This window comes from Notamacropus eugenii, chromosome 1 (genome assembly GCF_028372415.1).
Source record: "Notamacropus eugenii isolate mMacEug1 chromosome 1, mMacEug1.pri_v2, whole genome shotgun sequence".
Classification (NCBI taxonomy): domain Eukaryota; kingdom Metazoa; phylum Chordata; class Mammalia; order Diprotodontia; family Macropodidae; genus Notamacropus; species Notamacropus eugenii.
Window position 1 is genome coordinate 199,841,126 of NC_092872.1, and position 52,891 is coordinate 199,894,016.

General features: G+C 39.3%; 1 long non-coding RNA gene and 1 pseudogene across 1 annotated transcript; one reads left to right on the forward strand and one right to left on the reverse strand.

Moving 5' to 3' along the window:
- The first annotated feature begins 4,247 nt into the window (after window positions 1–4,247).
- On the forward strand, window positions 4,248–14,012 carry LOC140514116 (uncharacterized). The gene is made up of 3 exons (XR_011970444.1): window positions 4,248–4,361; window positions 7,636–7,708; window positions 12,406–14,012. It is a non-coding gene; the product is annotated as an uncharacterized lncRNA (long non-coding RNA).
- Window positions 14,013–36,429: 22,417 nt separating this feature from the next.
- LOC140524505 (actin-related protein 3-like) lies at window positions 36,430–39,420 on the reverse strand (annotated as a pseudogene).
- Between the last annotated feature and the right edge of the window lie 13,471 nt (window positions 39,421–52,891).

Sequence of the window (52,891 nt, forward strand, 5' to 3'; positions counted from 1 at the left end):
AGTTCTTTGATCCTTGAGTTTACCCAACCACATCCTTCATTATTTCCCTTTTTGGAAAAATCCCTCTTGGTCTCCAAAGCTTGGCTGGCACACCCACCTTCAGTTTTCTCTGGAACTTGATCTCTCCTCTGAACTTCATCCCTCCTCCTCTTGCTTGTTAGTTCCCATCCATTAGTCAGGACGAGAAGAAGGAAGCAGAGTGAAGAGCAAGGAGGGACTCTACTGACTACTTGTGTGACCTTGGGCAAGTCAATCACTTTGGACCCCAATGTCCTTATCTGTAAAATAAGGGAAGCTTATTAAATCACTAAAGTTCCTTTCAGCTTCTAATCAGATGCATTGACTTGATTTACTCATCATTAATAGCTAGAATCCTTAAATCTCAGAGGAGAATTTCACCATACAGCAGAAAGTCATTCGTTATTATGCCATCCTGGGGCAATTCTGTCCAGAGGAATCCTTTCCCATTTATCCTTTGATGTCATTCCTGTGCTCATGGCTGCCACTTAAGAATGGAAAGAATGAAGGACTGATATTTTTATGATTTGATTTTTTCCATGCTATAAATAACAGTTTAACAAAGAAGAAGCTGGCCTCCATTTGGAGACTAAAGAAATTAAAATTACATGTGGAACTTCATCAGGCACACTTCAGAAGTTGATCAGAACATACTATTTGGGGATAGGACAAGGGGTTTACCAGTCTTCCTGACTTTAGTTCCATGGCCAGATTTTACCCCTGCCCCTTCCCAGCCATGATTAAAATCCTTAGTCAGGAATAGGGAGTGGAATTGGGAACCATCCCCAGGCAAGGAGCAGGGTGGAACATCAGGAAAATAATCCCATATCTACCTCCTGTAAACATTACACATCTAAAATCAGCCTGAGCTGTGGGCTGTAGAGATGAAGAGTAGACTGAAAGCAAAATGAGGAAGCAGACAACTTGTCTTCCATGTTTCCTCCATTTCACTTTCATATCCCTCATCTCCCTGGTTATTGACTTGGCCTCTTTCCAGGTGTTCACCTGGCTCCTTGACTGGGCTTTAGAGAACCTAGATTGGTTCCAGAAGCTTAATGGACTGGTGGAGTAGAATCAGGGACAGGCTTAATTATAGGGACATGGCTAACCCTCCCATTCCCAACTTTCTTCCTCTCTTTTTCTATGCTTCTCAGATGTCTACACAATCACATTTTGCATCATTTCCACCCTATTGGAATACTCACTCTTTTGCCAGCCAAAGCTTGGTGGGTGTTACCTATCTTTGGCAGCTATGTGGCACAGTGGATAGAGTGTCAGGCTTGGAGTCAGGAAGACTCATTTAACTGAGTTCAAACATAGCACCAGATACTTATTAGCTGTGTGACCCTGGGCAAGTCACTTAACTCTGCCTCTGTTTCCTCATCTGTAAAATAAGCTGGAGAAGGAAATGGCAAACTGCTCCAGTATCTCTGCCAAGAAAACCTACAATGGGGTCACCAAGAGTCAGACGCAACTGAAGCAACTGAACAACAAGGCACCTACCTCCAACTTTCTTCACTGACTACACAGCCTTCCCTCCCATTCTCAGAACCTCATCTTCCCCACCTCCCCATCTCTCTGTAAAAAAAGATTGGTGTCATCTCTTGAAACATACCTATCCTCTATCTTATCAAAGGGCAGAGGTCAAAAGTTAACTAGATAACTGATTCCATGCTGAGGGGGAGAGTGGTAGGCTGGAGGGAACTATGGATGGGAGGTTTAGGCTCCATTCCTGGCTGGTTGGCTGACTGTGAACTTTGGCAAATTCCTCCTTTTCCAGAGTCCATATGTGCAAAGATATTGATAGCAGCTCTTTTCTCAGTAACCCAAACCTGGAAGCTAAGGGGGTTGCTGACCAATTAGGCAATGACTGAACAAATTGTGGTATGTGAACATAATGGAATGTTACTGTGCCATAAGAAATGACGAAATAGTGTCAAGGAAGATTTCCATGAACTGAGGAAAAGGAGAACAATTTATACAATAACATCCTAAAGAAAATAACTATGACTTTTAGCACTCTAATCCAAACAGTGATAAACAGATGAAACATTCCATCTACTTCTTGCCAGACAGGCTACGGACTCACAATGCAGAGGCAGCTAAGTGGGCGCAGTGAATGCAGTCCAGGACTGGGGACATTTGCTAACTCCAGCTCTGGGGGTGTCTTAGTTCTAGCACTGGAGATATTGGCTGGATCCTGAGTCTAAATAACTTAACTGAATACTTGGGATGTACCTATAAAATGATTAAGGACTATCTGGGCCTGGAAGGAGCTAGGGTCAAAAAGACCTGAATTCAGATCCTGCCTCAGTATTTACTAGCTGCATGACTCTGGGTGAGTCACTTAACCACTCTCTGCCTCAGTTTCCTCATCTATAAAGTGTAGATAATAGCATCTACTTCTCAAGGTTATTGTGAAGATAAAATGAAACTGCTTAAAGTGCTTTATAAATAGTAGCTGTTATTTTTTATTTTTCAAATGTTCTATATAATTTTGGACATGGCTAATGTGGGAATTTGTTTTACTGGACACTGCATACTTATTATGAGGGTTTTCTTTCTTTCTTTTTAATTGTTCACTTGGTAGGGGGTAGGGGGAGAGAGAGAGAATAAATGTTTTAAAAATAAAGAAGTCAAAAAATAACTTTTAAAAGTTACTTCTTTTCCCTGGGCCTCAGCTCCTTCAACTGTGGCTAATGAGAAGATGTCGCCTAAATGAGATCTAAAGTCTGTTACAGATCTAACATTCTGATTCTATAAAAGATATGTGTGGTTGATAGCTGTCTAATATAAATATTATAAATAAATAATAAATAAGTAAACAGCTGACTGGTGTATGACCTGAATACACATGTCCTGAGATATGGTCCACCTCATCTCCAAAGGAGACTTTGATTTCCAAGAGGAGGAAGAGAGTTCTGACTGGATACTAGCTTCTTCATTGCCTTATCTCCAAGAATGATATTGAGCTAGAATTCCAGAGGTATACTGGGAAATGTTTGCCAACCATTTCTCTCAAAATTCACAGCACATTTCCAAATTTAGTCATCATTATTAACTTTTTTCCATCACTTTCTTAAATCTAGACAGTAATTAAAACAATAAGCCCGATTTGTAGTGTTTGCAGATATTTTTAACATGTAAAACTCTCACATTGAAAACTGAACAATCAACTCTCATAAGCCTGGCTCCCACATACCCCAGAAACTTCTATGTGTCTACTACAAACCCACTACCTGTAGTTTAGAGATCCTAGAGGTTCAGGACAAAAGTAACTTTCCCTGACTGCTCAGCTTATTCCCCCTCCCATCAAGCCTGGTTACAGAAAAGGCAATTATGAACAACTATTGAATCTCTATATAGAAATAAGGGAAGTTATGTGACTTAGAGTATGTAGTAGAATATACAAGATCAAATGACTTTTTTTTTTTTTGACTGGAACCACTCAGCCTAAACAAGAACAGAATAATCTCCTTGGGGAAATCTGTCTTTAGCCACCTAGGACTGGGAATCAAGGGCCATATTAACAGTCAGTTTCCCTACGCGTAGCTCTAGGGAGATCTCCCATCTTCCTTTGGAAAGTTTGTTTTTTGCCTCTCTCCACCTCTTTCTTTCCACTCCAGAATCTCTACCCTCCTAAGCAGGTACTCCATGTCATTTGCCCAGAGGCTTCTCAGGCAATCATATCTTCCACTTTGTACATAGCACACAGATCACATGGCTGTATTTCAGGGGACTGCTTAGTCTAAGCCAGAGTGGGATTTCACAAAGCAGATTGGGGACTGGGGGAAAGCATAGATGGTTTTGCATAAACCCATCCCCACCCCCAGAAAAATGACCCCAAGTACATGCCTTATTTAATGATAATGGAAAAGAAGTGTCATCACAGACAGAGCACATACGTTAGTTTTCAAGGTCTTGTGAAAGTCATAGGTAGGGAATAAAGACCATTATTTCTTTGAGTGTGGAAAGGGCCTTGAAGCAGGCTACTATGACACTAGGTGGAGACAATCATGCTGACTTGTCTGGATTCAAACATATTTGTTGCAAGCTGTTGGTTGCCATTGAGGGGTCCTCCTTACCGATGTCATCATTAAGATGCCCATGAAAGTAGTCAAGTAGGCAGTAATTTTCGTGAGAGTCAGCAGAGGGCAGTAAAAAACCAATCTAGTCCATTTTTCCTGCAGGGACAAGAAACTTGCTTTTATAGGCTTGGAGCAGAGTGTAAATAAGGGTGGATTCTGAGAACGAGGAGTACCAGAATCTCTCCAACAGCAGAGAACCTTTGTAGGAGCTCAAAGACAAGGGGAAAGATCCAAGGAAGGAAATCCAGAATACAGGTCAGATTCAGCCAGGAGTTTGGACTGTAGCGTGCTCAGAGGCAGTCAGGACTTAAAAGAGTCCTTCCTGCATGTGCGGACATTGGGTCTGTGAACTTATTTTTAAAATATATTTTGACAACTGTTATTTCTTTTTTTTTTAACATAATTTATTTTCTTTTTTTTTTTTTATTAATTTTTAACATTTATTTTCACACAATTTTGCGTTACAAATTTTCTCCCCTTTTATCCCCTCCCCGCCCCCAAACCTGAGCTTTCTGATTGCCCCTGTGACCTATCTGCTCTCTCCTCTATCCTCCCTCCCTGCCCTTGTCTCCGTCTTCTCTTTTGTCCTGTAGGGCCAGATAGCTTTCTTGACCCCTTAACCTGTATTTCTTGTTACCCAGTGGTAAGTACATTACATTTGGTCCTAACACTTTGAGTTCTAACCTCCTTAGCTCCCTCCCTCTCCACCCCTTCCCCTTGAAAGACAGGCAATTCAATATAGGCCATATCTGTTTAGTTTTGCAAATGATTTCCATACTAGTTGTGTTGTATAGGACTAATTATATTTCCCTCCATCCTATCCTGTCCCCCTTTACTTCTATTTTCTTATGGTCCTTTCCCTCCCCATGAGTGTCGACCTCGGATTGCATTCTCCTCCCCATGCCCTCCCCTCCATCCTCCCCCCCACCCTGCTTGTGCCCCTGTCCCCCACTCTCCTGTATTATGAGATAGGTTTTCCTATCAAAATGAGTGTGCATTATATTCTTTCCTTTAGTGGAATGTGATGAGAGCAGACCTCATGTTTTTCTCTTGCCTCCCCTCTTTATCCCACCACTAATAAGTCTTTTGCTTGCCTCTTTTATGAGAGATAATTTGCCCCATATAACTTCTCCCTTTCTCCTCCCAATATTTCTCTCTCACTGCTTGATTTCATTTTTTTTTTTAATATATGATCCCATCCTCTTCAATTCACTCTGTGCACTCTGTCTCTATGTATGTGTGCGTGTGTGCATGTGTGTGTGTGTGTACTCCCACCCAGTGCCCAGATACTGAAATGTTTCAAGAGTTATAAATATTGTCTTTCCATGTAGGAATGTAAACAGTTCAACTTTAGTAAGTCCCTTATGATTTCTCTTTGCTGTTTGCCTTTTCATGGTTCTCTTCATTCTTGTGTTAGAAAGTCAAATTTTCTTTCCAGCTCTGGTCTTTTCATCAGGAAAATTTGAAAGTCTTCTATTTCATTGAAAGACCATTTTTTCTCCTGAAGTATTATACTCAGTTTTGCTGGGTAGGTGATTCTTGGCTTCAGTCCTAGTTCCTTTGACTTCTGGAATATCCTATTCCATTCCCTTCTATCCCTCAATGTAGAGGGTGCCAGATCTTGTGCTATCCTGATTGTATTTCCACAATACTTGAATTGTTTCTTTCTAGCTGCTTGCCATATTTTCTCTTTGACCTGGGAATTCTGGAATTTGGCCACAATGCTCCTAGGAGTTTCTCTTTTTGGATCTCTTTCATGCAGTGTTCTGCGGATTCCTTGAATATTTATTTTGCCTTCTGGTTCTAGAATCTCAGGGCAGTTTTCCTTGATAATTTCATGAAAGATGATGTCGAGGCTCTTCTTTTGGTCATGGTTTTCAGGTAGTCCCAGAATTTTTACATTGTCTCTCCTGCCAGGTCAGTTGTTTTTCCAATAAGATATTTCACATTATCTTCCATTTTTCGAATCTGCGCGGTATGTTCTGAGATATGTCTTTCTCGAAAAGTCCTTAGCGTCCATCCGTATCATTCCAGTTTTGAAAGATCTATTTTCTTCAGTGAGCTTTTGAATCTCCTTTTCCATTTGGTTAATTCTGCTTTTGAAAGCATTCTTCTCCTCATTGGCCCCTTGCACCTCCCTTGCCAGCTGAGTTAGGCTAGTTCTCAAGGTGCCAATTTCTTCAAGATTTTTTTGGTTCTCCTTTAGCAGGGAGCTGATCTGCTTTTCATGCTTCTCCCTCATCCCTCTCATTTCCCTTCCCAGTCTTTCCTCCACCTCTCTAACTTGATTTTCAAAATTTCTCTTGAGCTCTTCCATGGCCCGAGCCCATTGGGTGGGCTGGGACACAGAATCCTCGATTTCTGTGTCTTTGCCTGATGGCAAGCATTGTTCCTCCCCATCAGAAAGGAAGGGGGGAAGTGTCTTTTCTCCGGTAAAATACCCTTCAATAGTTTTATTTCTTTTCCCTTTTCTTGGCATTTTCTCCAACCAGTGGCCTGACCTCTGAATGTTCTCCTCACACCCACCTCGTCTCCTGGTCCTCCCAGCCAGCGTTTGGGGACTGGGATTCAAATGCTGCTTCCCGCCTTAGGATTTTTGGCGGGGGCAGGGCTGTTATTCAGTGTGAGAATTAAGTTCAGGTGGTCAGGGGCAGGGCCTCCTCTCAGGCATAGTTCCCTCTGGGGGTTTATGCACAGACCTTCCACAATGGATCCAGGCTCCTGCCTGTTTGGGGAGCCCCCGTCTGCAGCCGCCTCTCAGCCCCCACCTCCCGGGGGGGGCCCGAGCCTTGGGGGCACCCCATTCCCCTCTCAACCCGCCAAAGAGACTCTCTCACCCACCCCCGTCAGTCACCTGTTGGTGGGGGGGCCTGTGCCACCGCTGAAGATCCCGCCTCTGGAGCCCTCTCAGATCTGTGCCTCTCGGAGCCGTGCCCACCACCGCCGCTGCCGCAGGTCCGGGCTGGGCTCTGCGTCTGCAGCGCGACGGACCTTTTGCGAGAGGTTTGCAGGTCCCTCTGTGGGTGGGGGGACCCGCATGGCTGCTGGAGATCCCATCCCCGTAGCCCTCTCGGATCTCCTCCCCGTCCCAGCGCCCAGTCCGCGGCGCGAAGGACCCCCGCAAGAGGTCCGCAGGTCTCTCTGGAGCAGGAATCTCCCTCGCTCCAATACTCCGTGGTCTCTGGGTGCAGAATTCGCCCTGGCTTGGTCCCCTCTAGCCGTTCTGTGGTTTGTGTGTTCGGAGCTATGTATATGTGCGTCTTTCTACTTTGCCATCTTGGCTCCGCCCCGACAACTGTTATTTCAATATAATAAGTTCCGTTTGTAATCCTATGTATTTTAATTTATGAATTTAAGGACATTAGGCTAAGAAAGGGTCTATAGGTTTTCCCCAGAATTCCAAAGGAGTCCATGAAACACAAAAATATTAAGAAATTTTGCCTTAAAGGGATACCTTTTAGCCCAGCCCTTGGATACATTGGCGATAATTTCCCTTAATGTTGATAGTGTCCTTTGATTTTCCTTTCAGCTTCTGCTCACGTCATGAGAGAGGCGCTATAGTGTCCCCAGAGATTCAAGGCAGCTCACAGGATCATCCTGAGGTAAGTGCTTTGCAAACCTCAAAGCACTATATAAAATGTATCATCATTATTATTACTTGGCAGGGATCGGGTCATTCCTGGAAACATTCTACAATTATTACTTTTTGGTGAGGCAGTCAGGTGAAGTGACTTGTCCAGGATCACATAGCTAGTAAGTGTCAAATGTCTGAGGCCAGATTTCAGTTTAGGTCCTCCTGACTCCAGGGCTGGTGCTCTGCTCTATCCACTGCACCACCTCTATCTACCTGCTCCTACTCTACAAATATTTACCAAAGACAGCTTGAATCAAATGGATGGGATGTTAGATGTCTAGAATGCTGTTGACTTCTTGCAGGATTTAGCAAACTCTTACATACACCTTCATATTGTGGCCTTTTACAGCCCATGAAGGTTATGTAACTATAAATGAATTCACTGAGCACTTTTGGTTTACACTCATCAAGCAAAGCCCAACTACAACATAATGGTCTACTGGCGTAATCTTTTGGGGACCGTGAAATCTAAATCTCCTCATTCATTAATAGACCAGAATCTACAGAGGAAAACAAAGGAGTTTCTCTTGTTGTTACGGTTATAGAAAACATCATGATTCAAAGGGGATATCGTCAACTGTTTGAAGAACTGTCACTTTGCTTCATTCAGTGTGTGTGTGTGTGTGTGTGTGTGTGTGTGTGTGTGTGTTAGCTTTCACCTTTATTATTATTGTTGTTATTAAGGATCAGACTTAGAAGGCAGAGCTAGGAATGAGTGGTGAATGCAGGAAGGGACTTTCCACGCGATTTAGACTTGATGTCATGGTAATTTAGTAAAATGTGCCATCTGGGTCATAAGTTCTCTCTCACTGAAAGTCTGCAGGCAAAGGGTGGGTAGCCAATGTCAAATGTGTTGGAAAGATAATTCTTTTTCAGATGAAGTTTATAATAAATAATGATAGTTTTATTATTATAATAATTATAAGGCCACCAAGGTCTCTTGCAATTCTTTAATTCTGAGTTAAGAAGTTCGGTATAGACCATGCTTTTTCTTGGACTCCCGGACACAGCCAAACCAGAGTCAGAGACAGAGCTATCAAACTAGCTCAGGCTAGGTCAATAGTGTAATATCATTGTGATGCTGTCTTGCCACAGAGACCTAGACCACATGATTCACAAGTATGCAGGATCCAAACATTAGAAGGGGTATCACAGGCTCTCTTAGTCCAAGCTACATCTGTACAGGGATTTTCTCTACAGTATCCCAAATAAGAATGCTACCCACCCAAAGAATGAAGAATACATATACACACAGGTGGATACAGAAATACATTTCACTTAACAGAGAAATAGAAGGGAATGAGGAGAAATGGGTAGAAGATATTACAGTGAAGGTACATTAAGGCAAGAATTCTAAGAACATACAAAAATATAGCTGTTTTTGAGGTGACAAAGAATGAGAATTTGAGAGGGTATCCATAAATTGGGGAATGGCTAAATAAGTTCTGATATATAAATGTGATGAAATACTATTGGACTGTAAGAAGTGATGAAGAGGATGGTTTTAGAGAAACCTGTGAAGATTTCTATGAATTGATACAGAATGAAGGAAACAGAATCAGAGCAATTTATACAAATGTCAACAATATTATAAAGACAACTTTGAAAGACTTAGGAACTCTGACTGTAATCTGCAGTAATGATTCCAGAGTACTCATGATGAAGCAAACTACTACCTACTTCCTAACAGAGAAGTGATCAACTTGAAGTGCAAAATAAGACATATATACATATATAAGTGCAAAATACGACATGTATACATATGTACAAAAATATATAAAAACATATATACACAAACATATACATGTATATAAAACAGATGCAAACATACACACACATATGTTTAATGCAGAAATCTGTTTTGTTTGACTATTGTGTTTGTAACAGGAAGAGATTATTTTTCTCTTTTTCTTTCATTCTTAATTGAGAAGTTGAAGTAGGAGAAAGAGAAGGTAGATTTTTGATTGAAAAAATTTAATTTTAAAAATACTACCTACTTTCTGGCAGAGAGGTGATGGATTAACACACAATAAAATATATATTTTTGGACATAGCCAACAGGAGAATTTGTTTTATTGACAATGCATATTTGTTACAATTTTTTTTTTAGTTGGGAGGAGATGAGGAGAGAAAATTAATGCTTGTAGTTTAAAAAAATTTTGGTTGAAAAAAATTAATTTTTTTATTTAATTAAATGAAAATTCTACTGGATTGCCTCATTTTTGTGGTGCTGTCTCTGGATTGTTAAAGGTTATGCCAGTGAGTTACAAGCTTGGCCAAGTCATACAAAACTGTTAGGGCTCACATCAGGGCCTAGTAATATACACTGATCAGCTTGGCTAAGTTTAAGGAAACTCATTAACCTGGCCACCAGATAATGAGTTTTGGCAGAGAGAGAAGACTCAGAGATGCTTATGATGAAAGATAAGGTATGGAGGGCTTGCAATCCACATCAGTGGGGTTAGTAGCCATCTAAATGAAGCCATGACTCTTTAGAAGCATTCTGGGGGTGGGAGAGTTATTGCTCAGAGAGGAGACTGCGTTACAGCAATAGAGAGATGCTGAAAACAAGTAGGAAAGTATTGAAGAGAGAGCTTCTTGTTATTTAGTTCCACTCTCTGTGACCCCATTTAGGCTTCTCTTGGCAAAGATATGCGTGGTTTACCATTTATTTCTCCAGCTCATTTTATAGATGAGGAAACAGAGGCAAACAGGGTTAAATGACTTGCCCAAGGTCACACAACTAGTTCATGTCTGAGGCCAGATTTAGACTCAGGAAGATGAGTCTTCCTGACTCCAGGCCTGGCTCTCTATCCCCTGTACCACCTACCTGCTCTGAAGAAGAAAGCTAAGGGATTACCAAGTCAAACCCTAGCCTGTGATGGCAGGAAAGAGTAGTAACCACATTTTATAGGTGAGAAGTCAGGCTCAGAGAATTGAGCAGCTTGTACAGCTGTTAACAAGTGATAAAATTGACATATATAACTTATGGCTCCCTTTTTCATGTTCTTTCCCATATTGCACTGTGTCGCTTTTCTTAAGGTTTTGAAAAATCACTTTATGCTGCACAAAGTTTTTAGGTTTTAGAAGACTTTAAATAGCTTTAATTTGATCAATAGAAACACAGAATCACAAGTGAGCCAGAACCTTAGAAGCACTGTGTACTCTCTTCCTCAGATGAAGAAATGGAGATCCCAAAAGAAAAAGTATTTCCTCAAGGTCACTCAAGTACTAAGTAGCCCAGCTGGGATTTGAACCCTGGACCTCAGATTCCACCACCAACACTGATTCCACTATACCACATCATCTTCCATCTTAATAAAAGATTGATGTTAATTTCTTCTCTCTGCCACCAACTATTATCTGTGTGGTCAAATATAGATGTTAATGCTATAATACTCTCTTGCCTTAAATGATTAAAAAATATAAGCTATAGAACATAACATACTTGGGGAAATACTTCATTAATGCATCAGAAATCTATCTCATTGTTTGCTCTCTGAATCAGTACATTAACTTTTCTAATCACTTTATATTTGCTTAATTATAAATTAAGAAAAGGAGAGTCCTTTCCCCACAGACTGGATGTTTCTGAATTTCCTGCAAAGTTGGTAGAAAGTCCTTAGATTAATGTCTCGATGGTCTCAGTTAAATCACATTGCTCCTTCGAATATCCATTTTCTCCTCTTTGTAAGATGAGCAGGATGGGCCAGAAGAACTCTGAGATCTCTTCCAGCTTGAACATCTATTTAAAGATACTTGGCAAAATAAAGTCAACCCTTTAAGCAACCTCTTTCTGAGATTTCATTTAATTAGATTATAAAGATGGAAATGACCCTTTCTTTTCCCACTAGTTCACTTATTATCATACTGAGCTCCAAGGCTTCATGGGGTTGGGAAGGAGACTATAGTTCAAACTGGCAAGAAAGTACACCTTCTGTAGTAAGCCCTGGGGGACAAGAATTAAATAATAAAACTATGGTAATTCTATGGCATCTCACTCTTTAAAAATAGCCTAGCCATTTCTTGAAATATGTTTTAATCAGAGAATTCAAGTGAGTGTGTAGCTCTAAGACTCATTTTCACACAGTAGACAGTCCATTTAGAAGCTAGAGGTTCCTTCCTTCTGGCAGTGGGGGAAGGGTACTGCCCTGAGGGAAAATATCAGAGAACAGTATCTCCAGTCCAAGGCTCAGTGTATTGATCAATAGCTCAGCTTGATGTAAGAACTACATTGTTTGTGAATGACAGCACCTGAGGAAGTGGAGGAGGAGGACTATGGACTTATTGGAGGAAGTAGGAAACATTTAAAGAACTAAGAAAGATGTCATGTTCAAAGGCAACCTTCATTGTACTAAGGAGGCAGAGGGGATTTGACAATCGATGTTGTGACAGATATAGGTCTTAAGGAGGAAAGATTAGATTCATTCCTAGGGAGTTGTAGCAGTTTTGGACAGACCATTTTATTTCCTTCCTCCATTCAAAGAGACCCCCTTGAGGGATGGGTTCTAGTTTGGGGCTATTACAATTGATTGAGCCCAGACAGAAAATTCCTTTGTGCCTGAGTCTTTCTAATAAATAAGTTATTTCCTACTCTTGGCTGGCATTACGAATCAGAGAACTATAAATGGAAGAGCATCTAATCCAGCCTTCTCTTTTTTACAGATGGAGAGACTGAGGCTCAGAGACAGTTAAATGAGTTGCCCAGTACCGCACAGGTAACTAGTTACAGAAGCAAAATTTGAACTTGGTTCCTCTAACTCCAGTGCCAATACTCTTTCCACCAAATTCTGCTGCCTTTCTCCTTAGGGAAGGATTTACAGTACTTATAGCTCATATAGTTTAGTACATTATGGCTATATACACACCTCTAGAAGTAGCCAGATCAGGCATCCATTATTATTTCCCATTTTATTATTATTTTATGGATGAGAACATGAAAGCTCAAGGCAGTCACCCTGTCAAGCTTAGAAATCCTGCCTTCCAATTACAGTGTCTTTCTCCAACACCACGTTGCAATCAGACTCTTTCTATTTATAGTGAATAACACCTGGAGGTCTTTTAGCTGAGGCAACTTGCTTTCTTGGTTGGGAATAGACTCAGAGAACGCAGTGGATACTTTTGATTATTTTAAACCACTCATCCCTGAGACTCGTCAAAGCACCACAAATGAGCTTGTACTTTGACTTAATTATTTGAGAGCAAATAGATGTAAAAGATATACTGTCTGACTGGGAGGTTGTGGGGGTGAGGGTAGGAGAGGCAATGGGGGAGGTGTTACTTCAATACAAAGCTCTTTCTAGTGAGTGAGTTGTAATAATAAATTATTCTGCTGCAGAAGGAGAAGTGTAAATAGAGGAATGTAGATGGATACCAGGTCTGAATATCAGTAACATCATCATCCAGCTACAGAAATGAACATTGGGCAGATTCTTATTTAAAACTGCTTCATACCCTAGCCTGCCATCTCTAAAGATAATATTAGTGGAAGAAGGTGGTTCAATCTACATGTGATTCTGAGTAGTGGAAAATTGCCTGAGATTCAGAGAGGTCTAAAAGTTGGCCCATGGACTACAACTGACAAGTAGCAGAAGCAGCTTTTGAACACAGATCATCCTGGCCCCATATCTAGCACCCTATCCATCACACTACCATACAACCTCTCCAAAGCACCCCCAAGTTATAGCATTGCCTCTGCTCAGATCTGGTTACGTTTTGATTTGGTCTCAGTGGTTTCCATTATAGGTGATAACTTGAAATCAGAATAAAATAGTTTTCTTTCAAAAGAAATCTTTCATCTGTTTCCCCTTAAGACCCCTAACTTAGCCAGTTTTGCATTTGCTTGGTATACGCACTTACATTGTCTAATATATGCAAGTTTTCTCTCTCAAAGTGGATGGCAAGGTTCTCAGGCGACATGACAGGTTCTCATGACGGAGCCTCAGGCTCTGCTTACAGAAGAAGCAACATGACTAGAGGCGTATATAGAGCAGAGTTTCTGTGGTTTCTCATGGAGCTTGTATTTTAACAAAAAAAAAGTTTCATAACTGTATTTTAATGTAATTGATTTCCTTCATCATCCAGTGTATTTTATTTTGTACATTATTCTAAGAAGTCTCTTGGCTCCACCAGAGAACCAAAGGGGTCCATGACACAAAAGAGGTTAAGAAAGTGGCACAGAGTGTCAGCCAAGTGGAATGGTAAACCCTAGTGGAAAGGACATTGGCATGGCCCAAGGAGTCGGAAGCTGGGTTCTTGTCCCAGATTTGCCATTCTCTAGTAGTATAACCTTGGATTTTTCTTCTCTGAGATTCACTTTCTCCTGTTAAAGGTGATGGTTGGACTAGATAATGCTCAAGGTCTCTTCTGGCTTGAAGAGTCTATGACAGGTCTTTCTTTGGAATTGCCTTTGAAGCCTGGTGCAGACTCCTTAGAATCTTCTCCATAATGGCAAGCCTTCTTCCTTCCAAAGTTTATTTGATTTTTGTAAAGGTTCATAAGTAATTAGAAGCCAAATCTGTTCAATATGGTAGATGATCAAGTTGGGGAATGCTGGGTTTTGTTTTTTGTTTGTTTAATACAACAGCAGCAACAACAAATCTGAAGTCTGACTCTAAAGCAGGGATGTAGCAAACTAGAGCCAATGGGCCAAATCCCACCCTCCAGGGGGCTTGTACATTATATAAAGACCATTCTTAGATCACTGGACTGTGCAAAAACAAGCCATGGGCTGTATTTGGCCCATGGATAGTTAGTTGTTTGCCAACTCTTGCTCTAAAGGAATGACTGATACGCTTGTGTTACCCACAAACTTGGCCAAAAGTTGACTCCCAAAGACAGATTCTAAAAGTATTTTGAATACTGGCAACATCTTTGGAATAAACATATAGATTCATCAGGTCACAACTTGGAAGGGATCAGCACTTATTGGAGTACACTGTTCCCTGAACTTAGAATATATCTTCAGCTCTACCTATTTAAACTCTACCCAGCTCAAAAGCCTTATTGAAAGTCTCAGGAGGCAGAGCCAAGATGGTGGAGTAGAAAGACACATATACGCAGGGTCTCCCCACACAGCCCATAAAATACCTGTAGAGAGGAACTCTCAACAAACTTTGGAGCAGCAGAAGTGGAGAACAACAGAGTGGAGGAGATTTCCAGCCCAGGGTGACCTGAAAGGCCTACAAGAAACATCTGTTGCACCTGATGCAGACATGGAGCGGAGCACAGAGCCCAGCCCAGCCTTGGCCACGCAGCTTGCAAACAGCCCTTGGGGGTTTAATCTCCAGTCGTGGAATCCCTAGTTCCAGCAGCAGCAGGTTCACAGATCCCTCAACCCACAGGCACCAAAGGTCAGTGATGGGGTTTATTTAGCTGGCCAGGAAGGGAGAAGGGCCTTCCATAGGTCCGGCCTTAGGCAGCCGCTGCAGAGGCCACATAGGCAGGTGGCCACATCAGCAGGTGCAGCAGCTGGACCATTATAGAGCATAAAAACCCCTGGGGGCATCAAAGAACTGAGTCTTACCTCAGCCCTGTGTGGAGGCCCTGTTGGAGCTGGTCTTTGTCTCATACTGAATGGTGGCCCTGCCCATCCAGCTTATCTGACAATCAGCCCCCAATGCTGACTTGGAGGAACTGGAGGCCAGGTGGCTGTGGAGAGGTAACTGCTAAGATTCTGGGCACAAAAATCCCTCTCTGTGTCCAGACCAGTACATGCTTGATTGGGCCACCTTGGAGGAACTGAAATCTTACAGATTCCCAGAGTATACCCTACTCTTGACAAAGGACCCAAAAGTCAAGTAACTGGTTGGGGAAAACGCCCAAAAAAGGGAAAAAAAAATAAGACTGTAGAAGGTTATTTTCTTGGTGAACAGATATCTTCTCCCATTCTTTTAGAGGAGGAAGAACAATGCTTACCATCTGGGAAAGACGTAAAAGTCAAGGCTTCTGTATCCCAAACATCCAAAATAAATATTCAATGGGCTCAGGCCATGGAAGAGTTCAAAAAGGATTTTGAAAATCAAGTAAGAGAGGTGGAGGAAAAATTGGGAAGAGAAATGAGAGAACTGCAAGAAAAGCATGGAAAGTGGGTCAACACCTTGCTAAAGGAGACCCAAAAAAATGTTGAAGAAAATAACACCTTTAAAAATAGGCTAACTCAATTGGCAAAAGAGAGGCTCAAAAAACCAATGAGGAGAAGAATGCTTCAAAAAGCAGAATTAGCCAAATGGAAAAGGAGGTTCAAAAGCTCACTGAAGAAAATAGTTCTTTAAAAATTAAAATGGAACAAATGGAGGCTAATGACTTTATGAGAAACCAAGAAATCACAAAACAAAACTAAAAGAATGAAAAAATGAAAGATAATGTGAAATATCTCATTGGAAAAACAACTGATCTGGAAAATAGATCCAGGAGAGACAATTTAAAAATTATGAGACTACCTGAAAGCCTTGATCAAAAAAAGAGCCTAGACATCATCTTTCATGAAATTATCAAGGAAAACTGCCCTGATATTCTAGAACCAGGGGGCAAAATAAATTGAAAGAATCCACTGATCACCTCCTGAAAGAGATCCAAAAAGAAAAACTCCAAGGAACATTGTGGCCAAATTCCAGAGTTCCATGATCAAGGAGAAAATATTGCAAGCAGCTAGAAAGAAACAATTCAAGTATTGTGGAAATACAATCAGGATAGCACAAGATCTAGCAGCTTCTACATTAATGGATAGAAGGGCATGGAGTATGATATTCCAGAAGTCAAACCAAGAATCACCTACCCAGCAAAACTGAGTATAATACTTCAGGGGAAAAAATGGTCTTTCAATGAAATACAGGACTTTCAAGCATTCTTGATGAAAAGACCAGAGCTGAAAAGAAAATTTGACTCTCAAACACAAGAATGAAGAGAAGCATGAAAAGGTAAACAGCAAAGAGAAGTCATAAGGGACTTACTAAAGTTGAACTATTTGCATTCCTACATGGAAAGACAATATTTGTAACTCTTGAAACTTTTTTCAGTAACTGGGTAGTTGGTGGAATTACACACACACACACACACACACACATACACACACACACACAGAGAGCACAGGGTGAATTGAATAGGATGGGATCATATCTTAAAATAATGAAATTAAGCAGAGAGATACATTGGGAGGAGAAAGGGAGAAATGGAATGGGGCAAATTATCTCTCATAAAAGAGGCAAGTAAAAGACTTTTCAGTGGAGGGAAAAAGGGGGGAGGTGAGAGAAAAAACATGAAGCTTACTCTCATCACATTCGTCTAAAGGAAGAAATAAAATGCACACACATTTTGGTATGAAAACCTATCTTACAATACAGGATAGTGGCAGAGAAGGGGATAAGCAGAGTGGGGGGGATAATGGAAGGGAAGGCAGTGGGCGGAGGGAGCAGTCTTGGGGAGGGATAGGATCAAAAAAGAGAACAGAAGAAATGGGGGGCAGGATAGGATGGAGGGAAATATAGTTAGTCTTACACAACACGACTATTACGGAAGTCATTTGCAAAACTACACAGATATGGCCTATATTGAATTGCTTGCCTTCCCAAAGGGAATGGGTGGGGAGGGAGGGATGAAGAGAAGCTGGAACTCAAAGTTCTAGGAACAACTGTTGAGTACTGTTCTTGCAACTAGGAAATAAGAAATACAGGTAATGGGGTATAGAAATTTATCTTTCCCTTCAGGACAAAAGAGAAGATGGGGATAAGGGAAGGGAGGGATGTTAGAAGGGACGACAGATTGGTAAAAGGGATAATTAGAATGCTTGGCGTTGTAGGGTGGGGGGAGGGGAGAAATGGGGAGAAAATTTGCAACCCAAGATTTTGTGGAAATGAATGTTGAAAACTTAAATAAATAAATTTAAATTTAAAAAAATGCAAAAAAATAAAATAAAATCCTTCCTAAAAAAAAAAGTCTCCTTGACTTCTCCTCCCACCCCCTGTCAGAACAAGTCTTTTCTTTCTAGAACCCTGCATATCATTGTATTTGAGCCTCTATCATGAACCTATTGTGTTCTATTTTGTACCATAGTTATTTGTTTAAGAATTATCCACCCTGCTGTCCATGAGGACAGAGATTATATCTTGATCATATTAGAATTGTTCTCAGGAGGTGTGTAATAAAACCTTATAAAGGGATTACAGATAAGCCTGGAGCTGGAGATCATAGAAACTACAGTGACTCCCCATTCAGGAGCAGGTCCAAGGGGCTTCAGTAGAGTGACTTGCTCAGTCAAAGGGTCACACCCTACAAAAAACAGCAGATGTGACATCAGAAAACATAGGATATCCAATGGTACCAGAGGTGCTAGTTATCCATTCATTGTATTCTCCTTGAGCAACCCCCTCATATGTGGTCTCTATACCTGATTAGTCTTTCCATTGATGATATATATATGATATATTTCATTTCTTTCAAATATATATATGTATATATATATATATATATACACACATTTCATGAAAGAATGTGCCTTAGATTTATTGGAGAGACATTTTTCTTTTCTCTTATTTTTAACTAGGTCATTTTAGTAAATGTCTGCTTGAGCTAAAAAAATAAACAAACCAACATATTCTAAGACCAGCTGATGGTTGGTCTTGGTGTTTACCATCTCCATGTTTGATCCCAGTTGAAATCCTGACCGAAGGTACTACCATGAACTTTTAGAAAGAATACAACTATGCCTTAGAGGGAGTGTTTACTTTCAGGTCTACCATGTCCTGAGTGGTATCAAGTTCTTGCCAACTTGACTCAGCTCTGCAGCTAAACTCTTTTTCATTAGATACTGCCATATTATAGGATGCTATTGCCAGTAGGAGCAGGGAGGAGAGAAAAATCCGTTTCCTCTTCCCTTGCTGCTCTCTCTCAAAGGTGTAAAGAGAAAGCTGAAGAGCAAATTCAGTAGCTGAGTTCTTTCTGCAGAGATTACTTACTTAGAGTGGGGCCAGCATGCTTTTTATCTAGACTACAAGGGGCAGAGCTGATCCTCTCCATTTAAAGTTCCCTAGTGTTCATTAGTTGCCGTCATCCAAAGGTCAACACAGTATAGTTTCATCAGGTTAATTGAGGAGCTTCTCCACACCTTGTTACTGGTTGTTTAGGAAAACTTCCTTATATTCATTATTTAACTATTTAGGAAACTCCCCAAGTTGTTCAGTGACTGACTCACTTTCTTTATACAAATATACTAGAGAGACAAAGTGAATCTATGATCATGTCTCAAAGTAATTTTGTTGGTAGTAATCTTATTTCCCTTTTAGTTTCTTAATATCTTCAGTATTAGGAACTCTAAATTAGAATTTCCTCTTTTTTTCTTTCCTTCTTACTTTTGTATTTTTTACCAAGTGATAAAGTCATGCTAATAGGATTTCCATGTCACAAATTCTCTATAAAGACATATCACCTTTTTAGAAGATTAATTCTTGAAAATTCCATTTAGACATTTAAATCACAGTTTTAGTATTCCAAATCCATATTTGACTGTAGCCATGAGGGTCAAAGGCTCATAATTTACTTTTACAATACATGTATTCTGGTGTGCAAAAGAATCAATTAATTGACATCATGTGAAAGGTGGGAGATTTTCTAGTCATAGGAAAACTCCAAGTATGAGAATTCCCTTCACCAAAGTAGATTTCAAACCATCTATGACTTAGATAAATCCTAGAGAATTTTTTTAATAATTAACTTATTTATTTTCAGTTTTCAACATTCACTTCCATAAGATTTTGAATTTTAAATTTTGTCTCCCTCCCTTGTGTCTCCTCTCCTCAAGATGGCATGCAATCTGATATAGACTCTACTTGTACATTTATATTAAACATATTTTCACATTAATCATAATGTAAAGAAGAAGTAGAACTAATGGGAGGAACCATGAGAAAGAAAGAAACAAAACAACAAAAGAGAAGGAGAGCAGATAGTATGCTTCCGCCTTTATTCAGACTTTATTCAGATAGCATTTTCCATCATGAGTCTTCTGGAGTTGTCTTAGATCTTTGCATTGTTGAGAAGAGTTAAATCTATCAAAGTTAGTCATCACACAATGTGGCTGTTACTACATACAGTGTTCTCCTAGTTCTGCTCATTTCACTCAGCATCAGTTCATATAAATCTTTCTAGGTTTTTCTGGAAATCTGCCTGCTCATCATTTCCTATAGAACAGTAGTATTCCGTTCCATTCATATACCATATGTTCAGCCATTGCCCAACTGATGGACATCACCTCAATTTCCAATTCTTTGCCACCGCAAAAAGAGCTGCTATAAATATTTATGTACATATGTGTCCTTTTCCCATTTTTATGATCTCTTTGGGATACAGACCTAGAAGTGGTATTCCTGGGTCAAAGGATAGGCACAATTTTCTAGTCCTTTAGGCATAGTTCCAAATTGCTCTCCAGAATGGTTGGATCAATTCACAACCCCACCAACAATGCATTAGTGTTCCAATTACCCACATTTTCTCAAACATTTGTTATCTTCCTGTTTTGTCATGTTAGTCAATCTGATAGGTATGAATTTCTAGACAATTCTTGAGGTATAAAGATGTTAATGACTTACTGGGTTTCCATAGTTATCCAGTATCAGAAATGGGATTTTAACCAAAATTTTCCTAACTCAATCCCTGTGCTCTAATCACTATACCACGATTCCTCTACCATAGGTACCACACTGATGTAATAAGTTCCTACAAGTAAATTAGGTAAAAAAGACACTGTGATGTGGTGAAAAGAGCATTTTAATTGAGTGAAGAGACCTGGGTTGTTATCCTGGTCTGACCATTAACTAAATGTATGACCTTGGGCAAATCACTAGGTTCTCTAAACTTCAGTTTCCTCATCAACAAAATGAAGAATTTGGATTGCATAGAAAAAGGATTACACTTGAGTTGCTTGGTCCCAAAAGGGAGAATTAGTACCAATGGATGGAATTTGCAAGAAGGCAGATTTTTGACTCTGTAAAAGGAAGCCCTTCATGCCAATGAGAGCTGTACAAAAAACTGAATGTGTGGCCTCAGTAGGTAAACAAGTTCCCCATTTCTGGTGGTTTTCACTTAAAAATGGCTCACTACTTATCAGGAATGGAGATTAGGAGATTTGTGTATATTTTTATTAGATCAAATGACTTCCAGGATCCTTAAAAATATAATATTCTAGAGTTCAATGACTAGATAGACTTCCAGGTTTCTTCCTGTTCTAAAATTATTTGATTCTATGGGAATGGCTAGGTGGTGCATTGGATAGAGTATGGACCCTGGAGTCAAGAGGACCTGAATTCAAATCTGGCCTCAGACACTTATTAGCTGTGTGACCTTGGGTAAGTCTCTAAACCCTGTTTGCCTCCAAAAGGAAAAAAAAGAGGATTTTATGGGAATTATAACAAATCAAACTAGTAGACAAAAACTGTGAAAGCATATGGAGAAAGGAAGACAATGAGAAAACAGAAGTGAAGCATTGTAGAAAGGAATCAATGAAAAAATAATTCAAGAAAAGATAGATAATGGGAGATTGGCCAATAAGGGTCCATCTCTTTGAGCATGCATGGTATACTCTGTTTGCTACAAAACCTATATAAGCTGCTTAGTGAGCCTGCTTCCAGACATATGCAGAGGGAACTGCCTTCTACTTTAGAGCATATATAGGTAGTCTGGAACTGTTTCCTGTCATCTTACTATGGGTTGATGAAAATTATTTTAATTATCTGCTGGACCAGGACTGAATGTACATGTGAAAGGGTGCAACAGGGGCACTCAAGTCTTTCTCTTCCCTGGTGGTGATGAGCAAGGAAGAAATGCAGTAAACCTCCTGGTGGTGCCAAGAGTCTTTAACTCCTTAGCTGGGACACCATGAAGCAGGGAGCATACAGCATTGCTATTTTTCTCTCCATGTTGTATTTCATTCTTTCCTCCTCAGGTGAATGAATGTAAATTTCATCAAGTTTGCAGGGGAAATGTATCTGAACTAAAGGGAATTCATAGCTGACTGCAGTTGTACATTATATCCTAGTATCAGAGAGTGGTCAGAATCTTCTCCTGAGGCTAATAATCAGTTTGGTTAGGAAATCAGCTTTCAGGTGTATGGAACCTGGAGAAATATATAAGGAGAGTAAAGCAAAATCCTTTAGGGAAGTGGATAGTGGTGTGAAAGTGTGATGAGAAAGAATATATGATTCAAGAGTAACATGGTTTTGTAAAAGCTGAGAGTGAGTCAGTGTTGGTTTGTGTGTTTGGGTATAGATCCCTATCAGTTTGTGGGTCTGTCCAATTATGAATTCCTGGGGTTTTAGATTTTGCCTCCAGAGTGAACTTTGATTTAGAGGTAATGCTAGAAGTGAAGATTGAGTTTGAGGAAGTTAGTGTATGTACTCAGCCTGGACAGGTAGCCAATAAGATAAGATGTCAGCTAAGACTGGGTGTGCACTGATCTTAGTGCCCTCTCTCAGGAATGATCTTAGCTTTCTAAGGAGAGAGATGAGAAAGTCTTGTCAGATATGGTATATCTTGTTGGCACAATTCTGAATTTCCAGTATTCTCTGCATGGGGGAGAAAAGAGCTTGAAAGTGTAAGCAGATCCAGAGCTTGCAAAATGAAATTAGTAATTGTGTAAAAGTGATGATAGACTTTTATGATCTCATGGCATTGATTCATTCATATTACCTTCATGCCCTGAGCTCTAGGTCTCCTTGTGCCTTCCTGGATACCTTCCTTTCTTATGCAGAGGGTAAAGGGAACTCAGAAAATGCTGATTCAGATAAATGATACTAATCTTAATCAGGGCAGCTAGGTGGTGCAGTGAGTAGATCACCAGTGCAGGAGTCAGGAGGACCTGAGTTCAAATCTTACCTCAGACACTTGACACTCACTAGCTGTGTGACCTTGGGCAAGTCACTTAACCCCAACTGCCTCATCCTGGATCATCTCCAGTCATCCTGATGAACATCTGGTCACTGGATTCAGATGGCTCTGGAGGAGAAGTGAGGCTGGTGACCTGCACAGCCCTCCCTCACTCAAAACAAAGTCAAGTGCAAGTCATGTCATTATTTCTCTGAAGGCATGGTCCTCTTTGGCAACGGACGAACACACACACTAATCTTAATCTGATCATTGACCAAGCATCATTGCTGCCCTCATGTAGTGTGCTTCATGGCACACTGAGTCTCTCCAGGCCCCATGAACAGGTGGGGAATTCCAGCATCACACTTGTCCTAGATTCAACCCCTTGATAGTTCCTCAGATCACACACAGGCTCCTGTTTGTACTTTCAGTTCATGCACTTTTTCCAATACAATCATTCTTCCTAAATGATTCATCCCATTCTACACATATTCACCAGTGCTCTCCTACTGAGTTATTAGCTAGGTGGAACTGGGCTTGGAGTCAGGAAGATCTGAGTTTAAATCTAGTCCCAGATACTTGCCAGCTGTGTGAGCCTGGGTACATCACCTAACCTTTATCTGTCTTAGTTTCCTCAGCTGTAAAATTGGGTTAATAACATCTCCCTCTCAGATGACGGTCAAATGAAATATTTGTAAAGTGCTTAGCACAGCACCTAGTACATGGTGGACATTTAATTAATGCTTATTCCCTTCCCCCTTTACCCTACACTGCACACCAAGTCACATGACCTAAATAACCACCAGCTCCTTGAACATACTGCTTTCTTCATTACACCTAGGGGCTGTTTTCTACCATCTTACCCTCTCTAATGCCAGCATCAAGGGTCAAAGAAAAGCATCAAAGTGATTTAAACAAGCCCACGGTGTAAATCAGCACCTGCAGGCAGCTGTATACCTTCCTTACTCCTCCATAGAGCTGTTCCTTGTTGAGATCCTATCACTTCATAGGTGTGTTCTTTTATTGAATTACAACAAAAAAGACTCAAGTAGTTTTTATTTCTATGGAAATTGCTATATGAAATGCAAGGTAGCAACATTTTACCACTTGCCCTTTGCTGAAATTTTTCATTTAATCTAATTTCAGCATTAGTAGGGATCTCAGAAGTCTAGGTTGATGCCAATCTGAGCAGGCATCCTTTCTCCAAAATTCCCAACAAGTATTCATAAAATCTCTTATTAAAGACCTTCAGTGGGAAATCCACTATCCCCCAAAGAAAGCCTATTCTAATTCGGAACAATTGGTCAAAGGCCAATTGCCCTCTTCCATGTAAAATGTGCATCTGTTCTCCCTTTTGGCTCAAAATCTTATGGCTGGCTCTTATGACATTTAAAGACAGTGATTGTCTTCTCTTAAGGCACAGTCTTCAATCCTTTGATCCTTCAACTCAAATGTTTTATCCCAACTTGTCAATGTTCATTTTTTAATTAAGTGAATATTGCTTAATATAAAATGCTTAACGCTTAGAAATTAACAAATACTAGTTATATTTTTTGTTTAAAAATGATTAATTTTGGGGGTGGAGCCAAGATGGCGGAGTAGAAAGACGCACATACACATAGCTCCAAACCCACAACCCACAGAACAGCTAGAGGGGACCAACTCACGGTGAATTCTGCACCCAGAGGCCACGGAATATTGGAGCGAGGGAGATTTCTGTTCCGGAGAGACCTGCAAACCTCTCATGGGGGGTCCTTCGCGCTGCGGACTGGGCGCCGGGACTGGGAGCTGAGTGCAGCCCTGCAGCGGCCGCGATACCGTGAGGAAAAGATCCAAGCAGGCTTCAGGGACGGGATCTCCAGCGGCCACGCGGGACCCTCCACCCACAGAGGGACCTGCAAACCTCTCACAAAAGGTCCGTCGCGCTGCAGACGCGGAGCCCAGCCCAGACCCGCGGCGGCCGCGGCTCCAAGAGGTACAGATCCGAGCAGGCTTCAGGGACGGGATCTCCAGCGGCGGCACAAGCCCCTCCACCCACAGGTGATGGGGGTCGGTGAGAGAGTCACTTTGGCGGGTCGAGAGGGGAGTGGGGTGCCCCCCCCGGGAGATAGAAGCTGAGAGGCGGTTGCAGACAGGGGCTCCCTAAGCGGGCGGGAGCCTGGATTCATTGTGGAAGGTCTGTACATAAACCCCCTGAGGGAACTGAGCCTGAGAGGCCGCCCTGCCCCGACCCGACCATCTGAACTTAATTCTCACACTGAATAGCAGCCCTGCCCCCGCCAAAAGCCCTAAGGCGGGAAGCAGCATTTGAATCCCAGTCCCCAAACGCTGGCTGGGAGGACCAGGAGGCCAGGTGGGTGTGAGGAGAATATTCAGAGGTCAAGTCACTGGCTGGGGAGAATGCCCAGAAAAGGGAAAAGAAATAAAACTATTGATGGCTACTTTCTTGGAGAACAGACATTTCCTCCCTTCCTTTCTGATGAGGAAGAACAATGCTTACCATCAGACAAAGACACAGAAATCAAGGATTCTGTGTCCCAGCCCACCCAATGGGCTCAGGCCATGGAAGAGCTCAAAAAGAATTTTGAAAATCAAGTTAGAGAGGTGGAGGAAAAACTGGGAAGAGAAATGAGAGGGATGAAAGAGAAGCATGAAAAGCAGATCAGCTCCCTGCTAAAGGAGAACCAAAAAAATGCTGAAGAAATTAACACCTTGAAAACTAGCCTAACTCAATTGGCAAAAGAGGTTCAAAAAGCCAATGAGGAGAAGAATGCTTTCAAAAGCAGAATTAGCCAAATGGAAAAGGAGATTCAAAAGCTCACTGAAGAAAATAGTTCTTTCAAAACTAGAATGGCACAGATGGACGCTAAGGACTTTATGAGAAAGACAGATATCACAGAACATAGCGAGAAGATTTGAAAAATGGAAGATAATGTGAAATATCTTATTGGAAAAACAACTGACCTGGAAAATAGATTCAGGAGAGACAATGTAAAAATTCTGGGACTATCTGAAAACCATGATCAAAAGAAGAGCCTAGACATCATCTTCCATGAAATTATCAAGGAAAACTGCCCTGAGATTCTAGAACCAGAGGGCAAAATAAATATTCAAGGAATCCACAGAACACCGCATGAAAGAGATCCAAAAAGAGAAACTCCTAGGAACATTGTGGCCAAATTCCAGAATTCCCAGGTCAAAGAGAAAAATATTGCAAGCAGCTAGAAAGAAACAATTCAAGTATTGTGGAAATACAATCAGGATAACACAAGATCTAGCACCCTCTACATTAAGGGATCTAAGGGCATGGAATAGGATATTCCAGAGGTCAAAGGAACTAGGACTAAAACCAAGAATCACCTACCCAGCAAAACTGAGTATAATACTTCAGGAGAAAAAATGGTCTTTCAATGAAATGGAGGATTTTCAGGTTTTCTTGATGAAAAGACCAGAGTTGAAAAGAAAATTTGACTTTCAAACACAAGAATGAAGAGAACCATGAAAAGGTGAACAGCAAAGAGAAGTCATAAGGGACTTACTAAAGTTGAACTGTTTACATTCCTACATGGAAAGACAATATTTGTAACTCTTGAAACATTTCAGTATCTGGGTACTGGGTGGGAGTACACACACACACATGCACACACGCACACATACATAGAGACAGAGTGCACAGAGTGAATTGAAGAGGATGGGATCATATCTTAAAAAAAAAAAATGAAATCAAGCAGTGAGAGAGAAATATATTGGGAGGAGAAAGGGAGAAATTGAATGGGGCAAATTACCTCTCATAAAAGAGGTAAGCAAAGACTTATTAGTGGAGGGATAAAGAGGGGAGGCGAGAGAAAATCATGAGGTCTACTCTCATCACATTCCACTAAAGGAAAGAATATAATGCACACTCATTTTGATAGGAAAATCTATCTCACAATACAGGAGAATGGGGGACAAGGGCACAAGCAGGGTGGGGGGGAAGATAGAGGGGAGGGCATGGGGAGGAGAATGCAATCCGAGGTCGACACTCATGGGGAGGGAAAGGATCATAAGAGAATAGAAGTAATGGGGGACAGGATAGGATGGAGGGAAATATAGTTAGTCCTATACAACACAACTAGTATAGAAATCATTTGCAAAACTACACAGATTTGGCCTATATTGAATTCCTTGTCCTCCAAAGGGAAGGGGTGGAGAGGGAGGGAGCTAAAGAAGTTGGAACTGAAAGTGTTAGGATCAACTGTAATGTTCGTACCACTAGGAAATAAGAAATACAGGTTAAGGGGTAAAGAAAGCTATCTGGCCCTACAGGACAAAAGAGAAGACGGAGACAAGGGCAGAGAGGGAGGATAGAAGAGAGAGCAGATTGGTCACAGGGGCAATTAGAATGCTTGGGTTTGGGGGCGGGGAGGGGATAAAAGGGGAGAAAATTTGTAACCCAAAACTTTGTGAAAATAAATGTTAAAAGTTAAATTAAAAAAAAAAAGATTAATTTCACAAATTGCATGGTAGATTTGTTTTACTATTGTAATGCCAGTCCTATGTCATTACATGAAAAACTACATCAACCTTTATGTTCTTGACTCCCACTCTGTACTCAAAGAAAAAAAATCTAAAAACATTCATAAAACAAAATACTCTTTCCCAAAAAATGATCCTTAACAGTAATTGTAAATCCATTTTGACAGACATTTGTCAAATGTTTTCCAGAACTTGCTAAAAGGTAATTTTCTTACAGTTTGGTTTAAAGTTCTATAGGAGGTGAAAAGTCCTCGTTTCAAGATGCCAAGGTAAATAGTCATTACATATACACATTGTACAAATAGTCACTACACATACACATTTAGTGTTTGTAAATATTAATGTCCTTTCAAAACTGTGGTACCCAGGACTGAACACAATACTTCAAGTGTGTTCTGACCAGTGGAATACACTATGCCTCTCTTATTGAAGACAAAGATTATATTGAGGGGTATGATGTCATATTGTTAATTCATATTGACTTTGTAGTCCACTATAGTACCCAGATTTCTTTTCACATCAACAAGCTCTAGCCATGCCATACTTATGAAGACAGGGGCAGCTAGGTGGTGCAGTGGATAGAGCACCAGTGCAGGAGTCAGGAGGACCTGAGTTCAAATCTCACCTCAGACACTTGACACTCACTAGCTATGGGATCTTGGGCAGGTCACTTAACTCCAATTGCCTCATCCTGGGTCATCTCTAGTTATCCTGATGAATATGTGGTCACTGGATTCAGATGGCTCTGGAGGAGAAGTGAGGCTGATGACCTGCACAGTCCTTCCTCACTCAAAACAAAGTCAAGTGCAAGTCATGTCATCATTTCTCTGATGGCATGGTCTTCTTTGGCAACAAAGGATGAACACACACACACACACACACACTTATGAAGACAATTTAAAAAAATTATTAAACTTCACATTTAGGTTTTAAAAATTCTGTCTTGTTACATTTGGACCATTGTTGGTACCTGCACTGAGGACAAGAGGGGAGGTGATCAAATGAGAAAAAAAATTTATGTTAAATTAAGCAGATAGAGATTTGATATTCAAAATATATAAACAACATATGAAATATATAAACAATATATAAATATAGAAGTATGTATAAGACTGATAGTTGTTCCCCAAAAGATAAATGATCAAAGGCTATAAATAGTTCCCAAAATAAGAATTTCAAAGTATGTACAACCACATGAAAGAATGCTCTAAATCACTAATTATTAGAGAAATGAAAATCAAAACAATCCTGAGGTTTTACCTTTTACCCCATAATTTGGCCAAAATGGCCAAAATGGAAATACTCAATGTTAGAGGAGTAGTGGAATGATAGGCACACTACTACATTATTGGTGGAGATGGGAAATGGTACAACCATTTTGGAAAGCTATTTGGAATTGTGCAAATAAAGTGATTAAAACGTCCCTTGAACTCCAAGATTCCATTGCTGGGCTCATACGCCAAGGAAGCCATCGATAAGAAGAAAGCCCTCATATACACCAAAATATTTATAGATGTACTTTTTGTGATGGCAAAGAATTAGAAACAAAATAGATGTCCAAAAATTGGAGAATACATGGCTAGACGATGATTTCTGTGAAAAAGATCTGGAGGAGGAGGTATTTGTTCAATACGAATCAACAGATATGACAGCCAAACAAACTAGTGTGCTGCATTAAGTTCAGTGTCCAAAAGTTGAATCCATAGTCCTACTGTACTCCTCCCTAGTCATTCCACATCTAGATCATTATGTTCGTTTCAGAGTGTCACATTTTAGAAAGAACATTAAAAGGATAGAAAGTGTTCTAATCAGGATGGTGAGGAGACTAAAGACTGCCATTAAGGAGAATAATTGAAAAAACTGGAGATATTTCACTGGAGAGAAGAAACTTTAGGGAAGATGTGATATCTTGAAGTATCTGAAAATTTATCCATGATAGAAGGATCAGACTTGTCTCACTCATTCCAGAGTATAGAAATAGGAGCAGTGAGTGAAGACTGCAGAGGCAAATTTTGGATTAATGTAAAGCAAAATTTCTTGACAGTTAGAGCTATCCCATAGTGCAACAGACTGCCTCAGGAGGCGATAGAATCTCCTTTGCTAGAAGTCTTCAAGTGAAGACTTTATCACCACTCACTGGGGATGTTGTTGAGGGAATGTTCCTACACATATGGGTTAGAGTAGAGGGCTTCTGGGATCTATTCCTATCTTGAGATTCTTTGATTGTGTGAAATTGGATTGTCAACGAATGTTTGATAAAGCCATGCTTGCTCTCGGTGAGTCCCAGTTAACTTTCCAAATTATCACACGGCACCCCCTAATTAACAGAAGATCACAGATCTAGAGTTGGAAGAGATCTTAAAGGTCATCTGGTCCAACTTCTTCAGCTAACGGATGACAAAACCGAGGCCCAGAGAAGTTAAAGGACTTGTCTAAGGTCTTATAAAACATAGCTCTTGTGATCCCCCAAATTCTTTCCACTACACTCTTTTGCCAAATTCAAGCTCACTAGACTATTGAGATTCTTGATCAACTCATTTTCCCTGTTTCTCTTTTATTCTACAGTTAGACACAGGTCATGAAAGAAACAATGTTGTTTGGGTTTTTTAACTTTCCACCCAAGGAGCTAAGGTTTTAAAAATAATCTCTGATATCATCTACAGCTTTACTTGTCAGCAACACTAGAACTATTTTGACCACCGCTGGATCCTCAATTCCTGTATACAGTTGTTATTTTTTTATTTAGGAGGTAATCAAGGTTAAGTGACTTACCCAGGGTCACACAACTAGTATTTGTAGCTGGATTTGAACTCAGATCCACCTGACTTCATGATCCCTACTTTATCCACTGAGCCACCTAACTGTGCCCCCGCCCCCACATACAGTTTCAAGGCTGTTTTTAGTCTACTCCCACCATTTTATAGGATGTTCATTTGTACCTTGACCAAAGTCCCTAAACTTACTCCAGTTTATTACTCTCCTATTGCTTTCCTTGGGAAAAGTCAGGGAAGTATATTGCTCTGTGACTAAGAGCCAGCACCCAAATTCCTTATTTACATAAGGAGGTAGGGGTTTCTGATTATCAACACTGCAGACATCTGTAAAGTTTCAAGAGTTACAAATATTTTCTTTCCATGTAGGAATGTAAACAGTTCAACTTTAGTAAATCCCTTATGACTTCTCTTTGCTGTTTACCTTTTCATGCTTCTCTTCATTCTTGTGTTGGAAAGTCAAATTTTCTTTTCAGCTCTGATCTTTTCATCAAGAATGCTTGAAAGTCCCCAATTTCATTGAAAAACCATTTTTTCCCCTGAAGTATTATACTCAGTTTTGCTGGGTAGGTGATTCTTGGTTTTAGTCCTAGTTCCTTTGACTTCTGGAATATCCTATTCCACGCCCTTCGATCCCTTAATGTAGAAGCTGCTAGATCTTGTGTTATCCTGACTGTATTTCCACAATACTTGAATTATTTCTTTCTAGCTGCTTCCAATATTTTCTCCTTGACCAGGGAACTCTGGAATTTGGCCACAATGTTCCTAGGAGTTTCTCTTTTGGATCTCTTTCAGGAGGTGATCAGTGGATTCCTTGAATACTTATTTTGCCCTCTGGTTCTAGAATGTCAGGGCAGTTTTCCTTGATAATTTCATTAAAGATGATGTCTAGGCTCTTTTTTTGATCATGGCTTTCAGGTAGGCCCATAATTTTTAAATTGTCTCTCCTGGATCTATTTTCCAGGTGAGTGGTTTTTCCAATGAGATATTTCACATTATCTTCCATTTTTTCATTCTTTTGGTTTTGTTTTGTGATTTCTTGGTTTCTCATAAAGTCATTAGCCTCCATCTGTTCCATTCTAATTTTGAAAGAACTATTTTCTTCAGTGAGCTTTTGAACCTCCTTTTCCATTTGGTTAATTCTGCTTTTGAAAGCATTCTTCTCCTCATTGGCTTTTTGAACCTCTTTTGCCAATTGAGTTAGCCTATTTTTAAAGGTGTTATTTTCTTCAGCATTTTTTTGGGTCTCTTTTAGCAGGGTGTTTACTTGTTTTTCATGCTTTGCTTGCATGCTTCTCATTTCTCTTCCCAGTTTTTCTTCCTCCTCTCTAACTTGATTTTCAAAATCCTTTTTGAGCTCTTCCATGGCCTGAGCCCATGGTATATTTATTTTGGATGTGTGGGATACAGAAGCCTTGATTTCTGTGTCTTTCCCTGATGGTAAGCATTGTTCTTCCTCATTTGAAAGGAAGGGAGGAATTATCTGTTCACCCAAGAAAGTAACCTTCTATAGTCTTATTTTTTTTCCCTTTTCTGGGCATTTTCCCAGCCAGTGACTTGACTGCTGAGTTTTCTTTCCACACCCACCACACCTCCAGATCCCTCAGCCAGCACTTGGGGTCTAAGATTCAAATGCTGCTTCCCAGCCTCAGGGCTTTGGGCAGGGGCAGGGCTGCTATTCAGTGTGAGATTAAGTTCAGGTGCTCAGGTAGGGGCAGGGCCACCACACAGGGCTCAGTTCCCTCAGGAGGTTTTTGTGGAGACCTTCAACAATGAATCTGAGCTCCTGCCTGCTTGGGGAGCCCTTGTCTGCTGCCCCCTGCTGCTGACTCCTGAGAGGGCCTGAGTTATGGGGACACCCCACTCCCCCCTCGACCAGCCAAAGAGACCCTTTCACTGACCCTTGTCACCTGTGGGTGGAGGGACCTGTGCTGCCACTGGAGATTCTGTCCCTGAAGCCTGCTCAGATCTGCTTCTCTCGGTGTGGCCAAGGCAGGGCTGGGCTCTGCTCCAAGTGAGTCCGGTGCATGACAGACCTTTTGCGTCAGGTTTTCAGGTCTCTCTGGAACAGAAATCTCATCCACTCCGTTGTTCTGTGGCTTCTGCTGCTCCACAATTTGATGGGAGTTCTTCTTTACAGATATTTTATGGGCTATGGGTTCAGAGCTAACATATGTGTGTCTTTCTACTCCGCCATCTTGGCTCTTCCCACTGCAGACATCTGTAGGCACTGATGTGAAAGTCAATTGTAGGGCAGCCTCTTTCTCAAATTTAGGGGTCTGCCCAAATGTGCCAATAAGCTATCTAGTAAAAGTATTGATTTACCAATTCAGCCAATCTGAATTTACCCAGGATGTTAAAATAAAAGAATCCTTCTCAGGGCTAAGGATATCTAACCCCTGAAATGATCTATCCCTTGAAATAATTAATGTCAAAATATTTTCACAGAAATATTAAAACTGGGTTTTAGATAATTTGGATTCCTTAAATGGAATTTTTTTTCCAATTAGCTAGGATACAACATATAAATGTGTCTTTGGAAGAAAAGGAATGACTAGGTCCCATATTTTAAAGTAAAAATTTTCACCTCAGATATCTGAAGCAAAATCTGACGTGTTATTTTCTTCAGCATTTTTTTGGGTCTCCTTTAGTAAGGTGTTGACCCACTTAGGTCCTCAGCCTTTTTGAGTTTCAATTTATTTCTTTTTTCTTTTCTTTTCTTTTTTTTTGTGTGTGATCCATAGAATTAAAAATACAATGAAAACCTAACTTGCATGATATTGTCAGTGACTGGGAAAAATTCAAACTATGAAATGTAATTATGCAAATGTAAATGTCAAATACTGGTGTAGTTATCAAAATGAAAGTAGTTAATATTTAGTTCCAAAATTACACACTTTCTTTTGCAGAACACATAAAAAATTTCATCTTACTAACCCAACAGTTGATTGTGAGATCTACGGATTTATCATTTAGCTTTTAAGAAGATGAAAGAATCTCACATGAAGATCAAAAGAAGTGTTGTACCTTTATTTGAATGATGTTAGACTTTATACCAATTATGATCAGATTTTCTTTTATTAGAAGTGATACTATACAATTATAATAATGGTCTTTACTTTTACTTTGTTTGTTTCTTTTAAGCAAGAAACAGAATCTGAAAGTACTAACAGACATCAGTTAATCCAAGATACTGGCTTTAGTTCCAAAAAGCCCTTTCAAAGAAAACCAAGGTTTTTTGAATGGTCAAAAATTGCAATAGCTAGAATAAAGTCTGAGTGTGTAAGCACATCATGAAGTTTTTTAGAATTCACTTATAATTGGTCTCCTTTTTCCTCAAATACACATTTTAAAAATGTTTTTTAAAAAATTTATTTAAGTTTTCAACATTCATTTCGCAAAATTTTAGGTTCCAAATTTTCTCCCCATTTCTCCCCTCCCCCACCCCAAAACACCAAGCATTCTAATTACCCCTATCACCAATCTGCCCTCCCTTCTAATATCCTTCCCTTCCCTTATCCCCATCTTCTTTTTTGTCCTGTAAGGCAAGATAACTTTCTATACCCCTTTACCTGTATTTCTTATTTCCTAATTGCAAGAACAATACTTAACAGCTGTTCTTAGAACTTTGAGTTTCAATTTCTCTTCATCCCTCCCTCCCCACCCATTTCCTTTGGGAAGGCAAGCAATTCAACATAGGCCATATCTGTGTAGTTTTGCAAATGACTTCCATAATAGTCGTGTTGTGTAAGACTAACTATATTTCCCTCCATCCTATCCTGCCCCCCATTTCTTCTATTCTCTCTTTTGACTTTCTCCCTCCCCAAGAGTGTTGACTTCTAATTGCTCCCTCCTCCCACTGCCCTTCCTTTTATCATCCCCCCCACCCTGCTTATCTCCTTCTCCCCCACTTTCCTGTATTGTAAGATAGGTTTTCATACCAAAATATGTGTGCATTTTATTCTTTCCTTGAGTCAAATGTGATGAGAGTAAGCTTTATCTTTTCTCTCTCACCTTCCCACTTTTTCCCTCCACTGAAAAGTCATTTACTTGCCTCTTTTATGAGAGATAATTTTCCCCATTCCATTTCTCCCTTTCTCCTCCCAATGTATTTCTCTCTCACCGCTTAATTTCATTTTTTTAAAGATATGATCTCATCCTATTCAATTCACCCTGTGCTCTCTGTCTCTGTGTGTGTGTGTGTGTGTGTGTGTGTATAATCTCACCAACTACCCAGATAGTGAAAAAAGTTTCAAAAGTTACAAATGTTGTCTTTCCATGTAGAAATGTAAATAGTTCAACTTTAGTAGGTCCCTTATGATTTCTCTTTGGTGTTTATCTTTTCATGCTTCTTTTGATTCTTGTGTTTGAAAGTGAAATTTTCTTTTCAACTCTGGTCTTTTCATCAAGAATGCTTCAAAATCCTCCATTTCACTGAAAGACCATTTTTTCCCCCTGAAGCATTATACTCAGTTTTGCTATGTAGGTGATTCTTGGTTTTAATCCTAGTTCCTTTGACTTCTGGAGTATCATATTCCATGCTCTTTGAGCTCTTAATGTAGAAGCTGCTAGATCTTGTGTTATCCTGATTGTATTTCCACAGTACTTGAATTGTTTCTTTCTAGATACTTGCAGTATTTTCTCCTTGACCAGGGAACTCTGGAATTTGGCCACAATGTTCCTAGAAGTTTCTCTTTTTGGATCTTTTTCAGGAGGTGATCAGTGGATTCTTTCAATATTTATTTTACCACCTGGTTCTAGAATCTCAGGGCAGTTTTCCTTGATAATTTCATGAAAGATGATGTCTAGGTTCTTTTTTTGATCATGGCTTTCAGGTAGTCCCATAATTTTTAAATTATCTTTCCTGGATCTATTTTCCAGGTTAGTTGTTTTTCCAATAAGATATTTCACATTATCTTCCATTTTTTCATTCTTTTAGTTTTGTTTTGTGATTTCTTGGTTTCTCATAAAGTCATTAGCCTCCATCTGTTCCATTCTAATTTTGAAAGAACTATTTGCTTCAGTGAGCTTTTGAACCTCCTTTTCCACTTGGCTAATTCTGCTTTTTAAAGCATTCTTCTCCTCATTGGCTTTTTGAACTTCTTTTTCCAATTGAGTTAGCCTATTTTTAAAGGTGTTATTTTCTTCAGAATTTTTTTGGGTCTCCTTTAGTAAGGTGTTGACCCACTTTTCATGCTTTGCTTACATCTCTCTCATTTCTCTTCCCAATTTTTCCTCCACCTTACTTGATTTTCAAAATCCTTTTTGAGCTCTTCCATGGCCTGAGCCCATTGAATATTTATTTTGGATGTTTGGGATACAGAAGCCTTGACGTTTATGTCTTTCCCTGATGGTAAGCATTGTTCTTCCTCATCTAAAAGGATGGGAGAAGATATCTGTTCACCAAGAAACTAACCTTCTATAGTCTTATTTTTTTCCCCTTTTTTGGGATTTTCCCAACCAGTTACTTGACTTTTGGGTCCTTTGTCAAGAGTAGAGTATACTCTGGGACTCTGTAAGATCTCAGTTCCTCCAAGGTGGCCCAATCAAGCATGTACACTGCTCTGGGAATAGGAAGAGATTTTTGTGTCCAGAGTGTTAGCAGTTACCTTTCCACAGTCACCTGGTCTCCAGTTCCACCAAGTCAGCACTGGGGACTGATTTTTAGATAAGCTGGATGGGCAGGGCCGCCATTCAGTGTGAGATAAAAATCAGTTCCCTCAGGGCCTCTACACAGGGCTGAGGTAATATTCAGTTTCTCAGTGCCCCCAGGGGTTTTTGTGCTCCAACAATGGGTGCAGGCGGCTGTACAGGCTGTTAGGAACTGCTGGGGCCTGTCCCATGTGGTGTCTGCAGCCACTGCCTGAGGCCAGAGCTATGGGAAGGCTCTTCTCCCTTCCCAGCCAGCTGAACAAACCCCATCACTGACCTTTGGTGCCTGTGGGTTGAGGGATCTGTGGACCGCTGCTGCTGCTGCGATGGGGGGATTCTGCACTGGAGATTCCACCCCCGAGATGTCCTCTTCCCAGAGTCGTGCTGCACGACCAAGTCTGGGCTGGGCTCCGCTCTGCGTCCAGTGCAACTGATGTTTCCTGTGGGCCTTTCAGGTCACCCTGTGCTGGAAATCTCCTCTACTCTGTTGTTCTCCACTTCTGCTGCTCCAAAATTTGTTGAGAGTCCTTCTCCACAGGTATTTTATGGGCTGTGTGGGGAAACCCTGTGTACATGTGCCTTTCTACTCTGCCATCTTGACTCTGCCCCCCTAAAAATATTTTTCCTCAAAGTTTAAAAAAGTTTGAAATATAAACAAGTTCTTGCATTGTACACTTGGAAGTGGATGATTCAAGCATTGTCGAGCTGTCTATATACCATTATATTCCATCAAATCTAAGATAATCCATTAATGTACAAAATCACACAGAAAGTACTAAAAGCCACTTTTTTGTCACATGTACAGATTCAAATATTATTTTTTAATAATTTTGACTTCTATATTTTATGTGGATACATTTGGTAAAATATTCCTTTAGAATTCTATTTTTTCCAAGTCAGTTTGCTATCTTAATACCAATGATCCAGACAAAACAGGTAATCAGAAAGATGAGCTCTTCCCCACTACTGTGTTACAATTATGAAGTCACAATTATGAATTTTAATTTTAAGACATGACTCCAAACACTGGATTGTGGTGGCAAGTATTAGGTCCAATTTCTTCATTATTTTTGGCATACTTGGTAGAACTCAGGTTTGGAAGTCAGCATTTATCACCCAAACCACACTGCATCTCATTGCATATGGTGTGTAATGACTTATACCTCATCAGGCCTTAGCTTCAGTTTACCACCACATAATCTTTCACTTAGATTCAATCTTGCTTCAACAATTCTTTACAAATCCTGTTGTAGTGGACATCCAAAAATCTCAGAACATGATTGAATCCTCAGAGGACAATATTATTGTAGTAAGAACATCTGACATTGATGGGTCAATTCTGACTGATCTCATCTACTACTTCTGAGATAGGTTGTGTGAGGTCTGAATTAGCAAACTCAGTGAAAGAAGATTTCCAGCCCAGGAACTATTGATAACCGACATTAATGGAAAGTTGTTTCTTTAAAATTGCGTTGATTCTGGTATACTGTTTATTCCACTTTGATCCATGTATCATACTTGTTAAATTCTTTAAATCTGGGCAGATATAACTACAAAATTCCTTCACTGCCTTAGTTATTTCCAGAGATGATTTAGAAGGAATTCCTGTTTCTCATTCTCTCAATGATTGTTTCCCCACACACACTTAATAGTATTTGATTTTTTTCTAATTACATGGAAAGTTAGTTTTCAACATTCACTTTTATAAGATTTTGATTTCCAATTTTTTTCTCCCTCCCTCCCTCCTGCCTTTCCTAAGATAGCAAGCAATCTGATATAGGCTATACATTTACAATCATATTAGACACATTTCCACATTACTCATGTTGTGAAAGAAGAATCAAAACAAAAGGGAAAAATTATGAGAAAGAAAAAATTAGAGAGAAAATAATATGCTTCAATCTGCATTCAGACTCCATAGCTCTTTCTGTCGATGTAAATAGCATTTCCTGTCATGAGTCTTTTGGAATTGTCTTAGATAATTGTATTGCTGAGAGGAGCTAAGCCTATAAAAGTTGGTCATCATATAATGTTCCTGTTACTGTGTACAGTGTTCTCCTGGTTCTGCTTACTTCACTCAGCATCAGTTCATGTAAGTCTTTCCAGGTTTTTCTGAAATTCGTCTGCTCATCATTTCCTATGGAACAATAGTATTCCTTTACATTCATATACCACAGCTTGTTCAGACATTCCCCATTTGATGGGCACCCTCACAGTTTCCAGTTCTTAGCCATCACAAAAATAGTTGCTATAAATATTTTTGTACATGTGGGTTCTTTTTCCATTTTTATCTCTTTGGGATACAGATCTAGTAGTAGTATTGCTGGATCAAAGGGTATGCACATTTTTATATCCCTTTAGGCATAGTTCCAAATTGATGTCCAGAATGGTTGGATCAGTTCACAACTCCATGCATTAGTGTGTCAATTTTCCCACATCTTCTCCAACATTTATAATTTTCCTTTTTTTGCCATATGAGCCAATCTGATAGGTATGAGATGGTACCTCAGAGTTGTTTTAATTTGTGTTTCTCTAAGCCATAGTGATTTAGAGCATTTTTTCACATGACTATAGATAATTTTAATTTCTTCATTGGGAAACTGCCTGTTTATGTCCTTTGATCATTTATCAATTGGGGAGTGACTTGTGTTCTTATAAATTTGAATCAGTTCTCTACATATTTTAGAAATGAGGCCTTTTTAGACACTGGCTGTAAAAATTGTCTCCCAACTTTCCAATTTCCTCCTAATCTTGGTTGCATTGGCTTTGTTTGTGCAAAACCTTTTAAATTTAATGTTATCAAACTTATCTATTTTGCATTTCATAATGTTCTCTGTCTCTTATTTGGTCATGAATTCCTCCCTTCACCATAAATCTGACAGGTAAACTATTCCTTTCTCTCCTAATTTGCTTATGGTATCACCCTTTATATTTAAATCATGTGCCCATTTTGACTTTATCTTGGTATACAGTGTAAGATGTTGGTCTATGCTTTGTTTATGCCATAGTATTTTCTAGTTTTTCCAGCAGTTTTTGCCAAGTAGTGAGTTCTTATTCCAGAAACTGGAATTATTGAATAGTAGAATTGAATAGTAGATTTATTATTATTGAATAGTAGATTATTATAGTCATTGACTATTGTGTCTTGTGTATCTAGCCTATTCCATTGATCCACCACTCTACTTCCTGGCCAAATAGCTTTGATGATTGCTGATTGATAATACAGTTTTAGATCTGGTATGGCTAGCCCACTTTCCCCTTTCTCCTGCATTTCTTTTCATCAGTTCCCTTGATATTCTTGACCTTTTGTTCTTCCAGACAAATTCTGTTATTATTTTTCTTTACTCTATAAAATAATTTTTTGGTAGTTCGATTGGAAAGGCACTGAATAAGTAAATTAATTTAGGTAGAATTGTCATTTTTATTATATTAGCTTGGCCTACCCATGAGGAATTGATATCTTCCCAAACATATAGATCTGACTTTATTTGTGTGACTAGTGTTTTGTAATACTCAATAATTGTTGAATGAAATATGTTATATCTCTCCCAGCAATTGGAATGTGTTTGATACAGCTGCCAATCACATACCCTTCAGCCACAGGAATGAAATGAGTGACACTGTCTCCACTGTCTACAAACATACCAATCATTATCTACTTTCCTACTGGTCTTGACATCCAAGATGCAACTAAAGCAAAGACAACAGGTATAGTTATGTATAGGCTTGGAACATTAAAGGATTCAAATGTAGTTTAAGCAGTTTATTCTCTGCTTCCTGATGTATTTAGTGGAGGTTCAGTCAAAAGAAAATATGAACCTTCAGATTCTATCTTTATGTATTTGAAGATCAGTTGCTCCATAAGTCTCTACATCAAGTCCCAATCCTCAACTGTGCCATGGCAGATTGGCTGCTTTGTTGCTTAAGTTGACTTTTCTATTGCTTATCCCTAATAAAGAAATCTAGATCGCTGACACCTCTCATCACCATTTTTTATGCTTGATCTCCTACTTTTTCAGACTCTTTGACATCAGTACATGAAAAACTGTGGCTCTGTATTTCCACTGTATCAAAGTTTTGTACACCTGGTGCCACAGTCTACCAAGTGCACCAGTGGCTATCCTGCCATTTTTTCCTCTGTCTCCTCTCACTGCACTGCCCTTTGGCCCATGCTGGATGTGGGGAGGATAGGGGCCAGGCAGCTGGGGCTATTTAGCCATCCAAAGTCAGGCTGACTCATGCTCTCAGAAGGTAGAGAGGAAATTAAAGGAGCAGTAACTATGCCATAGGCAGGCAGGCAAGGAGGGAGGAAGGGCAGCAGTCTCACCCACTTCCTCAGCCTTTTTCTGGGTGAGCCTTCCAAAAATTTTCTTCAGCTGCTCATTAGAAAGTTCAACTAATTTTCCTATAGGCGATAGGAGGTTGCAAAGAACAGTCCTGATTGGGCCTTCTCCATTCTCTGGGGCTATTTTGTAAACAGACAAGTAGCCAAGTATCTCAGTTACTGTTTATGGGTTAGCTTTCCATTGGTCAGCCAACTTGTAGTTCTCTGGCTAGATAATAAAAGCAGCATTTTCCTTGTCCTCCTATGTCCTTGACATAGGAGTCTGGTATGACAAGTGGAACTTGTCCACTAGACAAGTTCAAACCTGAATGCCATCGGCTGCCTACCAGACAATCCAGGGCATCTTGCACCCATAGCATAGTGTACTATTCCACTTTAGTCTCTATGTTCAAAATTTGGTAATGAGCACATATCTGTATCTTTCCTTTTTCCTTAGGCATGACCACTATGTGTGAGATATATATATATGGATATAGATATAGATATGTATGGATATAGATATACAGATATAGATATAGATATAAAGGCTACCAGATTCTGGGATGATGCTATTAACTAGTATTTCTTTGGGACTATTCCTGAGGTCTTCCATCATAGAATTCTCCTATAACTTTCATTAAATGGTTTGGAATTGGTGAGCTGGATTCTGTGGGTTACAAGTTGAATACATCCCACGTTCCGCTCATGCAAAGAGAACATATTTGTCTTCTTACTGAATTCCAGCCTCAACCTGTCCACTCTTGTGGTACTGGGAAGTCCTCAGAGGCAGCTACCAAAGGATCTAGTACATAAGGTGAGTACATAAGGAGAGGTTCAGCAGAACCTCTTGCCCCTGTCCTCTTATAAGCTTCTGCACAGTCTCCATGGGTGGTCAAAGTGTGAAGGTATTGGGTCCCAGCTTTTAGATGTACTGGGAAACCAAAAAGTTTGTTTTCTGTTGGATTAATATAGCATGCTTAAGCATCAATGATACAGCAAAAGACATGAAATCAAAGCATGAAAACCAATGACTTTTTCATGGAACAACATAAATAGAGTAATTATATATTCAGTGGCATTTAGACTTTAAAAAAATACAGTGTCAAAAAATGCAGCAATTATATAACAGTAGGATATAGTCAAACCAGGATAAATTTGTTACATCTCAAAAAAAAAACGAACATAAAGAAATAAAAATTACATTGAAAAAATTTCCAGGATGTAACTAGGAAGAAAAAAATTGTGAGTGGCTCTAAAAAAAATTCCATTTGCTATGAAGAGAAAAATAAAAGAAAAAATGCAAAAAAAAAATATTTTACAGAATGGGAAGATGAAATTCTACTCGAAATAAAACTGACCACAGTGGGGGAAAATGCCAAAAACTTTCTTTCTAAATCAAGGATTTTTCGGAGGCCTCACATTGCTTGCCTGAGGCAATGTTCTTTCATTCATTTTACAAAAGGTGATGGCCTTAAGTTTCACCAGTGAGTCTTATAAGGCTAAATTATTGTTATTGGGTTGTTTTTCAGTTATGTCCAACACTTCATGACCTCATTTGTGGTTCTGGGGTTTTCTTGGCAGAGATACTGGAGTGGTTTGCCATTTCCTTCTCCAGTTCATTTTACATATGAGGAAACTGAGGCAAACAGGGTTAAATGATTTGCCATAGGTCAAAAAGCTATAAGTGTCTGAGGCCAAATTGGAACTGAGGTAGAGAAGTCTTCCTAACCCCAGGCCTGGTACCCTATCCACTGAGCTACCTAGTAGGTAGCTTAGGTTGGGGGCTTTTATGAGTCATTAACAAAAACCTGAGGCATTTTGGGCTTAAAGACATAGTTCAATAGCTCCATTTGAAACAAAATGGGCTGCTCTGGTAAAAATCAGCTTTTATTTTATTTTATAGTATAATTGTTTATTATTTATTTATTTATCAGTATGATATGTATTATAATATATGTATACTGGATAAATAGGGGGCAATTTCAGAGGGAAAGCAAGGAAATTAAGAAGGTCTGAAAAAGACTTGATAAATACCTCTCCAGTGCCCCAAAGGAAACTCTCTAAAACTGTAGATTGCAGAGAAGTTGCTAATTTGTATTATTAAAGGGAGTTTACTCATCTGGAATTAGTTCTCTAAGTCAGTGAAACTGACAGACCAGTAAAGGGAAAAGAATCACAAAAAACTGCCTAATGTAGGAAAATGTTTTCCCCTAAAATGTACAAAAGAGGAAAGTAACAGAGAGGAAAAGGAAAGCTTAGAAACAAGTCAAAGGGTTGAGTAAACAACAGTCTAAAAAAAACAGCCTTCATGTTACTCATTTTTAAAGTAGGAAATTGAGTTACTGGAATTTTTTTTATTGAAAGGTTAATGCCAAAATCAGAAAAATGAACATACAGGAAGTTCCCAGGCTCTTTGTTGGGGGACTTAAAAAAAAAAAAAGATAAACCAGAACTTCTTTAACTAGACAGAAAGCACAATAATAATACCCGGCACAGTCAGTTCCAGGATATAATTTAGGAATAATACTTGAGCTACCTACTTCTCAAGATTGTTGTCAGGACAGTGTTTATTCAGTGTAGCAGAGGAACATTTAGGTTAAGCATGAGTCAACAGAGTTTACATAGATTTCACACATTTAAAAAAAATTAGAAGCCTACAGATGTCTTCAATTTACACTTATTTTTATAAGTTAACAAGTTAGGGAAAATGTTCAGTAAGAATTTTTCCCCACTGTTGAAAGTCAATGAATGAAATAAAACAAGTAGCAAACTTACAGAAATAAGAGAAAATAATACAATACAATTTGCTACAGTGTGGAAGTGCTAAGAGCATAGAAACAAAACATTACTGTCAAGTGCCAAGGTGATGTGTTCAGGGAAAAGAAGTAGGCTTTCAAAAGCTATGAACAGGACATGGAAACACAAGCTGGTTAATGGAGGATGAATTCCACATTGTTGTGTGGTCTTGGAAGAAAAATGTCAAGAGTCCTAAAGCTCAGAATAAGCTAAGGCCAGTAATATATCTTAGGAACAACAACAGAGAAGGTTTTTAAAGCTGTCTTATGGGAAGAAGACCTGTTGCTCAGGGTAAATGGGATGATGATATCAGAATATGAAGATGGCAGAACTTAGATTTTTTTTTTAATTAAATTAAAATTTTTGTTACATTTTAAGATCCTGTCTCCCTCCCTCCCTTTCTCTCCATCCACAGTAGGGAAGGCCAATATTTAACACACACACATACACATACATGAACATGTATTATATATACTTTATATATGTAAAAGCATACTACGAATAGTTTTATTTCTCAGTTCTCTCTCTGGATGTAAATAGCATCTTCCTTCATAAGTCCTTTGCAATTTATTTATTTATAACACTTAGAATAATAGTTGTTGACAGTTAATCTTTAAACATTACTGTTACTGTATACAACGTTCTCTTAATTCTGCTCGTTTCACTCTTCATTATTTCATGCAAGTCTTTCCATGTTTTTCTAAAATTAACTTGCTCATCATTTCTTACAGCACAGTAGTTTTCCATCACAATCATACACCACAACTTGTTTAGCCATTCCCCAACTGATGGGTATTCCCTCAATTTTCCACTCTTTGCCACCACAAAGAGAGCTATACAAATATTTTAGAACATATAGGTTCTTTTTCCTTTTTCCTGATCAGCATGAGAAACAGACCTAATAGTGGTATTGCCAGGTCAAAAAATATACACAGTTTTATAACTTTTGGGGCACCTCCAAAATGGGTCCATGAATATTGAATTAGAGTCCTAATTTTTCCATGTCCCTTCTAACATTTGTCATTTTCCCCTTCCATCATTTTAGCCAATCTGATAGGTATGAGATGATAATGCAAAGTTGTTTTAATTTGCATTTCTCTAATCAATAATGATTGAGAGCATTTTTTCATATGACTGTATATAGCTTTTTTTCTTCATCAAAAAACCTGCTTGTTCATATCCTTTGACCATTTATCAATCGAGGACCAATTCATATTCCAACAAATTTGACAAAGTTCTCTTTACTTGTACAAAACCTTTTAATTTAATTTCATAAAAATTATCCATTTTATATCTCATAATACCTTCCTAAATTTCTCCTAATTCTTGTCAGTCAAATTTTCTATTCAATTCTGGTCTTTTCCTCACAAATACCTGAAAGTCCTTTAGTTCAATTTTTTCATATAAATTACACTCAGTTTTGCTAGGTATGTATTCTTGGTTACAAACCCAGCTCCTTTGCTCTTTGCAATGTCATGTTCCATGCCCTTCAGTCTTTTAATGTAGGAGCTACTATATCTTACGTTATCCTAACTCTAGCTCCACAGTATTTAAATTGTATCTTTCTGATTGCATGTAGTATTTTCTCCTTGACTGAGGAGCTTTGAAACTACTATACAATGCAAGGACTTAAACATTCCCAATGGACTCTTGAGGCAAAATACCATCCACATCCAGAGAAAGAACTATGGAATTGGAATGCAGAATGAAGCGGACAATTTTCTCTTGTGTTATGTTTTGGTTTGGTTTTTCTCATGGTTTCTCCCATTCATTTTAATTCTTCTATGCAACATGACTAATGTGAAAATGTGTTTAATAAGAAAGTATGTGTAGAATCCATATAAGGTCGTACGCTGTCTCAGGGAGGGAGGGGGAGAAAACTCTTAAGACATATGAAAGTGATTATAGAAAACTGAAAACAAATAAATTGATAATTAAAAAAAACTTGGCAATAATATGTCTGTGAGTTTTCATCTTGGGATCTCTTTCAGGTGGCGATCAGTGGATTTTTTTCAATTTCTACCTTACCCTCTGATTTCTAAAACTTCAGGGAAATTTTCCTTAATAATTTTTTGAAGAATCATGTCCAAACTTTTTTTTAAAATCATAACTTTCAGGTAGTCCAACAATTCTTATATTGTCTCTCCTAACCCTATTTTCTAGGTCAGTTGTTTTTCTAATGAGATGTTTCACTTTCTCTTCTATTTTTTTCATTCTTTTGATTTTGTTTTATTATTTCTTGATGTCTTATGAAGTCATTAGTTTCCCCTTGACCAGTTTTAATTTTTTAAGAAGTTATTTTCTTTCATAAGATTTTTTATCTTTTTCCAATTAGTTGATTTTTAAAAATAATTTTCTTACATTACTCTTATCTTTTTTCCTGATTTTTCCTCAGCCTCTCTTATTTGATTTTAAAAGTTATTTCCAAGATATTTCAAGAATTCTTTGGGGGGCAGAGCCAAGATGATGGAGCAGAAGGACGGACCTGTAGAAGCTGTTCCCCAACAGCCCACAAAATACCTGTAAAAAATGTCTCTAAACATATTCTAGAATAGTAGAAGCCACAAAATGATGGAGTGAAGGAGATTTCCAGCCTAAGACAGCCTGGAAGGCTGACAGGATAGATCTATCACACTGGGCTCAGAGTAGAGTGCAGCCTAGCCTTGGCTGTGACATGGCAGGGACAGAACTGGAGCAGGCTTCAGGGTGTAGAATCATTGGCAGCAGCAGCCAAAAACAACTTCAGAGGTCAGTGAGAAAGCCCTTTCACCTGGTTGAGAAGGGAGCAGGGCCCTGCCCTAGCCCCAACCCCAGGTGGCCCAGGGGGTGGCAGCATCCATTCTCAGCCTAAAGACCCTGAAGGAATTGAGTGACTGGTCTGAATCTCAGCCCTGAGTGGCAGTCCTGGGATGAGGAAGAGCACTGGCTGGTGAAATTGGTGGAGGCTCTGGAGAGGGAATTCTACTCAAAGATCCTGGGCAGAAAAGATTGTGGTTGCTCCCAGACCAGAGCGAAGGCCAGGAGAGGAGTAAACACCTCTCCCTTGATTGTGCCATCTTAGAGGAACTGAGAACTTACAGGTCCCCAGATTATAGCCTCCTCTCAACAAAAGTCTCAAAAGTCAAGTAGCTGGCTGGGAAAATACCCCAAAAAAGGGAGAAAAAACAAGACTATAGAAGGTTACTTTCTTGGTGAACAGGTATTTTCTTCCATACTTTCAGATGAGGAAGAACAATGCATGCCATCAGAGGAAGACATAAAAGTCAAGGCTTCTACATTCAAAACCTCCAAAATAAACATGAAATGGTCTCAGGCCATGAAAGAGCTCAAAAAGGATTTTGAAAATCAAGTAATAGATGTGCAGGAAAAACTGGGAAGAGAAATGAGAGCAATGCAAGAAAATCATGAAAATCAAGTCAACAGCTTGCGAAAGGAGACCCAAAAAAATGCTGAAGAAAATAACACCTTGAAAAATAGACAACTCAAATGGCAAAAGAGGTCCAAAAAGTCAATGAGGAGAAGAATGCTTTAAAAAGCAGAATTAACCAAATGGAAAAGGAGGTTCAAAAGCTCACTGAAGAAAATAGTTCTTTAAAAATTAGAATGGAGCAGATGAAAGCTAATGACTTTATGAGAAACCAAGAACTTACAAAACAAAACCAAAAGAATGAAAAAAATAGAAGACAATGTGAAATATCTCATTGGAGAAACAACTGACCTGGAAAATAGATCTAGGAGAGACAATTTAAAAATTATGGGACTACCTGAAAGCTATGATAAAAAAAAAAGAGCCTAGACATCATCTTTCATGAACTTATCAAGGAAAACTGCCCCAATATTCTAGAACCAGAGGGTAAAATAAATATTGAAAGAATCCACCAATGACCTCCTGAAAGAGATCTGAAAAGAAAAACTCCTAGGAATATTGTAGCCAAATTCCAGAGTTCCCAGGTCAAGGAGAAAATATTGCAAGCAACCAGAAAGAAACAATTTGAGTTTTGTGGAAATAGAATCAGGATAACACAAGACCTAGCAGCTTCTACATTAAGGGACTGAAGAGCTTGGAATATGATATTCCAGAAGTCAAAGGAACTAGGACTAAAACCAAGAATCACCTACCCAGCAAAACTGAGTATAATACTTCAGGGGAAAAAGTAGTCATTCAATGAAATAGAGAACTTTCAAGCATTCTTGATGGAAAGATCAGAACTGCATAGAAAATTTGACCTTCAAACACAAAAATCAAGAGAATCATGAAAAGGTAAACAGGAAAGAGAAAACATAAAGAACTTTCTAAAGTTGAACTGTTTACATTCCTATTTGGAAAAATAATATTTGTAACTCTTGAGACTTTTTTCAGTAGTTGGAGCGATTACACACACACACAGACACACACACAGACAGATACACACATATAGACGGAGAACACAGAGTGAGTTGAATAAGAAGGGATGATACCTAAAAAAAAATAAAATTGAGGGGTGAGGGAGGAATATATTGAGAGGAGAAAGGGAGAAATGGAATGGGGTTAATTATCATGCATCAAGAAGCCAAGGAAAAGCTTCTTCAGTGGAGAAAAGGGAGCATGTGAGAGGGGAAAAAAAGAAGCTTACTCTCTTCACATTTGTCTTGAGGGAATGACATGCTCACTCAGTTTTGTATGAAAGCATATCTTGCACTATAGAAAGGTAGGGGAGAAGGGGACAAGTGGGGTGAGGGGGATGACAGAAGGGAGGGCAAATGGGAGAAGGGAGTAATCCGAAGTAAACACTTTCGTGGAGGGACAAGGTCAAAAGAGAGAATAGAATAAATGGGGGGGCAGGGTAGAATGGAGGGAAATATAGTCTCACACATCATGACTATTATGGAAGTCTTTTGCAAAACTACACTTATACAGCCTATATTGAATTGCCTGCCTTCTTAATGGAGATGGATGGGGAGGGAGGGAGGGAGAGAAGTTGGAATTCAAAGTATTAGGAATGAATGTTGAGAATTGTTTTTGCATACAACTGGGAAATAAGAAATACACGTAATGGGGTATAGGAACCTATCCTGCCCTATAAGAAAAGAGAGAAGAAGGGATAAGGGAAGGGAGGAGTATGATAGAAGGGAGGGCATATTGAGGGAAGGGGTAATAAGAATGAAGGCAGTATGGGGTGGGGGGAGGGGAGAGACAGGGAGAAAATTTGGAACTCAAAATTTTGTGGAAATGAATATTGAAAACTAAAAATAAATAAATAAACATTAAAAAAAATACTGACATTTGCATTTATACTGTATATTTACAGGTTTCAGATCTGCCCCAGCTGATCTTCACAAGGGACTGCCAAGAGTTTTGATCTAGGGGGGGAATGTAAATCCCCATCCAAAAGCCTGTTGGTATGAGACTCTTTTCTTATTCGTGAAGAGCAGAGCAAGGGCACTGTTAGAAAGAGGAAAGAGAGCTCCTGCCTTCACTAGTCCCCTTTAGGATTCTTCAGTCCCTCTTTGGGACTTTCTAGGTCCAAGTCTCTTTGGGACTCTTTTGAAGCCCCAATCTTCTTTAGAACTCTTCAAGTGGTATATCCTTTAGGATGCTTTTGGCTTCCAGTTTCTAGAGGGAAGATGGAAGATGCCCACCCCTCTTCAGATTACTGAAGGAAAAGACTCTGGGAAGACATAAGAGGAGCAGGTAGTATCCATCATGTCTTTATTCCCAGTTAACGATAATGGAGATTTTAGGGAGTTTCCCCTTGAGTGAGGTGCTCTCTCTTGATGGAGCTGAGCTTTCATGCTCCCAGGGGGAGTGTCCCTTTACTCTGCATTGTTTAATACATATTCTCCTATACATACCTCTTCTGATTTCTGTTCTGTTATGATTTGGATAAATGAGTTTCTTTGTTATTTGCTATATGTATTTATTTACTTAGGACCACTAAGTAGCACAGTGAATAGATTGCCCATATATATACTCACTGTGTAAGCCTGGGCAAGTTACATTTGTAAAATGAGCTGGAGAAGAAAATGGCAAACCACTCCAATATCCAGCACACAAATTGGGTCACAAAAAGTCAGACATGACTGAAATGACTGAACAACAACAACAACAAATATGTATTTATTGTGGAACTGATATTAGGTAGGAAAAGAGTTAAGCCTTGGATATAGAGTTGGGGGGGTCCTCTTTCCTTCCAAAATGAAAAGGCAATCAGAAGTTAGGTGAAACCCTATCATATCTTTCAAAAGAAATTTAAGGGAGCAGATAAATGTATGTCTAGCCTCTCTCTGAGGAAAGTAGACTGGCAGCCTCCAGCTCCAACCTCTTGCTTCCCTCCTGGTAGGAATGAAAGCCTCCCTTGCAGAAGAGTAGGGGGAGAAGAGGCTAGAGATATCTATTCTGCCTCCCTTCAAGCATGAGGCCAGTTTCATCATATATGAGGCCCTGTCTACATGTAAGGTTCACCACACCTTGTTACACTTACAATTTAGTAATTGTTCTTTCTGAGATTACTTATTCTTGGAATCTGAAATTCTAATTTTAGTTGAACCATAGAGTAACTGATATTCCCAGTGCATTCCATAGTGAAGCCAATATATTTACCATCTATCTTTTTTATATTAAAGAATTTTTATATAAAATCAATTTATTTACTTTGATGGATCTATGATTTATTCATTGTGGGTACTCTACCAATAACTGAATGCATAACTCCAAAATTTACTACTTTTATGATATTCCAGAAGTCAAAGGAACTGGGACTAAAACCAAGAATCACCTACCCAGCAAAACTGAGTACAATACTTCAGGGGAAAAAATGGTCATTCAATGAAATAGAGAACTTTCAAGCATTCTTGATGAAAAGATCAGAACTGCATAGAAAATTTGACTTTCAAACACGAATCAAGAGAAGCATGAAAAGGTAAACAGGAAAGAGAAAACATAGAGAACTTTCTAAAGTTGAACTGTTTACATTCCTACTTGGAAAGATAATATTTGTAACTCTTGCGACTTTTCTCAGTATTTGGGTAGTTGGAGGGATTACACACACACACACACACACACACACAAATATGTGTTTATTGTGGAACTGATATTAGGTAGGAAAATAGTTAAGCCTTGGATATAGAGTTGGGGGGGGCCCTTTTTCCTTCCTAAATGAAAAAGTAATCAGAAGTTAGGTAAAACCCTATCACATCTTTCAAAAGAAATTTAAGGGAGCAGATAAATGTATGTCTAGCCTCTCTCTGAGGAAAGTAGACTGGCAGCTTCCAGCTTCAACCTCTTGCTTCCCTCCTGGTAGGAATGAAAATTTTAAAAATAGAAACATAAAATCTCCTAGTTGGAAGGGATCCTTGAAGTCACATACTCTGATTCATACTTACCTCTACAATATCTTCAAATATAGTCATCCAAGAGTTTCTTCCAGACCTCCAGTTATGGGTATACAAAACCTTAGGGGTGGTATATTCCCCTCTAAGGTAGCTTTGATGGGGAAGGAAGGAAGGAAGGAAGGAAAGAAAGCATGTTAGGTACTTAATTTAAGGAAGTTGAGCTCTGTGAGTTGAACTCATTTCTAATTTTTCTCTCTGGAAGAAAGTAGGAGTCTAATCCATCTTCTATATGTGGCAAATAAAATAATTTCAAGGAGCAAAGTTTTGGGGCAAATTATAATCAATTCTATCAATCACAGCCAACAAATGACTGAAAAAGAAAAAGGATTCATCATCCTCCCGATGATCAAAAAGGAAGAAGGCCACTTCTTGAGGTTTATGTTCCTTTGGACAGAGGTGTTCCAGCAATCAACTTTGATTAGTTAACAGCTAACAAGAGGTGAACATTACAAAGAAAAGTGAGCTCATTCCAATGAGGGAATGAGAGTAACATCATGTAACTCTTGGAAAGAAACTATCCCTATACCCCAGGTTTAGGCTATCTAGACAAAAGGATCTGTCTCTACCCAAGCTTGATTGAGTGGGATTCACCTTAAACTAGAGATTCTTTGTAAGACTGGGTGGGGTCGATAGAAGAGAAAGTTAGCTCAACCTTCAGAGACTGAGTTTTTGAAATGAGGACAATAGAAAAAGAGGGAACTCTAGATCTCCCCATAACATTGAATATTAATAATAATTTCTCACATATATGACAGCCTTTCAGATATAAAAAAGACATTTAGTGTATTTTCCCCACCTTCAAAGTCTTTTCTGCTGTAGGATGAACATCCCTAGTTCCTTCAGTTGATTCTCCTATAGCATCATGTCCAGGTCATTCGCTATCTTGGCCATCTCCCTCCAGAAGCACTCCAACTTGTTAGTGTCCTTCCTAAAATGTGATGCCTACAGATAAACGTAGTACCCCAGATAGGGTTTGACTAGTACAGACTATGGAAACACTATAATATGCCTTCTTTCAGACAATATTCTTTTTCTAAGATAATTTTGGCTTTTTTGGGTGTCACATCATACCATTCATTCATATTGAACTTTGCTGTTGCTGAATTGTTTTTTCAGTTGCTATCCAACTTTACATCAACCCATCTGGAGTTTTCTTGGCAAAGATACTGGAGTAGTTTACCATTTCCTTCTCCAACTCATTTTACATATGAGGAAATTGAAGTAAATAGGGTTAAGTGACTTGCCCAGAGTCACACAGCTAATATGTGTCTGGGGCCAGATTTGAACTTGGGTCTTCCTGGCTCTAAGCCTGGCACTCTATCCACTGCTCCTAGATACTCCATGTTTACCTTACAGTCAATTAAAACTCCCAGGTTTTTTTTTGTTTCTTTTATTTTTTTTTAGCCAAGCTATTGTCCATCCATTTTGCCCAACCAGTACTTATACAGTTATCTTTTTGGAACTTAAGTGTAGAACTTTATGATAATCTCTATTAAATTTAATCTTATTGGATTCTGCCCATTTGTAAAAGTGATAAGGCTCTCCTGAAAGATTTCCTTGACAAGCTTAACTCTGTCAAGACTGCTTGTTAATAAGGAAAAAGATGATTAGTTGAACCAAGGCTAGTCACTTATACTTGAGGTCAAGGGGAAAGGAATCAGTTCTCTAATAATTTCAAGAGTGGCAGCTCCCATTTTTAAAGGCCAAGACTAAGTGTTTAGCACATTTTTGGGTGGGTGGGACCTCAACCTTTGCTATAAGTCTGGGCAACTATAGACATCCCATGAAAAGGTAAGGCTCACAGAAGAAGAGTATTACTTGACCTTCTAGAAAACCTTTCTCCTTAAGAACAAGCAGAGCTCAGAAAAGTGGAAGTGAGTTAACTATCTAAGATTATATAATGAATCAGCTGGAGAGCTAAAATTCAATCCCAGTTTCCTGGTGACTTTTTTATTAGGCAAGTTTTGAGTCCACCTAATGCTTCTTGTCAACAATAATATTATAAAGGACTTTTTTCCAAAGTCATTACTGCAATCAAGATAAACCATGACTACAACATTCCTTCTGACATAGAGTTAGAAAAGGACATCAGGTTAGTCTAGCAATTTTCTTAATAAACCTATGCATGCTCTTAGGCGTCATTGCTTCCATTTCTAAATATAAACTATTCCTTAAAATTTTGCTAGAAAATGAAGTCAAACTAATTGATCTATAGCATTACTCATTTCCCTTTTGTGAAAAATAGGACATTTGCCCCCTTCAGCTTTCTGATGTCTCTCTCCTATCTTCTATAGTTTTAACGGTTCTTGTACAATGGCTAAACAATCACATTTTGGGGGGACATATATTTTTTCTGGGTTTGATAACTTATTGTTTGTCCTTGGTTTTCGAAGAGGACCATGGCTGTTCGAACAAATTGCTCTCATTCGTCCATTCTGCCAGGGGGAAGTCTTCTCATGCTTGGGGTACACACACCCCTAACTCACCAATGGGTTTGAGGCCTGCTGGTTACCCTCAGCTTGGTTTAGCCTGTCTGCTGAGATGGTTTACTGTGCCTGGTACAACTTCTTGGAGCCACAGGTGGAAGCTGGGTAAAAGATGAACAGTGAGGTGAATGAACAGCCCTGAAAAAGGGCTCAGCAAGCCCTCACACCAGAGGTGCTAGTCCTTCTGAACACATTTTTTGAGAAATCTATTGTACTTTATCATTTTTAATTTATTGAATAAAACAATTTCATAACATAGTATGAAGGAAGTTAGGTAGTTTCTCACTGTTGCCTCATATGTCTTCTTAACAATTTTTGTTCTTTCTTTCCCAGTCTGAAGATCATTTTCCTTATTAGAGAAAATAAATGCAAAATAAGGGTTA